The 72,089-nt window shown below is 43.5% G+C and overlaps 2 protein-coding genes across 2 annotated transcripts; both read left to right on the forward strand.

Moving 5' to 3' along the window:
- Positions 1–2,313: 2,313 nt before the first annotated feature.
- On the forward strand, positions 2,314–6,658 carry CER1 (cerberus 1, DAN family BMP antagonist). Its single transcript, XM_044279965.1, has 2 exons — positions 2,314–2,784; positions 5,695–6,658. Exons 1-2 carry the CDS (start codon positions 2,314–2,316, stop codon positions 5,968–5,970), a joined length of 747 nt encoding a protein of 248 aa, XP_044135900.1. The 3' UTR covers positions 5,971–6,658.
- A 3,598-nt stretch (positions 6,659–10,256) lies between these two features.
- Positions 10,257–47,649, forward strand: ZDHHC21 (zinc finger DHHC-type palmitoyltransferase 21). Its single transcript, XM_044287023.1, has 9 exons — positions 10,257–10,760; positions 18,623–18,677; positions 20,103–20,305; positions 25,682–25,780; positions 27,377–27,488; positions 29,044–29,182; positions 30,165–30,281; positions 43,533–43,576; positions 47,211–47,649. Exons 3-9 carry the CDS (start codon positions 20,152–20,154, stop codon positions 47,341–47,343), a joined length of 798 nt encoding a protein of 265 aa, XP_044142958.1. The 5' UTR covers positions 10,257–10,760; positions 18,623–18,677; positions 20,103–20,151; the 3' UTR covers positions 47,344–47,649.
- The last annotated feature ends 24,440 nt before the right edge of the window (positions 47,650–72,089 follow it).

Below are 72,089 nucleotides of genomic sequence, written 5' to 3' on the forward strand. Positions count from 1 at the left end.
GTCAAAAACGCTGATTATAGAACATGCTGCGTTTTTCACGCTCATGTACACAGACTTATTGAAATGAATGGGTCAGGATTTAGTGCAGGTGCTATGCATTCAAGTCACGTCATTTCACCCGCGCGGAAAACTCGCTCGTGTGAAAGGGGCCTTATGGTTATATGATTACTACTAGGGTACTGTAGGGACACCCGGCACCCCTGCCGATCAGCTGTTTGAGGAGACGGCGTGCGCACGTGTCGTCTCCCTTCTCTCTTACTGCTCACCGCTGTATGTCTATGGGACAGTAGCAGTAAACAGCATGCGCCATTTGCTCAAACAGATGATCGGCAGGGGTGTCAGGTGTCGGACTGTGTTTTTAGCACATTATTACAAGATTTGGGGTCCCACTTTTGATTTTGCCCAGGGCCACATTTTGTCTAAAACTAGCCCTGTGGTTAGGAAGGGGGTAAATGGTCCAGTCATAAACTTGCTAGATATCAGCTATGACATATTTCAGAGGCCTTATGGAAGGTCAGTACTTTTGTTGTATAAGACTGGAAAAAATCTAGCAAGGGGGATTGTCATAAAAAACGGTGCACCGCTAAGGGCCAGTGATTGGCCCGTTGCAGTCAATGGTTGTCATCAATGTGGCCACATGAATTAAGCCTGGCAGGGAGGATCGAAGTGGCAGCTCTGGAATAGCGGAAAGGGGGATTTTTGGGTCTGTAATGAGTCTTTTTGGATTTAAATAATTGCAGATTTCCAAGTATCTTTCTCTGCAGCAAAGTTTTGTGTTTAAGGACTGGAAATTACACATGGTGAGTGCTCTGGGTAGGAAAATAGCACTGTTCAGGGAGGCCCTTTTTCGTTACTCATTTTCCACGCACAGGCCACTGTAAGGGTAATTTATTAATGCATGGTGGCCATTCAAATGAATCCATGTAATACTTTGACAGGCTGGAGCGACAAGAGTGGGAGCCATATTTACAGCGGCTATTGATTGTGGTTCATAGAGGTAAGGATCTAAATGGGAACCCCCATCCTCCGTATTGTCTATATCACCCTATAGGGCATATGGGCAGGATTTGTGTTCATAAGACAACCACTTTAATTAAAATGGGAAAATTAATGCATGGGCGATTATCTTTCAGCTGGCAACAAGTTATTTAACCCCAACTGGTGCAATGAGTTGCTTCTCATTTCTTAAACAACCATGTCGAAAGACACATCTCGTGGTCGTGGAAATGATGTTAGTCTGTTTGAGAAGGGTCAAATCATTGGCATGCATCAAGCAGAGAAAACATCTAAGGAGATTGCAGAAACTACAAAAATTGGGTTCAGAACTGTCCAACGCATTAGTAAAAACTGGAAGGATAGTGGGGACCCATCGTATTCGAGGAAGAAATGTGGTGGGGAAAAAATCCTGAATGATCGTGATCGGCGATCACTTAAACATTTGGAAGAATGTCATGTGGTCTGATGAGTCCAGTTTTACCCTGTTCCAGAGTGATGGGTGCATCAGGGTATAAAGAGAGGCAGATGAAGTGATGCACCCATCATGCCTAGTGCCTACTGTACAAGCCTGTGGGGGCAGAGCTATGATCTGGGGTTGCTGCAGTTGGTCAGGTCTAGGTTCAGCAACAGTATGTGCTCCAAGAATGAGGTCAGCTGACTACCTGAACATACTGAATGACCAGGTTATTCCATCAATGGATTTTTTATTCCTTGATGGCACTGGCATATTCCAAGATGACGATGCCAGGATTAATCGGGCTCAAATTGTGAAAGAGTGGTTCAGGGAGCATGAGACATCATTTTCACACATGGATTGGCCACCACAGAGTCCAGACCTTTGGATGTGCTGGAGAAGGCTTTGCGCAGCAGTCAGACTCTGCCATCATTAATGCAAGATCTTGGTGAAAAATTAATGCAACACTGGATGGAAATAAATCTTGTGACATTGCAGAAGCTTATCGAAACAATGCCACAGCGAATGTGTGTGATAATCAAAGCTAAAGGCTTTTTTTTGGACAAGCAGTGTATGACGACTAATGGGATTAAGGACAATGTTGAATACACCACTGATATACATCATTATTCCTCTTGCTCAGGAAAGTAACAGATTAGCTTTTACAATTTAGACATAAAGAGGCTTCACATGTCACACATATAGATCACAAAGAAAAGGGGATCATTAGCATAAACACATCAAAAGGCCACATTTTTAGCACTGAGAAAACAGATGGAGTGCTAACCTGATCAGTTTGGTATTTAAAACCAGTAGGTCCCTACAGAGGGAACTTATTATTTGAAATCAATACATTCTCTACCATGTTCTTGCAGATGCTCCAGCTGCTCATTGTGTCCTACATTGCAAGCCATGGAGAAGGGAGAGAGATAGAAACTAGAGGAAGATCCAAATATCACTCTATAATTCATCAATACCACCTAAGAAATGAGGACAGCCCTCCAAATTTAGTGGAACCTAACAGATCTGTAGGAAAGAATGAAGAATCAGGTATAAGCAGAAATAATCCAGAGAAAAACAGAGTTCCTAAATCAAAACCTCAACTGGAAAACAAAAGTGGAGAAAAAGATTATCAGGGTATGAATTTGCCCAGGATGGTGGACTACAGTGGAAGTAGCAGTGAAAGAAAGGTAAAAGATTCTGAGAAGGAGTATGCCCAAGCGTCATGGAACCATTTCATCTATAAGATGAACTCAGCCTCGGAAGCCGTAAATTATCAGGTTAAGCCTCAAGAAATACCAAAAGCAGTCTGCAAAACCCTGCCATTCACCCAGGTAAGTGGACGGTATTATTTTTATTGTACTTCCTTTTTTCTTTTTTTTGTATTTTCTCTGTTAACCTCTTCAAAACTGGGCCTGTTTGAGCTTTTATTTTATTTTTTTTATCCTCTAAGAACCATACCTTTTTTATTTGACCATCGAAATATAAAGGTTTTTGTAGGATTAGTTATGCTTTTCAATAGCATCATTTTGGTGTACATATAACTTATTAAATATACAAAATGTATACGGATTTTTTATGTTTTACTACTTTTGCACAATAAAAGGTCATATTGTAAAAAAATATAAAAAATAACTTGTTTTTGTGTGCCCATATTCTGAGATCCATAACTTTTTCCTATTGTTCTGTCAACAGAGTTGTGTGAGGGCTTGTATTTTTATGGGATGGATGAGCTGTAGTTTTTATTGGTAACATTTTCAGCTTTGTATGACTTTTTTGATCAATTTACATTTTGGTTATTTTTATTTTTTTACCGAGGCAGGATATGCAAAAAAAGCAGGCATTTTTATAATAATAGGATCATTTAATATTTTGGGTTGTTAAAGATGTGGCAATACTAATTATGTGAAGTTTATTTATTTTGCTCCTTTTATTGGGGAAAGGGAGTTTATATGTTTTTCATTTTGATATTTTTTTAAAAAATTTAAAATACTTAAATTCTTTTAAAAGTCCCACTATGGTAGTTCACCACTTACTAATGTATTGTTATTATCCATATGGCTCCCTTTGTTGGCTGGATTAATTTTCCATCAGATTTCACATTGCTCGTTTCCATGGTTACGACCCCCCTGCAATCCAGCAGCGATGGTCGTGCTTGCACAATATAAGATGAAGCACTAGCCTATGTGCGGTCCCACAGTCCCAGCCATCAGAGAGGCCAGCGCTTTTTCCTGTAGTGTGCAAGCATGACCACCACTAATGGATTGCAGGGTGGTCGTAACCATGGAAACAAGCAGTGTATAATGTGATGGAAAAATTAATCCAGCCAGCAAAGGAAGCAATATGGATAATAACAATACATTAGTAAGTGGCCTGTATTAACTTCTTCTACATAATAAATGCTATTTGCTGAAGTAAAACAACTCCTTTGAGACGAAAGCCATTAAAGGCCAGTGTTGGGGACCCCTGGCTGCCATTGCAACAATCAGCACTCTACGATCGTGTTGCAGGGGTTGTCAGTTTCCCTGTGTAACCTCTTTGATGATACAGTTTCAATTTATATATTGATTGATGGCAAAGACGGACTGAGAACTTAAAGTGGCCCTGGAAAAAAACTAATAGTGTTCCCATTTTGTAGTTGGGTCCAAATTGACAGAAGTCAGGGCCAACACAAACATAATAAATTATGGCACATTATAATACCCCAACAAAGCCAATTACCACAGTGCATCACAAAATACTGCCCGGCAGCACAAAATACATCCCCAAAAACAGCCACTGGCTGAATAAAGTCTGAAAAGTCTTAAGGATTTTTTATTTGCTCATTATAGTTTATCGGCCTTTTTCTTAAATCCAGCTTTTTGAAACAGGCAAAAATAAGGCTACTTTCACACTGGCGTTTCTGGGTCCGCCTGTGAGATCCGTTTTAAGGCTCTCACAAGCAGCCCCAAACGGATCAGTTTAGCCCCAATGCTTTCTGAATGGATAAGGATCCGCTCAGAATGCATCAGTTTGGCTCCGTTGCGCCTCCATTCCGCTCTGGAGGCGGACACCAAAATGCTGCTTGCAGTGTTTTGGTGTCTGCCCGACGATGCGGAGCCAAACGGATCCGTCCTGACTAACAATGTAAGTCAATGGGGACGGATCCGTTTTTACTGACACAATATGGTGCAATTGAAAACGGATCCGCCTCCCATTGACTTTCAATGTAAGTCAAAACGGATCCGTTTGCATTATCATGAACAAAAAAAAAAATAAAAAAAAAATAAATGTCATGGTAATGCAGACGGATCCGTTCTGAACAGATCTAAGCGTTTGCATTATATGTGCGGATCCGTCTGTGCAGACACCAGACGGATCCGCACCTAAACGCAGGTGTGAAAGTAGCCTAACACATTTTGGCATGTCTATGGCTACTGTAAACACCTGGATATTTGCTTTACAGATGTATACTGTTGACAAGGGCGGACTGGGAACTTAAAGGCTATGTTCACCTTTGGGGGCAATTTTTTATTATTGCATTGTACTCATTTTGAGCTAAAAAAATATTTTTTTAAATTGGTCTTTATTAAAAAGGACATCCTTTTTTTTGTACAGAGCTGTCATGCTCTAGTAGAAGCCCTTGGATGTTCTGTCTTTTCTGTCATGGACTCCTTACCTCTGCTCTCTAACATTATAAACACTCATTACTGCTCTTACTGATAAGAATGTGGCATAAATAAGTGTTTATGACCTCCTAGTAGTTTAGTTTTTCAGTTGTAGCAATACGTCTATCTAACTGCAAATAACTGATTAATTTCTGAGCCAGCCTACATTTATTTGATATTATTTTTCTCGGGACACCTTAGACCTTTCCTTTGTGCCATTAGATGATGGATATAATATAAAATAAAATAAAAATTAAGGAAAAATTGGACCCGGGGTCCTCCGGCCACCAGCTTCCCCACTCTGTTCTCGGTGTAGATGCGGGTCCCAGAGGTGGGACCTGCACCTATCAGATAATGAGGGCATATCCTAGCGATATGCCCCATTGTCTCAGATAGGAATACCCCTTTAAAGTCTTAAGATTTGGAGATCTATACAAAGTGAACTAAAGTGCTTTGTGGATTTAGCTTACTAATATCTGTGAGTGAGGTTATACTCAAATGATGATTAAGGTATACAATAGCAATATAACACTGAACGTAAAAAGCGGAACTTATTTTGTAACTGTTGCTGACCTGATGCTATATTTTTCTTTGTAGATCATTGAACATGAGAACTGTGACAAAGTGACCATACAGAACAATCTGTGCTTCGGAAAATGTAACTCTCTTTATGTACCGAACCAAATACATCGGCTCAACATATACTCCCATTGCCTTCCCTTCAAATTTACAATGAACCACCTGAAAATGAACTGCACAGGATCCAGTAATGTGGTTAAAGTTATAATGATGGTGGAGGAGTGCAAGTGTGTGGTCCTCAGCCACAACCACCATGTAGTGAACAACGTCAAGAACAACTATGGACATCACTGAAGACATGGGCTGGGGGCAGCTTGCTAGAACTGACTGTATTTGACCAGTATCTGTCTAAATGATTTCCCAACATGTTGGGAATCATTTTGTAAGGCAACTGTTGAGAAAGAAGTTCTCATTTCCTGCAGTTGGCTGTGGGCAGTGGACACATAAAGATACTGGCTGATATTCAAGACGCAAATGGTGAGAAACGTGTCATTTTTACTGGTGTTTTCTTTTGTTTGTGAAGAGTACTGAGAAGACACTGAATGTCCCTCAGCTTTGATATCTATGTGCAATAAGGTGACATCTTTGGACCCTACCCGATGGGCGTGTGAATACTGCCTGCTTTAAGTTAAAGTCGGTGAAGCTTCTTTTTCTTGTTTTCTATTAAACAGCTGTAGTATTGTATAATATGGTTGCGTTTTCTGTTTCAAGTTCTCAGCAAAGGTCTCTTTACACAGGACGAGACAGCAGCAGATTGTCGGGAAGGAAGCGTTCCTTTCCTAAACTGAAACAGTTATGCCGGTCCAGAGAGAGCTCCGGCAGACTGTTCTCCGCTGAAACAGCCTGCTGGAGACCGGTGAGGTAGATATGGACGAGGCCCTATCTGTTTTCTATGTTTTAGACCCACTCATGGTGTTGGCTAAGGGTACTTTCACATTAGGGGCAGGGGGGTCCGGCAGGCTGTTCCGGCGGGTAAACAGCCTGTCGGATCCATCCTTCCGCTAGTTCACGTCTGCCTCCGGACTGCCGCTCCGTCCCCATTGACTATAATGGGGGCGGAGTTCCGGCGGCAGCACGGCTAGAGGCAGTCGGACTAAAAGTAATGCATGTCGTACTTTTAGTCCGGCTGCCTCTCGCCATGCACTGGCAGACGTGAACTAGTGGCAGGACGGATCAGACAGGCTGTTCACCCGCCGGGCTCCCCTGCCGCTAGTGTGAAACTAGCCTTACAAATGCTGATACTGACCATGTGAAAGAGGTCTCAGGCTGAATCCACACTCTGCAACTTGTTCTGGAATTTCAGTTGCGGAATCATCACTAAAACTCTACAACAAACAGGGGGGACTGGGAACTGAAATGGGCACATTACACCACCCCAACAGAGCCAACTACCACAGTCTATCACAAAATACATCCCCAAAAACTTCCACTGGCCAGCCCCCTGGGCATCGGCCCACCGGGAAATTTCCCTGTAAGGTCTATGGCCAATCCACCCCTGACAACAAAGTGAAGTAGATTGCCAGCGAACACCATTCAATCAAAAGGTAGAAAATCCACTTCACACCCTATCTAATAATTGACAAATCTCCCTAAACATCCAGAAGGTTCCCAAAAAAGGGAGACCTCCCTGGAAGAGCTGATAAACCACCCTGGTGCCGCAGAAGACTCCTGGCACATCCTGGAAATCAGTGCCCAGCTGTGTGTGGCACTGGGGCTACATCATGAGCACGGCCCCAGAGTCCAAATACACAATGAGGGGTTGGCATAAAGGGGTGTGTTTAGTCTCCATACTTTTCTACCAGCTTTTCCAAATGGTTGCCAAGTATGCCCTATCTGTTGTGGAAAAGGTGTGAAATTACCATAAAATAAGCAAAATCCACAGCTTATCTTTCACCAAAATCCACAATGAAATTACCACATAACACAAGCAGATTTCAGGGCAGATTTAGGGGTTAATTCACGAAAAATTATTTGATGTGTGAACTGACCCTTAGGCTCCATTCAGATGGAAACACAGATACGTTTTAGACCTAGCTGCATAAAGATGGGGTCCATCTTTTCTGAAAACCTATTCATTTGAACGAGTCTTGCGGAAAAACCATTGTCGCACTTTTCTCTGGAAATACCGATGGTCAGTGCAGAAAATCGCTCTGCATACAGACACAATATTGTCTGTTTGAAAATGCTGTAAGATTTTCCACTTAAAGAAGTTCCCCGGCCTACATATATTGATGATCTATTCTCAGATTAGGTCATCAATACCAGATCAGTGGGGATCCAAGAACCTCACCAATCAGCTTTCTCAGGCTGCTGTGGCGACGAAAACTAGCAGTGTACAGAGCTGGAAGCAGAAGGTTGTAGTTTCCACTGAATCTCAGCTCTCATTCATTTGAATAGGAGCTGAGCTGTAGTACCGTGGTACGGCCACTACACAGCCCATGGCGCTGTCTACCTCTAGCTCCGTACACTGTATATGTCCCAATGCCTACTGAAGTACACTCTTTGGCTGGGCATTAGCCTCCTGAAAAATGCCCAGTGGAAGCCCTGCCAAGAGAGGTAGCACGTGTGGACACAGGATGTCCTGCACATATCGCCGAGCTGTTACTGTCCCTCCTATCACTACTAGGGGGGACCGAATGTGATGGCTCCTCAGATCACACCAGCAATCGCTCCACAGCAAAGGCAGGATTGAAGTGCTCACCATGAGGCCTCCATACTCTAACTCGACAGTCCTTGGATCCCAAATAGAAGCTGGATTCGTTGTTACGAATATGTTACGGTTACATGGTGAAGCAGTCCAGGTTTCTCATTCATGATACCACTGCAAAGGAAGGCAAAGGTAGCTGGCTGTCAATGGCAGGACATGTAATGGGTGCCATAACACCAAATGTCTGTCTGCTAAGGGCCTGGAAATGGGCCAGACAGGTGTGTGTAATAAATGGGCCACCTGTGTCTGGATGGTGGACAGCAAAACTGTGGTAGGTGCTTGGCGGCATATCATATGATCCTCAATACTGGAAGGTCTGTACGTGCCATCCAGAGTCTGTTCACTATTGGGGTCATTTACCAAACTGGTGTAAAGTAGAACTGGCTTAGTTGCCCATAGCAACCAATCAGATTCCACCTTCCATTTTAGACAGCTCCTTTGGAAAATGAAAAAGAGAAATCTGACTGGTTGCTATGGGCAACAAAGCCAGTTCTACTAAACACCAATTTGATAAATGAACCCCTATGTGTGAATGCCCTCATGTAACCACTGTTCTTAACACCTCATAACGACTAGGTCAGAATGGCCTAGATTATGGGCATTTTGTCCAAACAACCATCCTGCTTTTCTCAGCCAATGATACGCCCCTTCTCAAAGTCTGTCAACTGGGCAAAATGTCTTCAAGTGCTTAATAGAGACTAGCAGTCAACAATCTCTCACCAAGAGGCACTCTACCCCAAAGTAGCCTCTGAGAGCCTTTTTATAGGGCAGCAGACGAGGCACTTTTTTCCCTCCTGTAATCATTTACATATCTGCCTGAGACATAACTGCATATCCGGTATTGCAGCATGCTTAGGGCTCTTTCACACTTGCGTTGTCCGGATCCGGCGTGTACTCCATTTGCCAGAATTACACGCCGGATCCGGAAAAACGCAAGTGAACTGAAAGCATTTGAAGACAGATCCGTCTTCAAAATGCGTTCAGTGTTACTATGGCAGCCAGGACGCTATTAAAGTCCTGGTTGCCATAGTAGTAGTGGGGCGCAGTATACTTATAGTCCGTGCGGCTCCCGAATGACGTCAGAGCGCCCCATGCGCATGGATGACGTGCCATGCGATCACGTCATCCATGCGCGTGGGGCGCCCTGACGTCACTCTGGAGCGCCCCGGGAGCCGCACGGACGGTAAGTATACTGCTCCCCCGCTCCCCACTACACTTTACCATGGCAAACAGGACTTTAGCGTCCCGGCAGCCATGGTAACCATTCAGAAAAAGCTAAACGTCGGATCCGGCAATGCGCCGAAACAACGTTTAGCTTAAGGCCGGATCCGGATTAATGCCTTTCAATGGGCATTATTTCCGGAACCGGCCTTGCGGCAAGTGTTCAGGATTTTTGGCCGTAGCAAAAAGAGCAGCATGCTGCGGTATTTTCTCCGGCCAAAAAACGTTCCGTTCCGGAACTGAAGACATCCTGAACGGATTTCTCTCCATTCAGAATGCATTAGGATAAAACTGATCAGGATTCTTCCGGCATAGAGCCCCGACGACGGAACTCTATGCCGGAAGAAAAGAACGCAGGTGTGAAAGAGCCCTAACATTTCTATCTGGGTGCGTTATTTTGTGTAAATGAGTGTAGCTGATCAGTGAGGGCGCTGGGTGTGGGCCCTCCAACAGTCTGATACTGATAACCTATGGCTGCCATAATATCTCTGTACAGAGTCTACTGCTCTGTAGTAAATCATGTACCAGGATCTTTGGGTGCATGAGGTAATGCAATATTTTAGGACAGACATAAAGGCACATTAGCCTTTCCTATGACCCTAAGGGGCTGCACAGGGGTCAGCACTGTCACCTCACGGCAATTGGGCTTCTGGTTTGAATCCATGGACACTACAGGCACTGAGGCACAGTATAGCGTCCATATGTAAGTCGGCCGGGCAGCAGGAACAGGAATCCGTACTGTCCCCGGTGTGGGGCGGCGGTACACGCTGTGTGCAGCAGGGACAGGAATCCGTACTGTCCCCGGTGTGGGGCGGTGCACGCTGTGTGCAGCAGGAACAGGAATCCGTACTGTCCCCGGTGTGGGGCGGTGCACGCTGTGTACAGCAGGAACTGGAATCCGTACTGTCCCCGTGTTGTCGGTGTGGGGCGGTGCACGCTGTGTGCAGCAGGGACAGGAATCCGTACTGTCCCCGGTGTGGGGCGGTGCACGCTGTGTGCAGCAGGAACTGGAATCCGTACTGTCCCCGTGTTGTCGGTGTGGGGCGGTGCACGCTGTGTGCAGCAGGAACAGGAAGCAGAGGGCGGCACACAACCAGAAGCTGAGGGCGATGTGAGGCAGCCGGTACCCGCTGTGTGAGGGGAGAGAGAGTGCTCGGTGAGTGTGGTCTAGGGAGGGGTGCCATCCCTTGTAGTGGGCATACTCCTGGCACATTGAGAGCTCAAGGTGGCATCGCCCTCTTTCTTGGTCTGTGGCTGTAGTCTTCATCACCACACTGGCACTATGTAACCTTCTCATGCCTTGCATATAGCAAGTCATAGGAGGTGACTGACCACAGGAATTGGAAAAGGGAAGGTGGTGAGGCTGTGCTGTCCCCAGGTCTGGTGTGGACGGTAACATACCAGTAGGTTTCTGTATGGCACACGTATGCCAGGCGCTATGCTATATGAGGCAGCAGAGCAAAAACATATATACAAGCCCCCCCCCCCAATTATTGCAAAACAGGTACATGATCCTCAGGTTCCTGTGGTCCAGCAACCTTCTATGGGAGTTAGAAGAACGGCTAAGCATGTTTGCATGCTGGGAGTTGTAGTTTGACAGCAGCTGGAGTGCCGGAGGTTGCTGGTCCCTGGGCTACAGGAACCTCAGGGCCCTGCTGTAGTCTAATGATACTATTGAGTTTAGTGGAACCTACACATTCCTAGGCCGCCACCCGTCATCCAAGTGAGGTCCGCATACCTCCACACCCACCTACTCATTACCTGACACCAACGGTAGGTGTGGTGGATAAGGAAATAAGTGTGCTGTGCGGTGGTTGCCTGGGGTATGGCTTGGGACATTGTAGTAATGACGGCTACGTGTGTGGAAACCATGGTTAATATGTTGTAGTGACTAATCTCCCATTCCACACCACTGGGAATGTACATCTCTACTGCTACATCTTGTACCTTATTCACGTCGGAGCGACTCATTCGTAATGGTCAAAATGTAGCGTGAAACGCAAGCGCCATTGAAGAGGTTCTCTGCCCATATAACGCCGACTCTTAAACAGGTTTTCCAGTAATTAGATATTGATGTCCTATCCTCAGGCTAAGGGTCCACATTCACACGTCTGCATCCGTTCCGCAATTTTGTGGAATGGGTGCGGACCCATTCATTTTCAATGGGGCTGCAAAAGGCGCGGACAGCACACTTCCGTTCCATGGCCCCGCATAAAAACAGAACATGTCCTATTCTTGTCCGCAGCCACGGACATCGTGGCGGCCATCTGCGGACTGCAAAATGCGGAACGCACATGGCCAGTATCCGAAAACAGTTGTGGACGTGTGAATGGACCCTTAGTCATCAGTATCAGATTGGTGGGGTCATGCACACCCCCTAATCTTCTTTTCAGGCCGGCGCCAGGAAATAGACATGAAGCGGAAGTGACGCATTCCCCCATGATTGGCAGGGGTGAGGTTTGTCAGACCGCCACTCACTTGATATTAATGACCTATCCTGAGGACTGATCATCAGTATCTAAGTACCAGAAAACCGCACCACAGTGATGTACATTGGGGCTTTTTCAGGCTGACCGGAGCATGCATGTTGTGCTCATTCAAGGATCACTAACCGCACAAAGAACCTAAGTGTGTAAAGGGGTCCTTCCATGAAAATTATTTGTCATGATTCCTTCTTTATCACTTATCCTGCTGGGCTGATTGTAAAGGACCTATCTGGGATTGTAATATTGATGGCCTATCCCTAGGTCATTAATATCAGATCAGTGGAGGCACCCAACTGTTTGAAGAGGCCACTGGCCTCCTCGCAGCTCACCAATCCCAGCTCTGTCCATCGTATAGCAGCTATGCTTGGTATTGCAGTTCAGGACCATTCGCTTGACAGACACCTAGGCCACGTAACGAATGTACAGTGACGTCACTGGCCTCCTCGCAGCTCACCAATCCCAGCTCTGTCCATCGTATAGCAGCTATGCTTGGTATTGCAGTTCAGACCCATTCGCTTGACAGACATCTAGGCCACGCAACGAATGTACAGTGACGTCACTGGCCTCCTCGCAGATCACCAATCCCAGCTCTGTCCATTGTATAGCGGCTATGCTTGGTATTGCAGTTCAGGCCCATTGGCTTGACAGACACCTAGGCCACGTAACGAATGTACAGTGACGTCACTGGCCTAGGAAGAGGCCTAAGCTCACAGCATCATAGATGACTATTAGTGATGAGCGAAGTGTGCTTCAGATGCTACATATCAAGTCGCTTCAAAACTTCGGGTTAATACTGGATGGAGATCCGTCTCCGTACAATATTAAAATGTACAGGGTTCGATGAGCCAAAGTAAGTTATTTGCGAAGTCGCACGACACTTTTGTTGAATAACTTCGGTGGTTGATTTTTAAAGGGGAAAACCACTTTAAAACTTGGAACTGAACTCGTCTGAGGTACCATTCAGAACCTAAGCCGAGTTCAGATCCAAGTTTTAAACTGGTTTTCCCATTTTAAAAATCAACTACCGAAGGTATTCAACAAAGTATTGCGCGAGTTCGCAAATAACTTACTTCGGCTCATCGGAGCCCATACATTCTAATATTGTTCGGAGATGGAGATACAGCCTTAATTCACTTAATTCAGAGTTTTGAGTGAAGCCACGTTGGATGTAGCATCATCACTAACCACTAGGATGCAAAGAGTTCCGGTCAGTCTGGGAAATGTGGCCGTCACATGGATCGTGTTTGTCAGACGCTCCCTCTTGTAAAACTGGTCTAAGTCTGGATTCACACGACTGTGGGATGGCCGTGCCCGTCTTGCAGACTGCAAAACACGGGCATCAGCCGTGTGCACTCCGCATTGCGGTCCAGACTCATTACTGTGTGGAGGCAATACCGTGTGCTTCTGAGTCCGTGCCACAAAAGACAGGACATGTCCTATCTTTGGCCGCATCTTGTGGATCATGGACCCATTGATGGCTTTGGTTTGTAGACCCGCGGTCGTGTGAATGTGCCCTACACTGAGACTTTTTGGGCTGGGTTTACCTGGCTCTTGTCATCTCCTCTGCTTCTCCACCTCATTGGTGAAATGTCCTTGTCACTCTGTCACAATCTATAGTGGTTTCTGTAGGTCCTCATCTGTTCATGGAGCTGCTTCCGTCTGGTAATTCCTTGTGAAACCTGTCGGACTGGATCACACTGACACGCTATACAGTGCGCAAATGTATGGAAAAGGCGTGTTCCCAGGCGAAGCTGTACTACATAATGCCATGTTCACTTCTGGCAGGGCCCTTTGGCGCAGATTAAATACACAGGACTAGATACCGCAGCGCGCCTTGCTATTGACTGGTAAAATATTGGGCTTTCTAATGGTAACCCATTATAGTCAGCACGGTCCATCAGGCGCAGTTCATTCATCATTTTACAACTCTGGTGCTCCTTTTTTCCCGTTGTTCTGCCTCTGTAATGGAGCCGAATGTAAATGGAAGCCCCTGGTGTGAACACGGCCTAATCTTAATAACTGTAAGGAAGTTGTGACATTTTGTATGCAGTTGCTTTGCGGAATAGGACATGTGGTCAGTCCATGCAGCTGTATATTTTGTGTATCCAATGTGCAGAATAATGGGACCCTGGTACAAAGTTCGGGGCCACTGAACCACCAGCATCTTTCTAAACATGTCCTCTTAGTAATATAGTAAGAGGACTCCTCTCTTTCCCAATATCAGGCTTCATGCAGATTGGGTGGATGAAGTACAGTAAAGTGTCAGCTTAGGCTCCATCCACACGTCCGTAGCATGTTTTGCGGATCCACGAAACACAGACACCGGCAATGTGCGTTCCGCATTTTTCGGACTGCTCATTGCCGGCACTAATAGAATATGACTATTCTTGTCCGCAATTGCGGACAAGAATAGGACATGTTCTATTTTTTGGGGGGAACGAAAATGCGGACCCGGAAGAAATGAATAGAACGAAATTGCAGACGTGTGAATGGGGCCTTAATCTGCTGGGATTCATATTAGTTATTAACTATTTTTGGTGGGAGGAATGTTAGGTTTTCTATACTCCTGATATTGATAGCCTATACTTGGGATAGGTGATTAATATTTAATTTGTGAGGGTTTGACACCCCACAACCCCCATGATCATTAATATCTATCAGTAAGGGTCCGACACCTGGCATGTCCACCGATCCGCTGTTCCGTGCAGCCTGGAACTAGCGCATTGGATAGAACAGGAAGCACAGCTCCGTTCACAGTGTAGTGGCCACACTGGGTTACTTCAGCTCAGCACCCATTAACTTTAATGTAGGTAGAGCTGTAGTAACCCAGCGTGGCCACTAAACTGTGCACGGAGCTGTGCTAGTTCCAGCACCAGAGGCTGCAGGGAACAGGTGATCTGTTGGGGTGCGAGGTGTCAGACCCTCACCGATCAGATATTAGTCACCTATCCTGAGGATAGGACATCAACATCAGGAGCCTGGAAAATCCCTTTAAAGAAGAAAAGCCAATTCCACCATTGCAGCGATCCACGATCACCGTGCAGCATAAGTAACATGTGACGCAATAGCGTTATGTTTAGTGTTATGCAAATCGAGCTTCGGATCAGAGATCTGATGTTGATTCGTTCAAACACTTCTTTTTAATGCTGTCTCCGTACAGCATTAAAATGTACTGCCTCTGTGTAGGCGAAGTCTCGCAAGACTTTGGTGAATAAATTCTGCAATCAATTCTGCGTCTTTACAAATATTTTTAAATAGGTATCCGAAGTCGGGTTTGGTACTAAGGCACCAGCCAGTACCAAACCCGACTTCAGGTAAGTTTTGTGAGACGATTGTGTACTGGCTGCTCTGATGCGGTCGATGCTAATATGACAGAGTACCAGAGTACCAGAGATTGCCGAGTACAGCGCTCGCCTATCTCCGAAACTCCCATAGAAATGAATAGAGCAGCAGCAGGCATGCCCGACTGGCCACTTCATTTATTGCAGGGGGTATGGGGCCCCCGTTCTTGTGTTTTGTGGGGATCACAGCAGTAGGACCCCCACTGATCCGATAGTTATCCCCTATCCTGTGCCCAGCCTTTGTTGCTCTGTTTATTTTGGGGGGCATGTTGTCCCTGTTCTCATGATTATTGGGGGTCCCATTGTTTATAGACCCATCAAGCTAAACAGTTATCCTCTGTTCTGGGGATAGTGGATAAGGGTCCAGTAACACGTCCATGTGTGTTTTACGGATCCGTGGATCCGCAAAACACGGACATCGGTGATGTGCTTTCTGCATTTTGCGGACCGCACATCGCCGGCACTTAATAGAAAATGCCTATTCTTGTCCGCAATTGTTGACAAGAATAGGACATGTTCTATATTTTTCGAGATCGGAATTGCGGACCCGGAAGTGCGGATCCGCAATTCCGATCCGGGCAGCACATTGTGCTGCCCCATAGAAATGAGTGAATCCGCAATTCCGTTCCGCAAAATGCGGAACGAAATTGCGGACGTGTGAATGGACCCTAACTATACATAACCGGAATGCCCCTTTAATTCTAGGCTGAGGTTAAACCGACTGGTAGACAAACCGGTACAGACACTGAAATGGTTTACTGAAATTCCCTTCCAGGAGTTCCGGAGGCTTCCTTTATTTTGTACATGCACTGACCAAAAATATAAACTCGATAGATAGGTCCAAGTGTCATGTGTTATGTGTTCACTGCTATATTGGGAAGGTTACACCGATGGATAGATAATACACTGAGCAAAAATATAAATGCAACACTTTCGGTTTTGCTCCCATTTTGCATGAGCTGAACTCAAAGATCTGAAAACTTTGTACATACACAAAAGACCCATTACTCTCAAATATTGTTCAAAAATCTGTCTAAATCTGTGTTAGGGCTCATGCACACGACCGTTCTTGTTTTGCGGTCCGTTTTTCAAAGATCCATTTGTCTGTATCTGAGTTTTTTTTTTGTCCATAACATACGCCTGCCCATACCATAACCCCACTGCCACCATGGGCAACTCGATCCGCAACGTTAACGTCTGAAAACCGCTCACCCACACAATGCCACACACGCTGTCTGCCATCTGCCCTGAACAGTGAAAACCGGGACTAACCCGTGAACAGAAAGCCTCTCCAACGTGCCAGACGCCATTGAATGTGAGCCTTCGCCTACTCAAGTCGGTTACGACGATGAACTGCAGTCAGGTCCAGACGCCGGTAAGGGCGACGAGCATGCAGATGAGCTTCCCTGAGACGGCTTCTGACAATTTGTGCAGAAATTCTTGATTGTTGCTGCAGCTGTCCGGGTGGCTGGTCTCAGACGATCATGGAGGTGAACATGCTGGATGTGGAGGTCCTGGGCTGGTGTGGTCACACGTGGTCTGCGGTTGTGAGGCCGGTTGGATGTACTGCCAAATTCTCTGAAACGCCTTTGAGATGGCTTATGGTAGAGAAATGAACATTCATTGCAAGGGCAACAGCTCTGGTAGACATTCCTGCAGTCAGCATGCCAATTGCACGCTCCCTCAAACGTTGTGGCATTGTGCTGTGTGAACAAACTGCACATTTCAGAGTGGTCTTTTATTGTGGGCAGTCTAAGGCACACCTGTGCAATATTCCTGCGGTCTAATCAGCACCTTGATATGCCACACCTGTGAGGTGGTATGGATTATCTCGGCACAGGAAAAGTGCTCACTAACACAGATTTAGACAGATTTGGGAGCAATGGGTCTTTTGTGTATGTAGAAAATATTTCAGATCTTTGAGTTCAGCTCATACAAAATGGGAGCAAAACCGAAAGTGTTGCGTTTATATTTTTGTTCAGTGTAAGAGCCAAGGGACATCCCCATACATACTAATTTGACATGTCAGAACGTTGCCAACAGATCAGATTTCTGAAAAATGAATGATGCATGACAGTGTGTATACTATAATTGCTCCATGGAAGTCTGAGATCCTGCTAAATCTAGCTATGGAAGCGCGTATAGTCTCCGCATCCAGCTACGACCAATGTAAACTGCCCTCGTGTGATAGAATTTGTACTGCCCCAGGGGAACACAGTTTGTACACTAAATATTAATTTGCCATGTTACTATATTTTTCTAAAAAAATAGGCTAATAATTTAATCTTCTGTAAAGATCACTTCTCAATATTCACTACCTTTTGTGTCACCCCCACTTCCTCATTGATTGTCCGTAAAATGTCAGTTCGTCCTTTGAAATACCTTTCTAACAAATTTTGGTCCTGTGTCTGGAGGAGAGTAGAACTTCTGATTGACAGCTGTGGATGCCCTCCATGATTTGATTTTGGTGCTGTTGAGGAATTTTATTTTGTTCTTCTCTCTAGAGCTCCTATTCCTCACATCTGCTGTCTACAGTGCTGGCATACAATTCATCTTTTAGGTATATTCTAGGAAATTGCTTAACCACTTGCTGATTGCCCATTCACTATATACATCCAGGCAGTCGCCCACAGCCCCCCTCCAGTAGTGGGGTCTCCCCGCTGAGCCCCCCCCCCTCTAGTAGTGGGGTCTCCCCGCAGAGCCCCCCCCCTCTAGTAGTGGGGTCTCCCCGCAGAGCCCCCCCCCTCTAGTAGTGGGGTCTCCCCGCAGAGCCCCCCCCCTCTAGTAGTGGGGTCTCCCCGCAGAGCCACCCCCCCTCTAGTAGTGGAGTCTCCCAGCAGAGCCACCCCCCCTCTAGTAGTGGGGTCTCCCCGCAGAGCGCCCCCCCCTCCAGTAGTGGGGTCTCCCCGCAGAGCCCCCCCCCCCCCTCTAGTAGTGGGGTCTCCCTGCAGAGCCCCCCCTCTAGTAGTGGAGTCTCCCTGTATAATATATACCATACTATATAGACAAAGTTGGGGTCTGCACACTCAGTCATGTGTTGGTGCTAGCGAAATGGCTAGGAGGTCAATATGCCAAACAAAGAGAAAAATCGCTGCACTCCAATGTTTATGTTGCAAATAAAGATATAGTTTATTATCCTTTACAGAGACAAACGGATTTCTGATCCAGATATTTTTATCATTTTTCTACAGTAAGTCTCCGAACGTTTCGGTCCAGGTGGACTTTCTTCAGCGGTGTTGCCTATAGGTAAGTATAATATAAGCAAGGAGTAAAGACAAATGATCAGAACAGACGTCCAGGTCAATTCATAGAATATAACAAGCAAAAACTAAAATAAAAACAAAAATCAGGATAACACAAAAAATCACGGGTAAGTATATGTCTAGAAACATATGAATCACATACAACAATACATATAAAGCAAAACTTCAGCGAATTGGCGTAATCGTCAGTTCACATTAGAGTATAGTATAACATTTGTTGTAGCAGCTCTATTATTGTCCAGAACACAGATGAATTAGGAGATAAGGTGAGGCGTATAGAAAGAGCAAAGGTAGTACTGAGAACAATATCAGGGGGTAAAGAAGAGAAGCTGACTTGTGTGAGTAGTATGGCATCAGGGAAGACTGGATCATGTGTTATGTGTAGGGTGCATGTGTGAGGGCCGGGGAGCGTCAGCTCGTCATTAGATGGCGTTAGTAATATATCTTAGGCGGCTCTCTGGTTATAAAGGGAGCGAAGCGTCATTAGGTGACGCTCATCACTTGTTTGATGCGGTTGCCTGACGCGGCTCGTGTCCGGGCAGCCGGCTGCATAGAACGTACCATCGGTTCTGAGACTTGTGCTGACGCGTGCTTCACTTATGTAGAAAGCGATCGGCTGTGTAGAATGTACTGTCGGTTCTGAGAGCTATCCAGGCGCATGTTAATACTGTGCAGGGAATGTAATGCTGGTATAGATGAGCTTAATGTGGAACTATGAAGGACCCCTGAGGGGGGGAGAAGGCCAGGGGAAAGGAAGGAAAAAGGGGAGATGGAGGAGCCAGTAGGGAAAGAGAAAAGAGAGTAAAATATAAGTCAAAGGAAAAGAAAAAGGATAAAATGAAAATAAATATAAAAAGGAAAGAGATAAAAATAAAGAAAATATTAAATTTCTTTGTTTTTATATTTCTGTCTTTTCTTTTTTCTTTTCATATTATTTTTTTTTTCATTTTATCCTTTTTCTTTTTCCTTTGACTTATATTTTGAACGCCATAAAAACAAAACGCAAAAATCTGAGGTGGAATTGCAATGTCTTTTTCACGCCGTTACCCCCCTGCCCCTCTAATTTGTAAAAGTACAAGAACATCTTTACCTCCTAAAGTGCAAAATAGGCAATGTTCTTACCAAAAGTTACCCTTTACTTTAAAGGGTCACTGAGCTTTCACAAAACCTTATAAGTCATAGAGACGTATCAAAGGTTTTGATTGGTAGGGGTCTGCGTGCGTCACTAGAACGAGGAGAAGCGCTTTCTTCGCTGCAGGAGGCAGGCGCAAAACTTTTGTAAAAGCTCAGTGATCCTTTAAAAGGCTGGAGACCATTCAGTTTGATACATATGTAATGAGATAGCTGGTCAGTAGTGATACCTTTCATTGTACCGTTATTTCCATGAGTGTTTTATTTTTTTTTACAGACGGTGATTTGACCCAGAAGAGGTCCAGGAAGTGATCAGACTATGAACAATGGGGCTGCCTATACACTTTGTTGTTGATCCACAGGGATGGTGCTGCGTTGGGGTTATATTCTTCATCTGGCTCTACAACACAGTGTTTGTTCCAAAACTCATCCTCTTCCCACGCTTTGAAGAAGGACATGTAAACACTGCTGCAATATGGGGTGGGTTACTTAGTCACTTTTGTCTACATTTAGTAAGGGTACTTTCACACTTGCGGCAGAGGATTCCGGCAGGCAGTTCTGTCGCCGGAACTGCCTGCCGGTTCCGTCAAAACCTATGCAAATTGATGGCATTTGTCAGACGGATCAGGATCCTGATCTGTATGACAAATGCATCGAAATACCGGATACGTCTCTCCGGTGTCATCCGGAAAAACGGATCCAGCATTTATTTCTTTTCACATTTTTTGCGGTCTGAGCATGCGCAGACTGCAATGCCGGATCAGTTTTCCGGAACACTCTGGGACGAATCCGGCATTAATGAATTTCAATGGCAAGTGTTCTGGAATTTTGGACGGAGATAAAACCGTAGCATGCTGCGGTATAATCTCCGTCCTGAATAGTCAAAAAGACTGAACTGAAGACATCCTGAGTGGATTGCTCTCTATTCAGAATGCATGGGGATAAGACTGATCAGTTCTTTTACGGTATTGAGCCCCTAGGACGGATCTCTATGCCGGAAAAGAATAACGCTAGTGTGAAAGTACCTAAGAAATGATTTTATGAACTTGTGGTCATACATTTTCTTGTAATATTTTCAGCATAAGCCTTCACAGCCTATTAAAGGGTAAAAGATTTATTTAGCAGAGAGAAGGCCGTGGCGCTACTGTTGTACCGCTGCCTTCGCAAACAGCTGATCGGCGAGGGCCCAGGTGTCAGACCCCCACCGCTCAGATACTGATGACCTAACACAGCTATTATCCTTCTTTCTTCCTTGAATAAAATAAAAAGTTTAATGTAGCACAAAAAGATAATGTTTTGATGTGTAACAGCAAGCCCTCTCCTCGCAATATTCGCTGCTGCCGTGCCCTTGCTGTAGTCACATATCACCTCAATCCACCCCTCCCCCCACTTTAGCCATTAGTTACGATCAACCACAGCAGGATTACATTACAGCTGTAATGTTCTCTAGCCTGTATATGTAATGTAGTCTACAGCGTGCACATAATTTGATGATGATGGGATTTTACTGAATTTGTATCAGTTATCCCATTGAAGTATACTACAGTAATTCTCTCACACGCATTAAAGGGGTATTATCATCATAGACATTTATGGTATATCCACGAGACATCCATGGTATATCGCACAAAAAATAAAAAAGCTATGGCTCTCAGACTATATAGACATAAAAACATAATTTTTGGGGTTTCAGAAATGCAATTATTGTGTAAAACTTAAATAAATAAAAAAAAGTATACAAAGTGGGTATTGCCACGTCCGTAACAATCTGCTCTATAAAAATGTCACATGACCTAACCCCTCAGATGAATGCTGTAAAAATAAATAAATAAAAACTGTTCCAAAACAGCCATTTTTTTGTTACCTTGCCTCAAAAAAAACGTAATATAGAGCAATTAAAAATCATATGTACCCCAAAATAGTACCAATAAAACTGGCACCTTATCCTGTAGTTTCCAAAATGGGGTCACTTTTTGGGAGTTTCTACTGTAAGGGTGCATCAGGGGGGCTTTAAATGGAACATGGCATCTAAAAACCAGTCCAGCAAAATCTGCCTTCCAAAAACCATATGGCTTGCCTTTCCTTCTATTATACTCACATAGATAAAACAGTATCATTCAAATAAAAGTATAAAATGATGCTCAGGATTGCATGCCCGACCCGGGGTTCGCCTTCCCTTGCTTCGTCAGGGGCTGCTCTGAATACAATTCTTCTACCCACCCTTTTATACTCAGGTGAGCGCTAATTAAAGAGGACCTTTCACTAGTTTAAAAAGTAGCCAGGCTATGAGCTGTGCGCTGCGATTGGCCAGCACTGCAGCAAGGGACAACCCTAATACAAAAACTCCGCCCAGTACAACAGAGGGAGCTGCAGACACCGGAGCCTATACCGGGCGAACGGAGCAGCGCCCAGACATACTAGTAAGTGCAGGGGGACCCCTGGGCGCCGCTCTGCCCACAGATATAGATAGTTTTTACTTTTTAAACTAGTGAAAGGTCCTCTTTAAATAGTCCATTTAAACAATCCCAAAAGTGCAACTCCGAAAATCTCTATAAAATCGGCAATAATAGCATATCTTCTATAAAATTATCCCCAATCAACATATATTCTAATATGACAAAAAAGATAATTTTTCTTCTATCTCACAGTTTATATAGCAGCAAAAAGCACATTCCTCTTCTCCAGCCCTATTCACATACAAAAACGCACATATTCTCAACCATGTTCATAAAACCGCAATTATTGTAAAAAGTCTCATCACCCCTTCAGACATATCTTGATATCAACTTGCATAGCAGCAATACAAATAAAACCATATTCCTCTTCTCCAGCATTATTCACATAAAAAACACATAATTTACAACCATGTTGATGAAACCATAGTTATTTTGGGCATCTCCCATCACCCCTTCAAACATGTCTTGATATTAGGTTCTATATTTAACCCATCGGGTTGCAGTGTACCCAGACGGTAAATCCATTCAACCTCTCTTTTTATTAATTTTTCTGATCGGATCCTCCCCTCTCCAAATCATCGGGACCCTTTCCAAGCCCGCAAACTTTAAACCCTACCTTATTCATCCACGCTCCTATGAAAAGAGTTTGAGCTGCGCGATCTTTTTTTGGACAAATGTACAGTAACAATGATTTAGGTGACGGCAACAGCAATGCTTTCACCCGATGAATGAGCATTTGTATAGGGGCATCTAAACAAAAGCCATGAAGGTATTGTGAATAGACCCTCATGTATCCTGCCATGGGCCCTGTATGAATATGCAGTGTCTGCAGAAACCGAATAAATTCCTGTATGTTTCAGTTGGATACATTTCCAGGGGAGAATCTGGTGGAACGCAATGCTATATGATAATGCATGCTGCTTTAACTCCCCCTGCACCATGCCATAATATTAAGTTGGTGTACCTTGATGTACTATTACATCATGATCACGCAGGCACGGTGGCAGTCCCTGTGCAGTTATCACCAGTGGGAGGACGGCTCTAATGCACTGAAAACTCCATTTTATATGTACCCAAAATTGGTACATGTAAAAACTACAACTGGTCCCACATTGCTGTGTTGATGAAAAAATAAATGTTCTCAGTCCTGGACTAGCGAGGCAAAAAAGGTCTACATAACCGCCAAATAAAACATACCTTTTTAAATATTATTTTTTATTTGCATCCTTGTGGGTACTGCTACTATAGTAGGGAAAAATTGCCCCTAACCATAAATCTTTAACAGTATTAGAAAGCAAAGCATGATATGGTGATTTATTCATAGGTGGTACAGGAGGAAGTGGTAAATGAGATTGCAGACACACTTGGGTTAGGGCTGCAACGAGTACTTGATTAAATCGAGTAACTCGACACAAAAAAAAAATCCTTGGTGCAAATGTTTTGCATTGAGGATTCGTTTGTGTCACGTGACCACGGAGCAGGATTGAAGCGCTTGCTATTACTCCCGCTCCTTGGTTTCCCCATAGCCCGCAATGCGCTCCAAATACTCACCTTGTTGGAACGACAAGGAAGTGGGCAGGTCATTGGTGGCTGTATGCCGCTGTTTGGGTGCAGCTTGTGAAAGAGTGACAAGTCATGGCGGGTCACAGTGGAATGGGATGCGTGTTGTGGTTGGGCCTCCTTGAAAGTGATAGACTGTGGGGAGGGCCAATCAGAGTCGCTTCTGTGAGAAATGGGTGGGGTCATGAGATTGCACAGATTGAGGCAGCCAGGGTGGGGAAAGCCGGGTCTGGCTCCAGAAGTGACAGCAAAGGGAGCGGAAATGGGGGGGTCGCCAGCCCAAGCCTGGCACTGAATGGATGTGGGCACAGCTCCCCTCCCTGCCTTGAGGGCCAGCAGCAGTACAAGTTAGATGACTTTGACACTGTGGCTACTGTGGGTGAGTTGTCAAGATTTGTCCTATTGAGGTAGAGTTGTCGGGTGTCCCCTTAGGTTTCTAGCTCATTTATATTTTATGTATGAAGGTGGCATCCTGTGAAATCTAGGACCATTCTCACTGCAATGGAGATGGGGACCATTAAAGTCAGTGAAACTGACTGGCGCAGAGAGAAGTGGCATAAAAGTCACATTGCGGGAGGCATTGCACGGCACCAGGCTGTGCGCTGGACAGGGGTTTGGGCTGATGTGTAGCTAAGGGATCAGCTGTCATGCCCAAGGATGGCGGTGTGGCAGTGCTGGAGTGAAAGTGAATGGGGTCGCAGCGTAACTTGCACGTGTGCCGCAACCACAACCCTAGAAACTCCAGATTTTAGGGTCGTGCGACCCATTCATTTCTGTGCTAGCACCGCTACAGATGATGGCACAAGGAGGGAGAGACAATGGCACATGGGGGAGTGGAACTGAAGGCACTGGGGTGGGGGGGGGGAGCTGAAGGTACTGGGGTGGGGGGCGGAGCTGAAGGTACTGGGGTGGGGGAAGAGCTGCGGGTACTGGGGTGGAGGGAGCTGAAGGTACTGGGGTGGGGGGAGAGCTGCGGGCACTGGGGTGGGGTAGAGCTGATGGTACGGGGAGGAAGCTGATGGCACCGGGGGAATGGAGCTGATGCACTTGGGCTGATCACACAGGGGGAAACGAAGGGTGTTGGGGACTGATGGCAGGGGGTCTGATGAATTTTTATAAAGGAAAACAGTCTATTAATTCATTTTCTCTTACTCGATTAATCGGTAGAATACTCGATTGCTAAAATAATCTTTTACTGCAGCCCTAACTTGGGTCTTGATGCCTGAGGGGTCTTCAGTATTTTTATGTTGACTGCCTATCCTTAGGACAAGCTAGCTCCCACACTGGAAATACACAGTTGGGCAGGTTTAGACAGGGCAATTGTTGGGAAGGAAAACATTCCTCCCCGACAGTAGGCTACTTGCTCAGTGAAGGAGAAAACTGAATTTACATGCAGCGATCGTCTCCACAGTATGAGGATGAGCGGTCGCTATAGCCCAGAAGCCATGATCGGTGGTGTCTGCGCTAACGACAGGATCACTTGATGAACAAGCGTTTTACTCGTTCATCAGGTGATTGGCGGAACATTTAAATAGCCAGATTAACATGAATTACATTTACGGCAGCACTGCTTCCATTGTAGGGAATTGTAACCAGCTCCGTCCAGTGCACCGTGGACATGGCTGTGTAGTTCCAGCTCTTGAACAGCTGATTGTTGGGGGTGTTTTCGGAATATATTGGACAACCCCTTTAAGACGCTACTGTTAAATAAATGAGCAGTGCCAATGTGTTCCTGCACATCATGGAAATCTTGTAGTAATGTAAAGAAATGTATATTCATTTATATAGTTGTTATATTTTTTTTATATAACTTATATATCTTTTATTTTCTGCCTTTCAGGTTATTATATGACTTCCTTCTTTTGTGTGGTTTCACTTTTAAGAGCATCAACTGCAGATCCCGGTAAACTGCAAGATAGTCCAAAAATCCCTCTCACAGGTAATGGTTGTAACCTATAAAGTTAGCTACTATATGAGGACAATGTTTATCCTTATAGTTGATGGTTGTAACCTACAAATGTGGGGAAGTTTAAAGTCAGTAAAGTTAAAGAGGACCTTTCATGGGTCCAGACATTATAAAAAATACGTAGGGCATAGTGCAGGGATCTAATGGCCCCCGTTGTATTCTCCCGCCTGATATGCTAATTTTAGCATCGGGACAGGGAGGAGGAGACTGTCCTGTTTCTCAATGGGTCTCCTCCCCTGACTGTGAGCTGCCCAATCGCAGCAGAGAGCGTCACAGCCAGGGAGAAGGCGTTTTTTTTTTTTTTGTTTTTTTTTTTTTTTTTTTTTTTTTCCTTCTCTCTGGCTGTGACGCTCTCTGCTGCGATTGGGCAGCTCACAGTCAGGGGAGGAGACCCATTGAAAAATAGGGCAGTCCCCTCCTCCCTGTCCCGATACATAAATTAGCATACCAGGCGGGAGAATACAACAGGGGCCACTGCGGGCGAACGGAGCAGCACCCAGAAAAAATAGTAAGTGCAGTTAGATCCCTGCACTATGTCCTACGTATTTATTTATTTTTATGTCTGGACCCATGAAAGGTCCTCTTTAAAATGATTTAACGGCATTGTGTCACCTGACGCCAACAATTATTCTAAAATGTTTACACGTCACTATTTAATCCCACAGCACATAGAATATAGACATACAGGTTGTTAAAGAGTATGTCTGACCCCCAAAGCAATTTAATTTATGGCCCTGAAAAAAAATGTGCACAGTGTTCATGCTCTACAACATTGATGGCGTATCCTCCCGATCCATATCCGCCAGAATTCTGTGTACCTGTAGCAAATACACCTAGCAGCGAAACTGGTTAAGATGTATTACAAAGTGGTCTATTTTATAGCTATTTCCCTCAACATGTGTGAAGGTGACCTTATGCTGTAGGCAGTATTCACAATTTACTAATGTCCTTTAGTTTAATGTCACCAAAGCCAGTACAAAGCTGACAACCACTATGATCGCCGTCACACGTAGTGGAAAAGTCCACCAGCAAATTTGCATGTGAGGATTTTTGTGCTGATTTCTGTGCGGATTACATCCCCCATTTGAAATCGGTGGAGCCATGATTATTTACTCAATAGTATTCCGCAGAGTAACACAGGGCAGGGGTTGACACCTTTCAACCACATAGGATGACATGGGGGAAATCTTTATGTGCCCAGATATTTCTGCCTCGTGTTAAGGCACCTTTAGGCGGTCATAACGGAGCGGAAATGTCATGTGAGCATAGACTGCTTATGTGCAGTACATGTATTTTGAATCTCAGAACTGCATATGCATAAGTCCACAAAAGACATGACACGCATGAGAGGGAAGGCTTTACATTCCAGAGACGATGATGGTGATGGTACATAACAGTAAACTAACTGTTATGTAAAGAAAAAATATGTAGTTATACCTCTAATGTGTGAAGCATGGGCTAATCTGTACTGCATTAGATTGCATCCGTAGGGCTGGTATATATTTGATAACATCTGAGACAAATATGTCAATGCTGATCAGTTACCATATGTTTCTCTACTTTCTATAGAAAAAGAATTTTGGGAACTGTGCAACAAATGTAATATGATGAGACCAAAGCGCTCTCACCACTGCAGTCGATGTGGACACTGTGTCAGAAGGATGGATCACCACTGTCCATGGTAAATGGCAAGCCTTTCACTTAGGCTAGTTTCACATTAGCGGCAGGGGAGTCCGGCAGGCTGTTTCGGCGGTTGAACAGCCTGTTGGATCCGTCCTGCCGCGGGGGCAGAGTTCCGGCGTCAGCACGGCAGCGCGCGGAGAGAGGCAGCCGGACTAAAAGTACTGCATGTCGTAGTTTTTAGTCTGGCTGCCTTTAGCCGTGCTGCTGCCGGAACTCTGCCCCGCCCCCATTACAGTCAATGGGGACGGAGCGGCAGTCCGGGGACACACGTGAACTAGCGGCAGGATGGATCCCCCGCCCAGGCCCCTCCTATAGATCATACTTACCCCACTCCCTAGCACTGTGGGGGCATTTTTAGAATTGAAAAGGCCTTTTAATAAAGGAATGGCACATGACAGTCATAAGAATAGATGCTCCAGAAATGTTATAATAAGGGGGGTGCAAGTATTTACTAAACGGACATGGCCGGACATTACAGGTCCTCTTTAAAGTTGTATAAGAAAGCATTGTTAGCTGACCTGGGTGTTTGACCATGTCTGCTTGAATTTTTGATTGTCCATGCCTTTTCAGTAATTCGCTGTAAAAAAAAAAAAAAAAAAAAAAAAGGGGGGGGGGGGGTTAATTGCGGCGTATCACGGCACATGCAGGCTATGTTCGTATTCAAGCATATGAACTATATTCATTGGTGGCGCAGTGGCCACAGCCCCTCCCTTCTATGCCCCCTCTTCTAAGTATTATATTAACTGGCTGCCATAGTCAGCTCCCTGCTGCTGTATGTACTATGCACAGGGCAGCAGGGAGAGTGTGAAGTCCTATTCACCCTTATAGAGCTCTGTTAGGGTGAATAGAACAAGGGTTCTAGCTCCTAAGGAGGCTAATAGTTATTAAATAAAAAAAAATAAAAAAAGTTTAACACCCCCCCCCCCCCCCCCCCCGAAATATAGACTATGTCGCACATGCTTAAAATTATATCACAATGTAGATTTTAGGCCATATCTACCACCCCTAGTTGGTGCCCCTCTGTATTCATGGGTGGACATTCAAAATATTCACTATGCAAATCACTTTCTGCCATGACCTGCAGGACATATTAGTACACAAACATCCCGGTGAAGTAAGGGATCTTGCTCTGCAGAAGTTGCACCATTACCATATTATAGAAAAAATGATTGTGACTCTCAAGAAATAATTCCATGGAAACTGTTAGAACGGTTTCTATGGAAAATGACATTAAGTGGTGATCACCCCATGAACAAGCATTTGCTTGGTGATCAGTGGCAACTTTACATGGGACAGCATTCACACAAACGTTCATGCCGATTGTTCGCTTGATCCTTGGCCCATGTTAAAGGGCTATTAGGCACTGTTCACACTAGCATTTATTTCAGTTTCTTTACAAAAGACAGTACAGAAATGTTAATGCACCTGTTGATTTCAGTTGGATTTTAACAGACATAAAATGGATCCATCATGAAAGGGAAGCCTTGATGGCACGATAATGTTTTTTCATTTGTGCGGTTATTAATAGTTGATTAATATTAATTTTACTGCAGGATAAATAACTGCGTTGGAGAAGATAACCACTGGCTGTTTCTGCAGCTTTGCTTCTATACACAACTTCTTAGTGGCTACACGCTCATTCTAGATTTCTGCCACTATTATTACTTTTTGCCACTGAAAGCCATCAACTGGGTATGAAGTATTGTTATTTTATATTTCCTATTTCTAGATACCCTGAAAAATGCATGTTTTTGACACTTAAAAAACAATACAGAAATTATAGCGAGAGAGAGAGAGTACCGTAAAGGGAAATGTTTTATAGAAATCTAGCTGTTGCATGGTATGATAACTACATGCAGATAGATAACTATGCGTATGAATCATGTAGATCTTGCTCCATCAGTCCCACCATTCACAGAGGGGAGTCTGATCTACTTTTTCCTAAATGCTGGGGAGTCAATCTGATTTATTACTTATACTTAGATTTTTCTTCTAATAGGGGACAATTGAAGTTTGCAGCAGCTATTTTTACTGTGTATCACTTCCTACTTTTTTGGGGGGTACTATATCTCCTTGTGGAGAGTGCCTTAATCGGCATGAGGAGACTTATAGGCTATACATGCTCTTCTAGAATTCTGGAAAGAAAGGGATGGAAATGAGCTCTTAACAAGCTCTGCCTCTAATGCCACCAGATGAAAGGCAGATATCCTAGTCAATGTTCAACCATTTAAATAGGCCTTGAGACATTACTCGGATATTAAATAAGCCAGCACCTCATCTGCAGACAGCTGTTTTGGGGTGATTGCCCCTAATGAGTGCAGAGCAGAGTACTGACCTAGACCCACCCAGATAGGCCAGTATTCTCTCTGCTCTGCACTGATGAGGGGCAATCACCCCGAAAATGCTGTCTGCAGATGAGATGCTGGCTTATGTATTATCCAAGTCATGTCTCAAGGCCTGGTTGAAGGGTCGAACACTGACTTATAGGATAGCTGCCTTACATCTGGTGGTATTAGAGGCAGAGCTTGTTAAGAGCTCATTTGCGTCCCTTACTTGCTACTTTGTGTCACAGTGTAGCCATAGTTTTATTTAGAACTACACGTGAGATCACATACCAGCATAGATACAGCATTATGTGAAAGCGCATTCACTTGCTATTATTTGGTTTTTGCAGGATTTATTTGTATTCAGACATGAGCTGGCACTGCTTAGAATATCAACGTTTATGGGCATTGTCATGTTTGGAGGAATGTGTAGTCTGTTCTACACGCAGGTTGTCGGCATACTAACGGTAAGTCACTTTACACTAGAATAATAATATATAGTTTATTTTCTGCATCCATATTACAGGGATGTGCTCATTCATCCCCATTATTCATTCATCTCCATTATTATCCACACATCTGTCCGGCATTGTGTGGATTTATAAGAAAAAAAATCTTGCTCAGTCTGGGTAGTTTGATCCTCATGATGGGAGTAATGATCCTTCCTCTCCTCCTATAATACTGGTGGATGCAGTCTGTACAAGCAGATTATCTGTGACCCAGATAAAGTAATTAGACTTTACCCAGACACTTGCATAGCATGGATCTGGTAATCTTATTTCCTAATGTTAGAAACGTCTTTCTTTCATTATAATGTGACCAGATGTTTCAGCTGGGTTACATCCTTCACACAGACTAATCTGGGGCCTAATTTTCAAGGATTATCATGATTTGTTATAAAGATAAATTATTAACCACTTAGGAAATGCATGGGGAATATATAGGTCTGATTGTTATGCTGTGTAGAAGCTTTATGTTCAGGGATGAGTCCGCTTCAATAGTAAAAGTGTTGTGAACCCCTACTCCTGCCATGAAATGTTTATTGTGTTCATCAAAAGAAAGTTCGAACATTATGGGGGTTGTCTAGGATTTTTTTTATATAAAAATCCCCCCCCAGCACCACATGTGAAGAGTCCTATACTTCCCTTCTCCTCTCCGCTCTTTCCCAGCTCTGTGGCTCCCCGGCTGTCTTCACTGCACTTCCAGTCATCACCTGTTGACTTCTGATGGACATTGTAATGTGCAGTGAAGACAGCCTGGGATCTACGGACCCGGAATGGCGTGAAGCAGGTAAGCATCCATCGCTTCACAGGTACAGTAAAAAAAAAGTTTTAAAAAATATAACACACAAAATATTCAAAATTAAAATCATCCCCCTAAACAGTAAAACAAATTAAATGGTATAAATATGTTAAAATCAAAACCAAAAAAACCCTGGATGAATTATTATTTATTAATTGTTATTTTTATTTTTTCTTTCCCCAACGACCTCCCGGCTGCACCACAAAGAATATATTTTCTTTTTTTTCCTTTTTCCAATACAAGATATGGTAAATGGTGCTGTTAACAAATACGTTTCTGTTCACTTTGTCTAGTTGTAGTGTGGAGTGTCCAGTGTTCCAGCACCATCAGCTCAGATGTCCATTCTTTACTCAGTATAACTTATTCATGCTACATGCATGCAATTATGGATTGTGGGCTATATCTCAAAAAGGAGCAGGGAAGAGTAGTCCTGGCTCATGCAACATATGACCCGATTGCAGATTTTTTTATGGCTAATTCTTCCTTCACTACTGGGGTGATTTCTCCTGCTTAGTAGGCAAACAGTTCGGTCAGATTAAATGGTCCTGTATTGATTGAAGGGGTTGTCTGAGAAAATAAAAGCCTTTGCCAATGGGAGGGAATATGACAACACAGCAAATGAACCAGTACCCCCCCCCCCCCCCCCCTCTTAAATTCCCCAGTATCGGGGCTCCCATGTTTTTCATCAGTCTCTGTTTACTTGGCTGCAGCAATGATGTGACTGCTGCAGCCAGTCATTGGCATCAGTCAGTCTTGAGCTCCACACCACTGAGGACATTGATTGGCTGCAGCCAAGTAAACGGAGACTAGATCATTATATCAGACAACCCCCTACAGTAAACGTGTCTCCATGCAAATGCAATCCAATCTACAAGCAGCATGTTATAGAGCAGGAGGAGCTGAGAAGATGTGTATATATATACAGGTGAAACTTGAAAAATTAGAATATTGTGTAAAGTTTATTTCAGTAATGCAACTTAAAGGGAACCTGTCATCACCTTTATGCTGCCCATACTAACGGCAGAATAAAGTAACGACAGGTGAGTTGATTTCGGCGGTCTGTCATTTATAAGTGAAAAGTAAGTGGTTGGTGAGAACCAACCTCACAACCATTGCAGACTGGGCCTGGAAAAGAGTCCCGGCCAGCCTGAGAAGAGTCCTGGTTATTCCTGCTCTCCCTGCTGATGACTGACCGTCTTCTACCTAGTTTTCTCCCTCTCTGTCTAGGAGAGAACTGCCAATCATCAGCAGGTGAATAACCAGGACTCTTCTCAGGTAGATGGGACTCTTCTCAGGTAGATGGGACTCTTCTCAGGTAGATGTGACTCTTCTCAAGGCCTGGGCTGCAATGACTATGAGGCTGGTTCTCAGCGACCACTTACTTTTAGCTCACAGCGCTGAGATCAGCATTTCTGTCACTACTTTATGCTGCCCAGTGAGGTCAGGTTCCCTTTAAAAGGAGTTGCATTAATGCAGCTTAAAATTTGAATTTGGTGAAAAGGTTCAATATTCTAGGCTCAAAGTGTCACACTCTAGTCAGCTAATTAATCCATACCCCCTGAGCAAAGGGGACCTCAAAATGGTGACTTTGGGGTTTCATAAGCTATAAGCTGTAATCATCCAAATTATAACAAATAAAGGCTTGAAATATCTCGCTTTGCATGTAATGAGTCTATCTCATATGTTAGCTTCACCTTTTAAGTTGCATTACTGAAATAAATGAACTAGTTTGCACCCATTGTCTGATGGGACCTGCACCTACAATGAGAACGTAGCGGGGAAGTGAACGGAGGCGCACTGCGCATGAGCAGTCGTCCTCCATTCATTTCTATGGGGCCGCCGAAAATAGCAGAGCGCTGACTCTGACTCGGTGCGCTCCCGTTCACTTCTATGGGACCAGCGCTTGGTGGTGGACAGACCCCGGGAAATCCAGGGTCCTCCAGCCACAGCTCTCCCCGCTCCAGTTTCGTATCCGACAATGGGGGCATATCCTAGCGACATGCCCCCATTGTATGTGATGGGAATACCCCTTTAAATGTATAAATGACAAGTGTTACTGAATCTTTTCCCACAAAACCATATATCAATCTGCTCAGCTCCTCCTGCTCTATACCATGCTGCCTGCGGACTGCGCTGCATTTCATGGTGACTGGTTTACTTTAAGCGAATGAATGTAATGCGCTATTAATGTGATTAACACAAAGCTCTAGTTAAATTATTGAATTAGTTATCCTGTTAGAAGTGAATGGGATTTATTTAGGCTTCCACACAACACTTCTTGCATTGTTTTTGAGCCAAGTGTTATCCAGCATCATAGATCTCCTGTAGGGTATTGCTTGGCCGTCTTCCATGTTATCCATAGACACATGTTGTGGTGGTTTACATAGACATTGCACATTACTGTGTTCTTGCTAATCCTAAAGTAATGAGCAACAGTGTTTTGGTCTTGTGACCCTTTGTAGGACTTGAGCTGTTTACTGACTTGATTTGTAATTTCCAACACTGTCATCACGTCCCCCATGTTATGCTTTGATGACCATCGCTCTGTAAGATAAACCATCTTTATACACCAGTGGTGTGCGTGCTCTGTAGAAGAAACTGACCGATTCTTTTTGGCAGTTAACACTTAAAGGGGTTGTCCACACAGCAGTTGACATCCACATTTCTGTACCTATTAGAACCCGCCTAACAATTTAAAGGGTGTGTGTCTCTGATGTCTCAAGCTGAGGGCAGCATATTGGGCACGGAAAGGGCTTATCTGTGGAAATTGTCATTTTCATTTTGCACCATCTGTGGCACATTTATTTCTACACAATATCTATAGGGTCAAAATACTTACTAAACCCCTTGATGAATGTCCCGAGGGGTGTAGTTTCTATAATATGTTTACTTCTCGGGGGTTCTGTTTATTTGACTCTAGTAATTGGGCCTCAAATGCTCGCGGTGTTCTTATAAAACCAGGAAACGGCAATGGCATATCTGCTGTGCATTAACATGGACTGGGCGGATTAGAATTTTTAGACTTCTTCTTTTTATTTTTTTCATTCCCATATTTACATGAAGGACTATTTTTCTTGTACTGGAAAAAAATGATTAGGGGTAATTGGGAAAAAAAAAAGAAAAACTAAGGGTACATTCACACGACCATAAGTGTCTTGCAGTCCGCAAATTGCGGATCTGCAAAACATGGATACTGGCTTGTGCGTTCCGCATTTTGCAGGATCGGCGCAATATAGAAAATGCCTGTTTTGGTGCGGACAAGAATAGGACATGCTCTATTTTTTTTGCGGGGCCGCGGAACAGAACTACGGATGCGGACAGCACACTGTGTGCTGTCCACACGATTTGCAACCCTGTTGAAATGAATGGGTCCGCATCCTTTTCGCAAAATTATGGAATGGATGCAGACCCATACGGTCGTGTGAATGTACCCTAATTCAGCTTTGGTATTTTGGGTTTTATTATTACACAGTTTATTGCATGATTAGGATTACGGCAATACCAAATGTATAAAGTTTTTACATTTTTGCTTCTTTAAAGAAATTGTTTTTGCTTCGTCATATTCTGGCACCCCCCCTCCCTATGTCTAAACGCTCAGATGCTGCTGTTGACCATAGCGTGTTACTCTGCTCCCAGTCATTGCCAGCAGTTTCATCTCTTAGGCCTCATGCACACGACCGTTGTTTCATTCCGTGTCCGTTGTTCCGCTTTTCGGGATTTTCTGCGGACCCATTGACTTTCAATAGGTCAGTTAAAAACTCTGCTAATGCACCGTTTGTCATCCGCGTCCGCGATCCGTGGTTCCAGTCTGTCCAAAAAAATATAACCTGTCTTATTTTTTTTCGCGGACCCATTCAAGTCAATGGGTCCATGAAAAAAACGCGGAGGCACACAAGATTGTCATGCGCGTCCGCGTCCGTTTATTTTCCTATCATTTGCATGGCAAACTTGACTTAGACTTTTTTTTACATTCCTTTTGTCTGGTGATCCTCCAAAAATAAAGGAAGACACACAGAAACAAAAACGGACACAGATCACGGAACAACGGAACCCCATTTTGCGGAACGGAACACAACAACGGTCGTGTGCATGAGGCCTTAAGGTCTCTTTGCACGGAACGATACAGCAGGCAATCACCTGCTCCTCCGTGAAGGAGACAGCTAGATTTACATGCAGTGATTTCCTCAACAGTATGGGGAGGTGCCATCGCTGATGTCATCGCTCTTTTCCATACTGACTCATTTTTTGCTTGTTTATCAGATAGTTGGCAACACTTTTACACCGCCAGATAAACGCAAACAAGCCTTCCAATGAACGCTTGTTAGCGATTATCTGGCAGATTCTCAGCCGCTGTAAAGGGCCCCTTATACAGATGGCATCCGCTGCATATAGAACAGGATCAGCTTGTGAGCCCACTCCATACATCCCCCTACATGCAAATGATGAACAGTTCAATTTTGCCTGTTCGGCATTTTTGAAGCACTTCTGGAGTCAAAATACTCACTGTACCCTTCAGTATGTTTTGTGAGGGATGTGGTTTCTAAAATTGGGTCATTTCCTATGGATATTGCAGTACTTGGGAGAAATTGTGTAACAAAACTTGAGGTGCTTTTCCCCCAATTATTTGGCTTATTTGACACTTGTGTCTGCCGATCTGGCAGGCTGTTCCAGCCGTGAACAGCCTGGCGGATCCAGCATTGCTGGACCCCACCGCAATGCTGTCAGGCCCCGTTAACTATAATGTGGTCCGACAGTGATCCGGCAAAATGCTTGTGTCCAGCCGATTGCAGGAGTTTTATGCCGAAACAGCCTGCCAGCAGTGTGAGTCAGGTCTTACTTGTTGAATGAAAAATTATTGCAGAATTAACCCCTAGTTTTTCAATTTATTTCTCAATCTTCAAAAAAAAATAAAAAATTGAAATACCGTAGGGTCAAAGCAATCCTAGGTGAATTCCTTGAGGAGTTCAGTTTCCAAAATGGGGTTGTGACAACACCATCAGCAATGGTGATAACATCTGACCACTTGTGGGGTGGATTGTTCTTAATTTGCACCAGGTGTACTGTTTTCATTGTCCATTGTTTTGGGGAGGCAGTCAGGGACATGAGCAATTGTTTAACCCCTTCCCGACCAACCCCGTAGTAGTACAGCAGACATCCGTGGCTAATGTCCGCGACATTTAGCCTCTCCGAATCCTGACCATGGTATCTGAGTGCGCAAAATACTGAAAGATTTCGCTTTCGGTAATGCTCTGGGTCCCCCGTCCGGCAATCAGAGAAGCAGGAGCCTGTGTGCAGCAGCCCCTGCTGTAGTGAATGACAAGAGGTTGCGGCTCAGTATTCCTTATGGAGCCCTTGTCTGAAATAGGACTCCATAGGAAACGAGTAATTTTCTCATAGACTCCAATGCTAATGCATTGGGGTTTATGAGAATAGAAATCTAATGATTGCTTGTTATAGTTCCCTATGGGTAGTTCCCTACAAAAAATAAAATAATAAAGTTTAAAAAAAACATAAAAATTCAAATCGCACACCTTTCCCCAAAATAAAAATAAAAGAACAAAAAAATTAAATAATACACAACATGGGTATCGCTATGTGCGAAAATGCCCATAGTATAAAAAGAAGAAATATCTTTCCATACGGCGAAATGGAAAAAGCGTCAAAATGCCGTTTTTGATCGCTTAATTTCTACAAAAAATGTAATAAAAAGTGATCAAAAAGTCATACACATCCCAGAATGGTACTAATAAAAATTGCAGATCGTCCCACACAGCTCTGTACACATACACATGGGTCAAAATATGGCAACAAAAATAATAATAATTATTATTTTTTTTTTTATGTTATCACTATCAAAACGCAATAAATCTTTACATATAAGGTATCGCCAGATTCGTACTGACCTGTAGAATAAAAGTAACTGGTCAGTTTTATCGCACGTTGAACATCAGAAAAAAAAAAAAAAAAAAACGGTAAAACTGTGGCAGAATAGCTTTTTTTCACCCTATTTGGATTTTTTTCCTACTTTCTGCTACATCATATGCAATAGTAAATGGTGGCGTTGGAAAGTACAACTTGTCCCGCAAAAAACAAGCCCTCATACGGCTATGTGACTCTGGGAAGGCAGGAAACGCAAAACAAAAAAAACAGGGTAGAAGGGGTTAATGTCTTTCCTGTAACTGTCTGACTCCCACAGCAACGTTAATTAACTATGCGGTGCCTGCAAGCCAGCAGATCTATGGGAAATGACCTGCTATTTACATCAACTGTGGATTGCATTAGCCCCCCTGCTGTGTATTAGGAGCCAATCAGCCTGTCTGGCTAAAGTGGAAAAGTTGTGTCATCAGAATGACATTATGCAGTCGGATTGAACTGACAATCGATGATGAAACAGCCACAATTATCTCCCAACAAACCTATGGGGGCTAATGCACTAACCTGCCGGCTAAGGGAATTAAAAGGGCGGTTGCCCCTGTTATCAGCAGCTATTCTACAGGACTTGAGCCTAGGGACTACAGTTCCAGCTGGTGGACTTTAGAATGGCTTGTTTGCCCAACCTTGAGCCTACAGGTTCGGTTGGAGAGTCCAGGTTGGGACAATCGAGTCACCTGGCGATATGGCTGGCTCCCTAAGCTTGCCGCTACCTCCTTTCTGGGGGTTCCTGCCCAAAGTGGGGTACTTCTGGCTGGGGTAGCTGGTCCTGGGTTCCCCCGAAGCTGTGGAGGTTTAATCCTTGGCGAGTCAGCAGAAGGGTAAATTGTTGTCATATGCACCATCCTGTGTCCTTGCTGGGACTGTATTATATGCTGCTGACTGTTGGTTATCCAGTAAAGTCTTCCACCCACGGTAAAGGAGCACTGGCATTCGGTGGTATAAGCCCTGGTCCTGCACAGTCTTTATAATGATAGCAAGGCCGGTGGATGAGAGCACCCACTGACCCCTGTGTCTCCACAGGGGTCATGCTTTTTCACTGTAAGGGACTCTGCAAATGCAGCATGGCAACCCAAAAATCAGTCCATCAAAATCTACCCTCCAAAAGTCAAATTGCATTCCTACCCTTGTTGCCCAACCTTCAGCCCATACAGTTATTCATGTCCAGATATTGAATGTTTAGTAGAAAATGTATAACAAATTGTTGGGTTTGGAAAAGAAAATATTTTTGGGGGATGAAAGTGATATTAGAAAAAAATTATTTCTCATTTTCACAGCCCAGTGTTAATAAATTCTATAGGGTCAAAATGCGTACTACACCCCTAGATAAATTCCTTGGGTATAGTTTACAAAATGGCACCTGAAAACCATTTCAGCTAAATCTCTAAAAGCCAAATGGTGCTCCTTCCCTTCTGAGCCCTGCTTTGTGCCTATACATCAGTTTACAACCACATATTGGATGTTGCTGTATTTAGGAGAAAATGTCTAACAGATTGAGGGGTTCTCCTTTTTTGAAAATTTTGGGCTAAAGCAACATTTCATTGGAAAAATTTTAATTTATCATGATCATGCACGGTGTTTATAATCTAATGAAACACCTACGTGGCTAAAATGTTGACTATCCCCCTAGATTAGGCATTGCCAACCTGCAGCTCTCCAGCTGTTGGAAAACTACAACTCCTACCATGCCCTGCTGTAGGCAGTCTGGGCATGGTGGGAGTTGTAGTTTTGCAACAGCCGGAGAGCCTCATGTTGGCCATCCCTACCCTAGATTAATTCCTTGAGGAGTGCAGATTCCAAAATGGGGTCTTTTTGGAGTGCATTTTGTGTTTTGGCTGCTAAAGGTCTCTGTAAACTTGACATGGTGCCTGAATAGCATCCTTATAAAATCAAGACCAGCTGTTTGATGTGTGCTCTTGAATTGTCCGCCCCCTGCCTTACTTCACTTTGAATAAAGCTGCTGCTTTTGATCGCATATTGGTGAGTGCCGCTGTTCACTTTCTTCGCATCAGTAATACCTTTTAATAATTATGTTGTGTGATATGACTACCTGTCTTAAAAGCAGAGAAATTCAAATTAAGAACATTTTTACATATTTTCAATATATTTAGATATTTTTTTTTTTAAATACATGTAAGCATATCAGTCCAAATTTATCAGTGTTGATGAAGTATAATGTGTCATAATAAAACAGTCTCTGACTTGGATAAGTAAAAGCATTCAAAATAATGCCACATAAAATGAGATTTGCAAAATTAAGCTTTTTGGAGGAAGGTGAAAACTGTGTGGAAGGCTCTGTTAACTATGTAAATATTTTCTATGACTTCCTCTGTTTCCCAGCTTGTTAAAAAAAAAAAAAGAGTTTAACTGCTGGGACCCCCACCAATCCCGAGAATGTATGTTGTGTTCCCCCGATTCTGATAGACTGGTAGGCCGCACATGCATGCCGCCACACCATTCATTCTCTGAGAATGCCAGAGGTAGAGAAGAACAGCCCTTGGCTATTTCCAGTGGTCACTCTGTAAATTTAAGAGAAGGTAAATTCTGATTTGCCATATTTTTCTTATGAAACCTTATATAGTGGCTAATAATAGAGGCTAAGGGCAATTTTATTTTATTTTTTGCTCCAATGCATCTCAAATAAGAAATGCAAACTTTTCAATTAGGCCTGATACTGTATTCAGCTCAGATACCCTATCTTGCTAATCTGTGGACAATAGAAGAGTGGGCAGATAAATTAGCAATTTATTAATACATGACTGCCCAGTCTGACTACACGTAGATTGTTTGTAGTCTGTAGCCATGGAGACGTTTATGTGCATAGGAACTGTATACCTAGAACATTATTTGTCTTACTTATGCGATTACTAAATGTGATTCTCCTACTAAAGTCTTTCTAACGTGATCTTCTACAGCCTCACTTATGTGATATTGTGCTATATAAAGGATACAAAGAAAGGAATTTGATTTCTCAGCTGCAGCTTAACTCTGTTAATAGACTGCTTGCATAGTCACACCAATAAAGGTCAAAGCTCTAAATACACAGATACATACACCAAAAGGGTGCTAAATGAAAAAGGAGAAAAACTAACTTAGGCTACTTTCACACCTGCGTTCAGAGCGGATCCGTCTGGTGTCTGCACAGACGGATCCGCTCCTATAATGCAGACGATGGGATCCGTTCAGAATGGATATGTCTGCATTATATTTTAGAAAAAATTCTAAGTGTGAAAGTTGCTCAGACGGATCATTCCAGACTTTACATTGAAAGTCAATGGGGGACGGATCCGTTTGAAATTGAGCCATATTGTGTCACCTTCAAACAGATCCGTCCCCATTGACTTCCATTGTAACTGTGGACGGATCCGTTTGCCTCCGCACGGCCAGGCGGACACCCGAACGCTGCAAGCTGCGGCGGAGGACAAACGGTGCCAGACTGATGCATTCTGAGCAGATCCGCATCCACTCAGAATGCATTAGGGCTGGACGGATGTGTTCGGGGCCGCTTGTGAGAGCCTTCAAGCGGAACTCACAAGCGGAGCCCCGAACGATAGTGTGAAAGTAGCCTAACCTTCAAAAAAAATTCTACGTTTATTGGAATCAAATAAATTACACAAAACCAACAATCTGGCCAATTATTGGGTATTATTGTTTGTGGAAATGCTCGTTACAGATAATTGCCCTGTGTAAAAGATAGCAACAATCATTGGGTGATTGTGTCTTCTAGGGATTGACCGATTATCGGTTTTACCGATATTATCGGCCGATATTGAGGATTTTGACTGTTATCGGTATCGGCATCTATTTTGCCGATATTCCGATAACTTAATCGGGAACAAGGATCGCGCTGCTGTCATCGCTCTCCATGTTCCCTCAGCAGCACAGGAGAGAAGGAAGAAGTGTCTCCCTCCCCCTGTGCTGCTGCTGCCGCCAATGAGAGGAAGGAGGACAAGAGAAGGGGAGGGGCTGTGGCCACTGTGCCACCAATGAAGATGACTCTCTGCTGTCTGCATAATCACATAGCCGGCTCCCGGCCTCTATGAGCAATAGCTGCGATCTGTGGTAGTTAACCCCTCAGGTGCCGCGGATCCCAGCTACTGCTCATAGAGGTCGGGAGCCGGTTATGTGATTCTGCAGCCAGCTTCCGCCTCCTGTATATGAATTAATGAGAGATTTCTCTTCATTGGTGGCGCAGTGCGCCCCCCCAAGCCCCCCCCAGTATTAATCATTGCGCAGTGTGCCCCCCACCCCAGTATTAACAACATTGGTGGCGCAGTGCGCCCCCCCCCCCCCCCCACAAGCCCCCCAGTATTAATCATTGGTGGCAGTGGCCACAGGGTCCCCTCTCCCCTGCTCCTCCGATCGAAGCCCCAGCAGTGTAAGCCTGGGTCTCCGATCGATTACCATGGCAGCCAAGATGCTATTGAAGCCCTGGCTGCCATGGTAAGCTCCATGCTGCTGTGTGCACAAAGCACAGGGCAGCAGGGACAGTGTGAGATCCTATTCCCCTGATCAGGGTGAATAGGACAAGGGTTCTAGTCCCTAAGGGGGCTAAAAGTTAGTAAAAAAAAAAAAAAAAGTTAAAAAACAAACGCCAAAATATTAAGTATAAATGAAAAAGAAAGATTTACAAAAAAATACACGTTAACAATAAACATTCATTTTTCAAAAATGAAAATTCACATAATATCGGTATAAATTATCGGCTATCGGCCTAAAAGTTCACAAATTATCGGTATCGGCCCTAAAAAAATCAATATCGGTCGATCCCTAGTGTCTTCTTTCTCGCACCAAAAATCATAAAAAAACGGTTGCTCATTCCCATACAGAAGATATGATTGCTGCAGGTAAATGAAGCTCTCATCTCCCCGACTATCAGGGAGATATCAGGAATGATCAGTTTTATGGGTTTCGTTTTTACGGTGTTCCCTATGCAGTAAAAATGACCTGTTACCTTCATTCTGTGGGTCACTACACTTACATCAATACCACATTCATGCTTGGAAAATGTTTTTCTTTGCATTGCTGTATACCGACTAGGGCTGCAGTAAACAAATATTTTTGTAATCGCGTATTCTATCGATTATATTTCTCGATTCATCGAGTAATCTAATAAGAAAAAGCTACTTAAAATAACGTACGTAATTAGGCATGTATAAAGTTATTGGTTTGAAGGGGTTAATGGAAACACCTTGGCATTAGGTATGTATAAAGTTATTGGTTTGGAGGGGTTAATGGAAGCACCTTGGCATGTATAAAGTTATTGGTTTGGAGGGGTTAATGGAAGCACCTTGGCATTAGGCATGTATAAAGTTATTGGTTTGAAGGGGTTAATAACTTTATACATGCCTAATGCCAAGGTGCTTCCATTAACCCCTCCAAACCCAATGGGCATGTATAAAGTTATTGGTTTGAAGAGGTTAATGAAAGCACCTTGGAGGTGCCTTCATTAACCCCTCTCTAAACCAATAACTTTATACATGCCAAGGTGGTGCCTGCAGTCTCCATTAACCACTCTCTCTCCATCTGCCTCCCCCCAGCCTCTGATCTGCCTACCCCCAGCCTCTGATCTGCCTCCCCCCAGCCTCTGATCTGCCTCCCCCCAGCCTCTGATCTGCCTCCCCCCAGCCTCTGATCTGCCCCCTCTGGTAAGGCAACCCCCCTCTCCCTCCCCAGTATTAATCATTGGTGGCAGTGGCCACAGGGTCCGTCCCCCCTCCCCCCCCCCATCATTGGTGTCAGTTTGCAGTTCCGATCGGAGCCCCAGCAGTGTAATGCTGGGGCTCCGATCGGTTACCATGGCAGCCAGGAGTCACGCTACTGAAGTCCTGGCTGCCATGGTATGTTAGTGAGCAGAGAGCAGCGCATTATACTCGCGTGCGCTGTGGCCGCCGGGCGCTCCTTCTCATAGGTCTGTGCGGCGCATTGCTAATGCTGTAAGCATTAGCAATCCGCCGCACAGACAGAAGAAGGAGCGACCGGCGGCCACAGCGCACGTGAGTATAATGCGCTGCTCTCTGCTCACTAACATACCATGGCAGCCAGGACTTCAGTAGCGTGACTCCTGGCTGCCATGGTAACCGATCGGAGCCCCAGCATTACACTGCAGTCTATCGGAGATTCATTAGGTTCCTATAGGGGCTTTTCAATGCCCTATTGCCGATCAGGCATTGCTTCTGGGACACCTAGTGGCTATGGCGCCCAACTTTGCTGTACATATATGGCAGAGGTTGGGATGGGGTTAAAATACAATACATGCTTCATGGTAATTTTAATACATTCCTATGCAAATTAGTAGTGTCTCACTTATACTGTACATTATATGCATGTATATATGACATTTGTATATTCTTTTGGACATATAATAAAGCTTTTCTTTTTTTAATTTCTAAAACTTACTGCATCTCCAAAACCAAGTTGAGAGCCATAAATAAATTCCATGAATTATATTCAGACTTAAAAAAAAATGTCTTCTTTTTTTTCAGGATATGACTACTATAGAAAAGATGTCCAATTGCTGTGATGAAATGTATGTAACCATGATTACTACAAAATTAAGACTGATTTGTAAAATAATATGTTTCCTCCTTCCATTTACTGTTAAAGTCACATGATTATGTACACCCGACCATTAGTTATCTTGGATTCAATTTTTTGGATTACACATACACTGCCTATCCCAAAAAATTTGAAAATGATGTCTCATGCTCCCTGAACCACTCTTTCACAATTTGAGCCCGATGAATCCTGGCATTGTCATCTTGGAATATGCCTGTGCCATCAGGGAAGAACAAATCCATTGATGGAATAACCTGGTCATTCAGTATGTTCAGGTAGTCAGTTGACCTCATTCTTGGAGCACATACTGTTGCTGAACCTAGACCTGACCAACTGCAGCAACCCCAGATCATAGCACTGCTCCCACAGACTTGTACAGTAGGCACTATGCATGATGGGTGCATCCCTTCATCTGCCTCTCTTCTTACCCTGATGCGCCCATCATTCTGGAACAGGGTAAATCTGGACTTATCAGACCACATGAACTTCTTCCATTGCTCCAGAGTCTAATCTTTATGCTCCCTAGCAAATTGAAGCCTTTTTTTCTGGTTTGCCTCACTGATTAGTGGTTTTCTTACATCTACACAGCTGTTCAGTCTGAATCCCTTGAGTTCCTTTTGCATTGTGCACGTGGAAATGCTCTTGCTTTCACTATTAAACATAGCCCTGAGTTCTACTGTTGTGTTTCCTCTATTTGATTTTACCAAACATTTAAGTGATCGCCGTTCACGATCATTCAGGATTTTTTTCCCAGCCACATTTCTTCCTCGAATACGATGGGTCCCCACTATCCTTCCAGATTTTAATAATGCGTTGGACAGTTCTGAACCCAATTTTAGTAGTTTCTTCTGCAATCTCCTTAGATGTTTTATCTGCTTGATGCATGCCAATGATTTGACCCTTCTCAAACAGACTAACATCTTCCCCACGACCACGAGATGTGTCTTTCGACATGGTTGTTTAAGAAATGAGAAGCAACTCGTTGCCCCAGTTGGGGTTAAATAACTTGTTGCCAGCTGAAAGATAATCGCCCATGCAGTAATTATCCAATAGGAGGCTCATAACTATTTGCTTAGTTAAATCCAAGTGGCGATTATTATTATTTTTTTGGACAGGCAGTGTATGTATAATGTGCGCACACACCACTCGCCAAAACATTAAAACCTCTTATCTAGTATTGTGTAGGACACCAAAACAGCTCTGACCCATAGAGGCATGGATCCTATCTGGCATCAACAAGTTAACAGCGGATACTGTTAGATATGAAGTGGAGCTCCGTCCAACACTCAGTGGAGAGAGCTGTGTACTTCTGGCAACGACTACACAACAGCTGAACTGCAGGGTATCGGACCCCCACTGATTACATTTTAGGCTATCACTTGTAAAATCCTAGACGACCCCTTTAAAGAGGACCTGTTACCACCAGATGCAGTGCAATATGCAGGCAGCAGGTTATAGAGCAGGAGATGCTAAGCAGATTGATATATCGTTTTGTGGGAAAAGACTCTTCTGAAATATATACAGGTCCTTCTCAAAAAATTAGCATATTGTGATAAAATGTATTATTTTCTGTAATGTACTGATAAACATTAGACTTTCATATATTTTAGATTCATTACACACCAACTGAAGTAGTTCAAGCCTTTTATTGTTTTAATATTGATGATTTTGGCATACAGCTCATGAAAACCCAAAATTCCTATCTCAAAAAATTAGCATATCACGAAAAGGTTCTCTAAACAAGCTATTAACCTAATCATCTGAATCAACTAATTAACTCTAAACACCTGCAAAATATTCCTGAGGCTTTTAAAAACTCCCAGCCTGGTTCATTACTCAAAACCGCAATCATGGGTAAGACTGCCGACCTGACTGCTGTCCAGAAGGCCATCATTGACACTCTCAAGCAAGAGGGTAAGACACAGAAAGAAATTTCTGAACGAATAGGCTGTTCCCAGAGTGCTGTATCAAGGCACCTCAGTGGGAAGTCTGTGGGAAGGAAAAAGTGTGGCAGAAAACGCTGCACAATGAGAAGATGTGACCGGACCATGAGGAAGATTGTGGAGAAGGACCGATTCCAGACCTTGGGGGACCTGCGGAAGCAGTGGACTGAGTCTGGAGTAGAAACATCCAGAGCCACCGTGTACAGGCGTGTGCAGGAAATGGGCTACAGGTGCCGCATTCCCCAGGTCAAGCCACTTTTGAACCAGAAACAGCGGCAGAAGCGCCTGACCTGGGCTACAGAGAAGCAGCACTGGACTGTTGCATGTCATTCGGAAATCAAGGTGCCAGAATCTGGAGGAAGACTGGGGAGAGGGAAATGCCAAAATGCCTGAAGTCCAGTGTCAAGTACCGACAGTCAGTGATGGTCTGGGGTGCCATGTCAGCTGCTGGTGTTGGTCCACTGTGTTTTATCAAGGGCAGGGTCAATGCAGCTAGCTATCAGGAGATTTTGGAGCACTTCATGCTTCCATCTGCTGAAAAGCTATATGGAGATGAAGATTTCATTTTTCAGCACGACCTGGCACCTGCTCACAGTGCCAAAACAACTGGTAAATGGTTTACTGACCATGGTATTACTGTGCTCAATTGGCCTGCCAACTCTCCTGACCTGAACCCCATAGAGAATCTGTGGGATATTGGGAAGAGAAAGTTGAGAGACGCAAGACCCAACACTCTGGATAAGCTTAAGGCCGCTATCGAAGCATCCTGGGCCTCCATAACACCTCAGCAGTGCCACAGGCTGATTGCCTCCATGCCACGCCGCATTGAAGCAGTCATTTCTGCAAAAGGATTCCCGACCAAGTATTGAGTGCATAACTGAACATAATTATTTGAAGGTTGATTTTTTTTTTGTATTAAAAACACTTTTCTTTTATTGGTCGGATGAAATATGCTAATTTTTTGAGATAGGAAATTTGGGTTTTCATGAGCTGTATGCCAAAATCATCAATATTAAAACAATAAAAGGCTTGAACTACTTCAGTTGGTGTGTAATGAATCTAAAATATATGAAAGTCTAATGTTTATCAGTACATTACAGAAATAATGAACTTTATCACAATATGCTAATTTTTCGAGAAGGACCTGTATGTATATATATATATAATGTTCCTTCCTACAACCGGATATCCAAAATGAACTGGATACATGTAACTGGTGCGTCTTGATCTTGTGAGAGAAATATGGTGATTGGTTTTCAAACTATTGGCATCTAGTGTTCTAATTTGCCATCCTTTATAGGGAACAGAAATTTAGTTCCTGTCTTATGAAGGTTGTTTTTGATGAGACAAAATGGTATTTTCAGGGTTCAAAGAGGTATGAAAGGACTTGCCACTGTTGATCTGACATGAATTCTTGTCATCCCAGATTGCCTACAACTTCAGAAGTTGCCCTCCATTGATTGACAATAAAGTTTCAGCCCCTGCTAGGTGGTGGTAAAACGCAGCTGCGTGTCACAATGAAAGGAAAGCTGCATTTGTGATGCTAGGAAACACAATTCATCTAAGCCTTCTAATAGATCCCCAGCCAACAATGTATTGTCTACACTGACTGAAATGCACCATGGGAATGCCGTCTTTCACTAATAATGCTGTCTTCTGTAGATCGAGAGCTCGAAAACCATGGCAGCAGACCCTCTCAGAAGTTTTTGGCACTCGCTGGAAGATCCTGTGGTTCATTCCTTTCAGGCGGAGGCGACCACTGCGAGTCTCCTACTACTTTGCCAATCATGTCTAAACAGATGGATGGTGGGCACAGATGGGTCCGCCACGCTGGAAGCAAGTTACAGGTTTTATCATAACAGTGCTATGACAGTCTTCAAGTCAATTATAATCCACCCACCAATCTTAGACATCACAAAGTGCCCCAGGCTTTGTTTTAATAGTGATCTCAATGCGGTTGTGGGAACAGTACAAGATATGTATTTATGTGCTGAACGTTGTTTCCTTTCAAGATGTCCTTTTCCCCTCAGGACACATTGAGCACCCTCAGGCTATGAACTAAAACCATGGATTAAGATTTATGTCGGGCAAAAGTTTTCAACTACTCCATTTTTTTAATTATTGTTTCCTTTGCCTTTATCACTGCACTGACAATTTCTGACGCCTGGAATCCGTTCTAATTATTTGGTTTATTATTATTTTTGTATTTAATTTTTTTTTTAATTCTTGTCAAACCAAATAGTATTTATTTTTGTACAATGTAAAACATAATGTCTTTTTTTGAACTTTTTTTTTAATATGTCAATTTTATTTTTCTGGACTAATGCTGTATGTAAAGTATAAAAAGATAGCTGACACTAAGTCAATATACTTTTAACTTAAATGGGCAGATTTTATAAATCTTCGTTCTACAAAAGATTATTTTAATGTAAAAAATTGCTACTTTTTCTTTGACAGATTATATGGTACTCTGTGGTGGCTGTTTTAACTGGTAATTTGGTTACCCTTTGATTTTGCTGCTTTATATTGATATTGTGTTACTAGATATTTAATAGGGTGTTTTTTCTTATATTCCGGTATTGTCTTTGCAAATACAGGTCTTAAAATCAGAGGTTCTGATTATATTGTTTTATAATAAAAGCGTGGAGTGCTTTCTAATACGTACAGATATAACCATGTATGTTATGAATGACTATTAAATGGCTTTTCTGGTTTCTAGATATTGATGATCTATCCTCAGGATAGGTCCATTGTATGAGATTGGGGGGTGTCTTACACCTGGCACCCCCACAGACCAGCCTTTTTCTCTAGCCCTCGGTGCTGGAAACAACACCTTAGATTGATCTGGAAGCATGAAGCGCCATCCACTGTCTAGTGGTCGTTTCAGCCTACTTCATCTCCGCTTTCAGTCAATTCTTTATTTCAGGTTTACTGGAATTTTTGGGGATTACAGTATTGATGGTCTATCCTTAGGATAGGCCGTCCATATCAAACTGGTGGGGGTCTGCTTCCCCTTGATTAGCTGTTTGAAGAAGCTGCATCCTCCTCGTTGTTTACATTGGTCCGAGCACAGACACTGTGTATTTCCTAGCGGTTCTGCTGAGTTTTTTGTCCCATTCAATTTACATAGTACAGTTGAAAAAATACATATGTCAGAATGGGATGTGAATTAAAGGGGTTGTCCGAGTTTTATATTTTTATTCTTTCTATATTTCCAACTGGGCAAATGTAACAGCTTTCCAATTCACTCACTTTATCTCCAGTGGCTGGTTTCTCAGATTTCACTGAGGGTCACATGACCTGTGATGTCAGCTTCTCTCCCTGCTCTGATAATGTTCTTGCACAAGTCTGAGAGATCTGTACACCAGACTGTGCTGGCCACGCCCCCCTGCACTGCCGGCTGCTGCTGCTTGCTCTCTCCCAGAATTCTTAACCCCTTCAGCTGCACAGACTCAGGGCTGAAGTGTTTACTGTATAGCTGCAGGCAGTGAGGAGACAACTGCTGGGCACAGGAGCTGAAAGAGAAGTTCTGCAGAGCATTGCAGGTAGGGGAAGATTCTGTGTGTATTAGCTGTGTCATTGTACAGCTAGGACTTGTAGTTCTATACATACAACATGCTGCTGAGTCTCTCAGCAGGCAGACATGTCACTCAGGGCAGCTCTTGTATTCACTCCCTTAGCAGTGTCATTATACAGCTAGGACTTGTAGTTCTACACGTACAACATGCTGCTGAGTCTCCCATCAGGCAGACATGTCACTCAGGGCAGCACTTGTATTCACTCGCTTAGCAGTGTCATTATACAGCTGGGACTTGTAGTTCTACACATACAACATGCTGCTGAGTCTCCCATCAGGCAGACATGTCACTCAGGGCAGCTCTTGTATCCACTCCCTTAGCAGTGGCATTATACAGCTGGGACTTGTAGTTCTACACATACAACATGCTGCTGAGTCTCCCAGCAGGCAGACATGTCACTCAGTGCAGCACTTGTATTCACTCCCTTAGCAGTGTCATTATACAGCTGGGACTTGTAGTCCTACACATACAACATGCTGCTGAGTCTCCCATCAGGCAGACATGTCACTCGGGGCAGCTCTTGTATCCACTCTCTTAGCAGTGTCATTATACAGCTGGGACTTGTAGTCCTACACATACAACATGCTGCTGAGTCTCCCATCAGGCAGACATGTCACTCGGGGCAGCTCTTGTATCCACTCTCTTAGCAGTGTCATTATACAGCTAGGACTTGTAGTCCTACACATACAACATGCTGCTGAGTCTCCCATCAGGCAGACATGTCACTCAGGGCAGTACTTGTATTCACTCCCTTAGCAGTGTGGGGGGAAGGGCAGATATTGTTATTGTTGCAAGTAAACAAAGGCCCAGAAGAGAACCAGGAAAATGAGGAATTCGGATTTTTTTTTTTGCCTAAAACTTCCCTAGCTTAGTTATATATCGCTGACCATTAGATTTACAGTGCTATATATATTTTTTCCATAACTCTGACAACCCCTTTAAGGGAAGGGAGTGAGAAGCCAGAATTCATCTAGGCCTTTTTTTTTTTTTTTTTAAACTGTCCACTGTTTCTGCTGTGACCACATCCTGAGGAAGTCTGTTCCACAGATTTACAATTTTTTCAGTAAAGAATCCTTGACACCCCTGGAGATTTAACTTTTTTATTTCCAGATGGAGGCAGTGCCCCCTTGTTTTTTGATGGGATTTGATATGGAATAGCTTTTCACTATATATATAATTGGACCATTTATATGTTAATCATGTCCCCTTCCCCGTTAAATGCCTCTTCTCAAGACTAAATAAATGTGATTATTTTAAGACCCTTTATGCCCCTTATCAGTTTAGTCGCTCTCTTCTCTGTACTCTTCCTAGTTCCAAAGCATCCTTTCTATGGACTGGTGCCCAGAACTGAACTGCACATTCCTGATGGGGCCGCACCAACGCTTTGTAAAGTGGTAATATTACTCCCTGCCCCGCGAGTCCATACCTCCTTTAATGCATGACAATATCCTGGTAGCCTTAGATGCAGCTGATTGACATTGTATGCTGTTATTTAGTCTATGAATTACAAGTACACATATATTTCTCCCCAAGTGACTTGCCTACTGTTACTGTCCCTAGGACATATGATGTATGCAGATTATTAGTACCTAGATGCATAACTTTACATTTATCTATATCTCATTTCATTAGAACAGTTAATGGGACAAAGTTGCCATACACCACACATTTCTGCACTCACCAGAGGCACATTTACTTTATACAAACCTGTTCACTAATGTACACTTAAAACATACATGCATAAGAGCAGTGTGGGGTTTTAGTATAGGTAGTGGCCAGAATGGCAAATGGTCTTCAACAGAGTTCCAAGCAGCTTCTGTGTTCTCCTTAGCATAGCACGATCTCCTGACTAACAATCTCCGTTATAAAATTATATTTTAGTGGTCACATTTTATTGATCTGTGAATGGCATAAAAAAAGTGTTATTTTATGTGTGCCTCAAAATTTATAACCACTGGAAAGCTGAGGGGTAATAAAAAAAATTCCTTTCATCGTCTTGTCCAAAATTACCTTTATTTTTAAGAGGAGACAAAACACAAAAATTGGCGTTAGGAACAGAATTACAAAAAAATGGTTATTGGGTCTTACTTGCAGCCATATTGTAACATTTTGAATTAAATTTTTTTTTTGTCACTTGTCAGTTTGTTATTGCTTGATTCCAACAAATGGCTGCTACAACATGTCAAAAAATGTCAATATTCCTGTAAGTAAAGAAACAGAATTACCAAACTGCCTCTTGTGCTAACTTCTGAGTTACTAATCTATGGCTAGTCCAATGTTATAGGTGGAAATCTTCATTAAAGTTCAAGATTGTAAGTGATAAAATGCGGTTTCTCTGGTTTTGAGCAGCTTGAATGATTTACAGTAATGAGTATATTCTGCACTATGTTTTTTCCCAATAACTTACATGCTTATCATTTTACATTTTCATTGCATTTCTTGTCCAAAATGACTGATTATCAGTTTTCATTTGAGGCTTCATCCCTGTGCGACCATCATTTAGCAGATTCTTTGCATTCTTCTGAGCAGTGTGCTAAACCTACAAGCTCTACCCCATAGTCTCATTCAAAGGTGGCCAAATCCCTTTTAGACTGGTTGGCACCTAATAAAACCCCTTCTGGTGGGACAGTGTAAGTATGAAGATGGACATTGAATGTGGTCAAGAGAATATATTATAAGACAGCATTGATTATAGTTGAGTAATCTTTTGGTTGGTTTATTTTGGATTTCTTACCTTCTTTTTAGCTTGCAAAATAGTCATTGACTATCTGAGGTCATCTGCATTAAATACTTATCAAAAGGTGACATCCTTTCTTTTTAAGACATGAATCTAATGTCCAGGAACATTACTGTAGAGGCCCCCTTACACAACAGTCTAATGTTTTTGAGCGAGCCCAACTCTATGGAAGAATAGGGCAAATTGAATATTTTTCACGCTATCCTGTTGTTCCCTCAGGAGATAATCTCCTGCCAGAGGTGTCTGGCAGCTGCTTTCTCCTCCCTCTCCACCAACAACACTTATGCTGTCAGCTGCAGCCAATATGTATGGGGGAGTCGGAAGAGATTGCAGTCGGACATTTGGCCAACAGCTGCTGTGTAGGGTCACCATCCAATACCAACGTCTTGGCTCCTTTCTTAGTTTCCTGCAATGCACAATCTGTCTGCATTTTTAAAATATCGATAGCACATGAGAAAGTGTATGTAAGCCTAAAGAAGTAGTAGAATATATTTATATACCGTAATGTATACAGACTCGGTCCACCATGCCCTTTTCATGTATACGTTGCTTGTGTTTATACCTTTTGCACTCTTATAATTGCCTTTTTTTAATTATGGTTTATTAGATAACCTCATCTAATGTATACATAATGCATGCAGTAAAAATGCTCTACACGCTTGTGGGTGCTTTGAAAGATTTAGACTAACATAAGTGGTTTGTAGTGTGTCAAGTGTCTTCTCAGGGACCAGTTATTGTAAAAAGAAGCCGACATGGAAATCAGCAGCTTCTGCCTGGAATAACAGCTGATCACCAGTAGTTAGAGAAGCTGCATGCCTGACCTCTTAGACCTGGCATGACTGAGATCAGTAAAATTTAACATCGTATTCCAGCCATTGAAGCAAATGGACAACCATTTAATGTATAGACAGGTTACTCTGACTATCCATTCTCACCTATAAGAAATCCTAAAAAATGTGGGTAAAAATAGGCATTCAATAGAATAACAATGAAACTTTGCTTACCTGTTGAATCTAAGCTGCAGCGATAAGGTCATGTTGACAGCATGTGACCACTGCAGCCAATCACCTGCCTCAGGCTAGTGATTGGCTGCAGTGGTCACATGTCAGTATGATGTGCAGCCCAGTAGGCAAAGGCCAGTGGACAGTCTACAGATAAGTATTGCTTCTTTTGTTATTTTATACCAGTGCCTATCTTTGCCCCTAATTTTGTGTGATCTCGGACAACCAGTTTAATACATTTCCTTATTCAGTGACCAGAAACAATGAAGACTGAAAAATTCTTAAATTACACTTATTTATGATGATCTACTAAGTGTATATCAGCAATATAGAAGCAATTATAGAGTGATTGTCAGTATCTGAATTGCATGTGACATCACTGCTAGAATCAGATTCCAGCAAGCATCTCTTCCCCATACACATTAATCTGGGGAGATTACGCGTCACAGAATTTTAGGATTACATTTATTTATATTCTTTCAGATGTATATAAAACTGAAACTGTTTTTTTTTTTTTTTTTAAGCATCTAATGTATTATGTTCAACCATACATTTGTGTATGCTTAAAGGGGTTGTCCGAGTAATTTTTTATTTTTTTTGTTCTTTGTATGTTTCTAACTAATCAAATGTAACAGCTTTACAATGCACTTACTGCATCTGCAGTGGCTCCTTTCTCAGATTTCACTGAGGGTCACATGACTCCGGGCAGCACTTGTATTCCCTCCCTTTGCAGAGCAGGGGGAGGGGCAGAAATATTTATGAGGAAAACCTCAGAGATTTGTTGTTATTGCAGGGAAATGAGGAAATATAGAATTTTTTTTTTTTTTTTGCCTAAAACGTACTTGGCTTAGTTACAGTGCTGCCCATAATTATTCATACGCCTTGCAAATTATGACTTAAAGTTACTTTTATTCAACCAGCAAGTAATTTTTTGACGGGCAATGACATGGGTGTCTCCCAAAAGATAATAAGACGATGTACAAGAGGCATTATTGTGGGGGAAAAAACATTTCTCAGCTTTTTTTTTTTTTTACATTTGAGCAAAAAGTGTCCAGTCCAAAATTATTCATACCCTTTTCAATAATCAATAGAAAAGCCTTTATTGGCTATTACAGCAATCAAACGCTTCCTATAATTACAGACCAGGTTATTGCATGTCTCCACAGGTATTTTTGCCTATTCATCTTTAGCAAAGAGTTCCAAATCTTTCAGGTTGGAGGGTCTTCTTGCCATCATCCAGATCTTTAGCTCCCTCCACAGAGTCTTAATTGGATTTAAGTCTGGACTCGTTAATGTTGTTGTCTGCTAACCATTTCTTCACCACTTTTTCTGTGGGTTTTGGGTCATTGTCATGCTGAAATGTCCACTGATGCGGTTTCTCTGCAGACTGCCTGATGTTATCGTTGAGAATCCTCATGTATTGCTGTTTTTTCATGGTGCCGTTTACTGTGATTAGGTTCCCTGGTCCATTGGCTGAAAAACACCCCCAAAGCATTAGGTTCCCACCACCATGTTTGACAGTGGGGATGGTGTTCTTTGGGTTGAAGGCTTCTCCTCTTTTACGCCAAATGAAGGAAATATCATTGTGACCAAACAATTAAATTTTTGTTTCATCTGACTAACGCAGAAGACCAGAAGTCTTCTTCTTTGTCCAGATGAGCCTTTGCAAAGGCCAAGCGAGCTTTTGTGTGCCTTATCTGGAGTAGTGGCATCCTCCTTGGTCTGCATTGTGCAGTGTCTGTTGGATTGTCTGCCTTGAGACCTTGCCACCAGCAGAGCCCAGATTCACCAGGATGGCCTTGGTGGCGATCCTTGGATTCTTTTTCACCCCTCTAATTATCCTCCTGACCAGCACAGGTATGACTTTTGGCTTCCGACCACATGCTCTGAGATTTTCCACAGTGCAGAACATCTTGTATTTTTTTTTTTATAATACTTTGCACTGTAGCCACTGGAACTTGAAAACACTTAGAAATGGCCTTGTAGCCCTTTCCTGGCTTGTGAGAAGCCACAATGCGCAGCCTCACTGAGCTCCTTTGACTTAGCCTTGACTGTCTACAAACCAACTGCAGAGAGCTGCTGTTTTTCACCTGTTGAGTTGATTAAAACAGCTGTTCCCAATTAATCATTGTAATTAGGATGCTTTAGAACAGCTTGGACTATTTGGAATGGTATAGAACTTTTGATTTTCCCACAGACTGTGAGAGTTTGTGAAGGGTATGAATAATTTTGGACTGGATACTTTTTTTTTTCTCAAATGTAAAAAAAAAAAGCAGAGAAATGCTTTTTCCCCCCACAATAATGCCACTTGTAAATCGACTGTAAATCGGCAAAATTTGGCAGGGGAATGAATAATTATGCGCAGCACTGTATATATTGCTGACCATCAGATTTACAGTGTGAGATATATATATATATATATATATATATATATATGATTTTTTTTCATAACTCTTGACAACCCCTTTAATGTGTTGTGTGTGTGTGTGTGTATATATAGTACATATATCTATGTAATGTACATATTCTGAATATATATATGTCTGTGTGTGTGTGTGTGTATGTATATATATATATATATATATATATATATATAAAATCTAGTATAGAAAGCTGAGTGTGTGTATGTATGTCCGCTAAAGGAATCTGCACCGTCGTATTTACAATCACGAAATTTGGCACACAGGTACATCAGGTATCCTGGAAGGTTTTAGACCAGGACTCAGCTCTCTAGTATGTACCGTTCTTGAGATATGCCCAAAAATGCAAATATGGCACATCACATGACCTACATTAACCAATGGAAGCCTGCAGGTCTTTCTCTCCATATCCCAACTGCCATACACACCTCACATGTCCCTTATCAGTCAATAGAAGCTTGCAGGTCCTTAGTCTCCACATACACACAGTTTTACACCAGGTTTCCATAGCAACTCAGCCATTTTTCTTCACAGCTGTGGGTCAGCTTTAAAGGGGCAGGGCATTGTGGATTACACTGTTAAGGGAGCAAAGTGCTCTGGAGGTCACAGGTCAGGGGCAGGTAGGGTGGTCATTCAGGCCACTCTCAAAAGACGGACTTAAAAACCCCACCCCAGGCCCAGCTAAGCCACGCCCCAACTCTGTTAGGCCACACCCACTCAGCAGCCGACTGGGATTGAAAAAATGAAGGTAAAAATCAACTTCTGTCAGCTGCAGGGGTGGGAGGGAGGGTGACTTTCTCCCTGCAGCACTGTGCTGTCTGAGAGTGAGCTATTCAAAAGGACATCCCTGTGTCCAGCCACCCTAGGGGCAGGCTGCTTTGGAAGTCACAGTTAAGGGGACGGTCCGCTATGGAGGTCAGTGTTAAAGGGCAGATTGCTGTAGCGGCCTCTGTTAAGGGGACGGGGTGTTGTGGAAACCACTGTTCAGGAGATGGGGTACTGTGGACATCACTAATAAAGGGGCAGCCGCCGTGGAGGTCACTGTCAATTTGGCGGGATGCTGTGGAGGTCAATGTTAAGGGGGCAGGGAACGGTGGAGGTCACAGTTAAGGGGACAGTCCGCTATCGAGGTCAGTGTTAAGGGGCGGGGTGCTGTAGAGGTCACTGTTAAGGGGGCGGGTGTTGTGGAGGTCACATTTTAAGGGAACGGAGCTCTGTGGAGATCACTGTTAAGGGGGCGGGTTATTGGGGAAATCACTGTTTATGAGACGGGGTACTGTGGTGGTCACTAATAAAGGGGCAGCCGCCGTGGAGGTCACTGTTATAGTGGATACTGTCAATATCTTTTAACGGCACACACAAACATTAAATTAAATACATGAAATATACCCGTGCAAAGCGTGGTCCTTCTAATAAATGTGTGTATATGTATGTATGTGTGTGTGTGTATATGTGTGTATATATATATATATATATATATATATATATATATATATATATATATGATATATAGATAGATCCAGAAAAAGGACGGCACTCCGGTCTTGAAAAAAGTAAAATTATTCTTTAATCAACCTTGCGGTTGATTAAAGAATAATTTTACTTTTTTCAAGACCGGAGTGCCGTCCTTTTTCTGGATCCATTGATTGGGGTAAGAGGTCGATTCCCCTGGAACGTGCACCCATTTTTTCCATTTGCAGTCAGTGCCGCCATTTTTCGTATATATATATATATATATATATATATATTACAAATTCATATATATATTTTTTCAAATGTAGAAAAAGATTCTCCATAGCATTCTTCCAGTTTCCTGATTGTGTGCATGAGGTACACTATAGATTACAAGGTTGCCTTTCTATTAAGCTTTAACTGTTTATTGTACTGGTATATAAATGCAATTTGTAAATTTTCATTCTTTGAATACCTTTGAAATAAAATAAATAAATACAAATAAACCTTTAATGAAGGACAGATTGCATATTACATTATTTAAAGCACCATATTGTTTCATTAAAGGAGTGGATCAAGGATTTTAAACATCCTTGATCCATTCATTCTACATAACAGCTTGTACTTTCTCATCTAGGATTTATATTATTATCCCAACTGCCTCTGATCTGCCTTCTTGGTCACTCTTGTAAATCACATATTACCGCATACTGTTCACCATTAAATAACCCAGAATCTTATTGGCATCATACTTCTAGTATGAACTACAGTTGCAACAAAAATGATGTGAACCCTTTGGAATGATATGGATTTCTGCACAAATTGGTCAAAAAATGTGATCTGATCTTCATCTAAGTCACAACAATAGACAATGACAGTCTGCTTAACAAATAATTAAATGTTACCATGTTTTATTGAACACACCATGTAAACATTCACAGTGCAGGTGGAAAAAGTATGTGAACCCTTGGATTTAATAACTGGTTGAACCTCCTTTGGCAGCAACAACTTCAACCAAACGTTTCCTGTAGTTGCAGGTCAGACATGCACAACGGTCAGGAGTAATTCTTGACCATTCCTCTTTGCAGAACTGTTTCAGTTCAGCAATATTTTTGGGATGTCTGGTGTGAATCGCTTTCTTGAGGTCATGCCCCAGCTTCTTAATCGGGTTGAGGTCAGGACTCTGACTGGGCAACTCCAGAAGGCGTATTTTCTTCTGTTTAAGCCATTGTGATGTTTATTTACTTCTAAGCTTTGGGTCGTTGTCGTGTTGCAACACCCATCTTCTGTTGAGCTTCAGCTGATGGACAGATGGCCTTAAGTTCTCCTGCAAAATGTCTTGATAAACTTGGGAATACTTTTTTCCTTCGATGATGGCAATCCGTCCAGGCCCTGACACAGCAAAGCAGCCCCAAACCATGATGCCCCCACCACAATACTTCACAGTTGGTATGAGGATCAGATGTTGGTGTGCTGTGCATTTTTCTCTCCACGCATAGTGTTGTGTGTTTCTTCCAAACAACTCAACTTTGGTTTCATCTGTCCACAGAATATTTTGCCAGTACTGCTGTGGAACATCCAGGTGCTCTTGTGCAAACTGTAAACGTGCAGCAATGGTTTTTTTTGACAGCAGTGGCTTCCTCTGTGGTATCCTCCCATGAAATCCATTCTTGTTTAGTGTTTTACGTATCGTAGATTCGCTAACAGGGATGTTAGCATATGCCAGAGACTTTTGTAAGTCTTTAGCTGACACTTTAGGATTCTTCACCTCATTGAGCAGTCTGCGCTGTGCTCTTGGAATCATCTTTACAGGACAGCCACTCCTAGGGAGAGTAGCAGCAGTGCTGAATTTTCTCCATATATAGACAATTTGTCTTACCGTGGACTGATGAACAGCAAGGCTTTTGGAGATACTTTTATAACCCTTTTCCGCTTTATGCAAGTCAACAATTCTTAATCGTAGGTATTCCGAGAGCTCTTTTGTGCGAGGCATCATTCACATCAGGCAATGCTACTTGTGAAAAGCAAACCCAGAACTGGTGTTTTTTTTTTTTTGTTTTTTTTTTTACTAGGGCAGGTCAGCTATAACCAACAGCTCCAATCTAATTTCATTGATTGGACTCCAGTTGGCTGACACGTAACTTCAATTAGCTCTTGGAGATGTCATTAGTCTAGGGGTTCACATACTTTTTCCATCTGCACTGTGAATGTTTACATGGTGTGTTCAATAAAAACATGGTAACATTTAATTATTTGTGTGTTATTAGTTTACGCAGACTGTGATTGTCTATTGTTGTGACTTAGATGAAGATCAGATAACATTTTATGACCAAAGGGTTCACATACTTTTTCTTGCAACTGTATACTTGCAGACTTGCTCAAGTTATTGCAAACAAAAAGAGTTGTTGTAACAGAGGTTGCTGACCGCTGATTTTCCCCTACTCGCTTCCTAACCGGGCAGGTGATGTGTTGTTGGTTTCCTCTCATCCACCTCCGTAGTCCTGGGCTCTGTCCTTGCTGACATCTTCCTTGCTGGAATCCACTCCATGGTTTCCTTCCAACCCTGCACACCGCATACCTTCCAGCTTGTGCCCAATAGCACTTTGTTAAGAGCCGGCACTTGTCACTTCCTGTTCTTTAAAGGTTTTGCACTAATTCCAGCCATTCTGCACCTATATAAGTGGATCAGCACCCTTCTCAGGTGCCTGAACATCAGAGGTCTTTGTGTCCTGCAAAGGTGAATTTGTCTGTTCTTGAGTTCCGGTGTTCCTGACCCATGCTTGTCTTCTGGATTCTGCTACCTTTCTGATTCTTGCCTGCTACGTCTTGACTCTTCAGTTGCTGACTCGGATTGCCTGCCCTGTTTCTGTGCTGCCTGCCCTGAGCCATTGATTGTATGACTACGCCTCATCCTCAGTCCTGCAATGTCACTCCTGATTATATTCGGCCTGTTGACTACATCTATACCTTTTGGTAACTTGCTCTGATACCTCCTGGTCTCCCTGGATCAGCTGCTTTGTTTGCAAATCCTCAAGAGGTAGCGACCTGGTGTTCCCCTCAGAAAAATCTATCCGCACTATTAGGAGTACTGTGAAGAATGATGGGGTTCACTTAGACAACAGCCCTAGAGGAGGTTTGTCACGTGGCGCAGTGGGTTCACACCTGCTGATTTGTGACAGTTGTCAAAGAAACATGCCTGTTTAGGGGATCTAGATTTGGCGGAGATAATGTTTTGGCAAATTATCTCATGTCTAAAGCCAACTTCACAGAGTACAGTGGTCCCTCTTTCTCTGTGTCCCATGCCACAGTAGGTGGTGAAAGATGTTGAGTAGACGCTCTGTTCAGCTAGAATGTTAATATACTTTGTGCCATTACTGTGAAAGTATTGTGCACTATAACACTAATGATATGAATGGTATATATATTACTGTCAATATGATGAAGGACCATTATGTGAAGGTCCAAAACACGTAGAATGTATACGTATTGAATATCTGTATTTTTTTTACCGCAAGCAAATAAACTTTGCCTTTTATGGGAAGCTGGATCTTTCAATTTGTTCAAAGCTTTTGTACGGCGGTAGGGATGAGCGAACTCGAACTGTATAGTTCGGGTTCGTACCGAATTTTGGGGTGTCCGTGACACGGACCCGAACCCGGACATTTTCGTAAAAGTTCGGGTTCGGTGTTCGTCGCTTTCTTCGCGCTTTTGTGACGCTTTCTTGGCGCTTTTTGAAAGGCTGCAAAGCAGCCAATCAACAAGCGTCATACTACTTGCCCCAAGAGGCCATCACAGCCATGCCTACTATTGGCATGGCTGTGATTGGCCAGAGCACCATGTGACCCAGCCTCTATTTAAGCTGGAGTCACATAGCGCCGCCCGTCACTCTGCTCTGATTAGCGTAGGGAGAGGTTGCGGCTGCGACAGTAGGGCGAGATTAGGCAGATTAACTCCTCCAAAGGACTTGATTAACTGATCGATCTGCAGCTGTGGATCATTGAGCTGCTGATCCTCAATTGCTCACTGTTTTTAGGCTGCCCAGACCGTTTGTCAGTCACATTTTTCTGGGGTGATCGGCGGCCATTTTGTGTCTTGTGGTGCGCCAGCACAAGCTGCGACCAAGTGCATTTAACCCTCAATGGTGTGGTTGTTTTTTGGCTAAAGCCTACATCAGGGTGAAGCTGTCACACCAAGTGCATTTAACCAGCAATAGTCTGTTCATTTTTTGGCCATATACAAAATCAGGGGCAAGCTGCGCCTGTCACCAAGTGCATTTAACCCTCAATGGTGTGGTTGTTTTTTGGCTAAAGCCTACATCAGGGTGAAGCTGTCACACCAAGTGCATTTAACCAGCAATAGTCTGTTCATTTTTTGGCCATATACTAAATCAGGGGCAAGCTGCGCCCGTCACCAAGTGCATTTAACCCTCAATGGTGTGGTTGTTTTTTGGCTAAAGCCTACATCAGGGTGAAGCTGTCACACCAAGTGCATTTAACCAGCAATAGTCTGTTTATTTTTTGGCCATATCCCAGTCTAATTCTGTCACTAAATCCATACCGGTCACCCAGCGCCTAAATACTAGGCCTCAAATTTATATCCCGCTAAATCTGTCCTTAGTGCTGTAGCTGGGCGAGTTATTTAGTGTCCGTTCAAGCACATTTCTTGTTCTGGGTTGAAATACAATTCCCAATTTAGCAATTTCATAATTTAGTGGTTTCTGCTATATCAGAGCTATTTGAAATCTATCCCTAAAAGGGTATATAATATTCAAGGTGCACATTGGGTCATTCAGAATAACTTCACACACACCCGCTACTGTGTATTTCCAAGTCTAATTCTGGCACTAAACCCATACCTGTCACCCAGCGCCTAAATACTAGGCCTCAAATTTATATCCCGCTAAATCTGTCCTTAGTGCTGTAGCTGGGCGAGTTATTTAGTGTCCGTTCAAGCACATTTCTTGTTCTGGGTTGAAATACAATTCCCAATTTAGCAATTTCATAATTTAGTGGTTTCTGCTATATCAGAGCTATTTGAAATCTATCCCTAAAAGGGTATATAATATTCAAGGTGCACATAGGGTCATTCAGAATAACTTCACACACCCGCTACTGTGCATTTCCAAATCTAATTCTGTCACTAAACCCATACCTGTCACCCAGCGCCTAAATACTAGGCCTCAAATTTATATCCCGCTAAATCTCTCGTTACCGCTGTCCTGTTGTGGCTGGCATGAGAGAATCAGGCAGCATGTCCTTGCAGTGGTGGCTGACATGAAGCCTGATTCTCTGCTATGACATGCAGACTAATTCTCTGCTGACATGAAGCCAGATTGTCTGTTACGGGACCTCTCTCCTCTGCCTGGGTGCTGGGCCTAAATTTATGACAATGGACTGTTGCAGTGGTGGCTGACGTGAAGCCTGATTCTCTGCTATGACATGCAGACTGATTCTCTGCTGACATGAAGCCAGATTGTCTGTTACGGGACCTCTCTGCTCTGCCTGTGTGCTAGGCCTAAATATATGCCAATGGACTGTTGCAGTGGTGGCTGACGTGAAGCCTCATTCTCTGCTATGACATGCAGACTGATTCTCTGCTGACATGAAGCCAGATTGTCTGTTACGGGACCTCTCTGCTCTGCCTGTGTGCTAGGCCTAAATATATGCCAATGGACTGTTGCAGTGGTGGGTGACGTGAAGCCTCATTCTCTGCTATGACATGCAGACTGATTCTCTGCTGACATGAAGCCAGATTCTCTGTTACGGGACCTCTCTCCTCTGCCTGTGTGTGTGCTGGGCCTAAATATATGCCAATGGACTGTTGCAGTGGTGGCTGACGTGAAGCCTGATTCTCTGCTATGACATGCAGACTGATTCTCTGCTGACATGAAGCCAGATTGTCTGTTACGGGACCTCTCTCCTCTGCCTGTGTGTGTGCTGGGCCTAAATATATGCCAATGGACTGTTGCAGTGGTGGCTGACGTGAAGCCTCATTCTCTGCTATGACATGCAGACTAATTCTCTGCTGACATGAAGACAGATTCTCTGTTACGGGACCTCTCTCCTCTGCCTGGGTGCCGGGGCCTAAATATCTGAGAATGGACTGTTCCAGTGGTGGGTGACGGGAAGCCAGATTCTCTGCTATGGAACCTCTCTCCAATTGATTTTGGTTAATTTTTATTTATTTAATTTTTATTTTAATTCATTTCCCTATCCACATTTGTTTGCAGGGGATTTACCTACATGTTGCTGCCTTTTGCAGCCCTCTAGCTCTTTCCTGGGCTGTTTTACAGCCTTTTTAGTGCCGAAAAGTTCGGGTCCCCATTGACTTCAATGGGGTTCGGGTTCGGGACGAAGTTCGGATCGGGTTCGGATCCCGAACCCGAACATTTCCGGGATGTTCGGCCGAACTTCTCGAACCCGAACATCCAGGTGTTCGCTCAACTCTATACGGCGGTGTCCAGGCCGTTTCCGTGCTTCCCAGGAGAAAAGGAGGAAATACAGGTGAGCGCTGCAGTTTGCTTTCTTTAGACTGTCAATAACACTGGTATACAACCTGTTTTTAATACCACCCTCTTAAAACCCATATACAATCTATCTATTTGGATGTAGATGAAATTATAAGGCTTAATGCAAAGCGAAAAATACTGTCCGTTAAAGGGAACCTGTCACCTCCCAAAACCTGCAGTGTGTTTCTGATGATGCCTTTCTTCCTGAAGGCAGATGCAGCAAAAGTACTGAAAACGTTGTTTTATCCCCTGCCCGGCGCGCTTCTCCACACATGCTTGAAGTCACGGTAATCACGCCCCCTTCGCTGTGGCTTGCAGCTTGCAGTTTAGCTGGCTTTGCCGAACTCTGCATAAGCGCTGTCAGTCATAGCGAAGGGGCAGGAAAGGGGGCGTGGTTACCGTGACTTGAATCCGTATATAAGAGGAAAGCAATTTTACCGGATCTGGTATCATCCAGAATAAAGGATCTGGTACTTAAATTTTTTCAAAGATCAAAATAGAAACCCACTCCTTTTATGTCCTGTCGTGTGCACAGACTGGAAAACCGGATCTAGCATTAATACTTCTCTATGGAAATTAAATCTGGCAAGTGTGGGCGGTACTGTTCCGGGATTTTGGCTGAAAAAAAAACAACTCGGCATGCTGTGGTATTTTGTCCGTTCAAATACCGTACAAGGAACCGAACGGAAGACATCCTGATGCATATTGAACGGATTGCTTTCCGTTCAGAATGCATTAGGACAAAACGGATTAGGATTTCAATACCAGAAAAAGAATGCCGCTAGTGTGAAAGTAACCGAAAAAATGCATACAGTTAGTTTTTCATGGCCATCAGTGTGTGCATCTATTTTCTGTCTGTTTATCCATTTTTATCGCCCATTTTGCATTAGTTTTTAATGGCTGTTAAAAACGGATACATTTCGTTTTTTGTTTGTTTGTTTTTTTGTCCCAACCCGTGCAATGCTCTAAGCAAGATTGGACTGGCTCACCGGGAAGCCGGTGAAATGCCCGGTGGGCCCTTTGCCTGCCTGCTTATACTACAGCTAGAGCCACTAGCAGGGCAGTTACTATACTTTCAGGCGCCTGGTTGTTATCAGGTGCTGGACTGCAGCACTGGCGCACACATCTTTTTACTTTGGTGAAAGGGACAGCACAATACCTTGCAGCGCTTGTTCCTTTCTCCAAAGTAAACTTCACCGACCTGACATGAGCGGACAGCCCCCCCTCCTCTCTGCAGTGTGATATTCCATCATGTGTGAGGAGGGGGGGGAGCCGAGGCAGCAGCAGGAGATATGGAGACTCTGCTCTCTCTGACCTCCTGTGTCACTGTGCCTCCAGCTCCAGTATAAAGTTCAGACCCTCACCGGTCCTCCTACACAGCAGTAATGGGGTAAGTTACTGTGGGAGGGAACTGGGAAGTTAGAGTCCTGAAGTTGCTGCCCCTGCACATCTTGTGTCCCCCTGTTGTTCCAGCCCCTCACAGACCTTTGCCCACCAACTATCTGACCTATACTTTATACAGAGTAAGAAGTTATGTCTCCCAGTGTCCCCCCTCTTTCCTCTCATCAGTGGCATTTCACATTTTCCCAGCCCCTCACCCCCACATAATATGTAATGTCTCTGGAGGTTATAGCAGCGTTGGAGCGTTATAAGAGGAGTGACTGATATCAGTCACATATGATGTAATGTCTCTGGAGGTTACCGTATTTTTCGCCCCATAAGACGCACTTCCCCCCCACAAAATGGGGGGGGGGGGGGGAAATGCCCCTGCATCTTATGGGGCAAATGCTGACATTTTTACATCGCAGGCTGCGATGTATGAGCGAGCGGGGAGGGACTGGGAGGAGCAGCTGGGGGCCGGCAATTGCGGCGGGGACGATGCAGTCACTGTAGTCCGTCCCCGCCGCTCCAGTGCTGCACGATACAAATATAAAATGTCTCATTCAATTAAAAGTGATTAAACATGCCCCCCCACTTTTAATATTACCGTACACCCTAACAGCTTCTGTAGAATTCAGGCAGGCAGGCCGGGTGGGCGGCAGCGTAACTCCCTGCTGTCACGTGCCTGCACCGCCTACTTTATGAATCAAGCAGGCGGCGCAGGCACGTGACGTCAGTGAGTGATGCGCCGGCCTGCCTGCGTTGTACAGAAGGTGTTGGGGTGTACGGTAATATTAGGAGTGAGGGGGCATGTTTAATCACTTTTAATTAAATGAGACATTTGATATTTGTATACTGGAGCAGTGGGGGATCTGTGGATGGCAGTTTTATGGGGGACATCTGTGGATGGCACTGTTAAGGGCTGGGGGGTCTGTGGATGGCACTGTTATGGGCTGGGGGGTCTGGGGGGCACATATATAACAGTGCCGTCCACAGATCCCCCATAACAGTGCCTTCCACAGATCCCCCATAACAGTGCCGTCCACAGATCCCCCATAACAGTGCCGTCCACAGATCCCCCATAACAGTGCCGTCCACAGATCCCCCTCCATAACAGTGTCGTCCGCAGATCCCCCTCCATAACAGTGTCGTCCGCAGATCCCCCTCCATAACAGTGTCGTCCGCAGATCCCCCTCCATAACAGTGTCGTCCGCAGATCCCCCTCCATAAGTGTCGTCCGCAGATCCCCCTCCATAACAGTGCCGTCCGCAGATCCCCCTCCATAACAGTGCCGTCCGCAGATCCCCCTCCATAACAGTGCCGTCCGCAGATCCCCCTCCATAACAGTGCCGTCCGCAGATCCCCCTCCATAACAGTGCCGTCCGCAGATCCCCCTCCATAACAGTGCCGTCCGCAGATCCCCCTCCATAACAGTGCCGTCCGCAGATCCCCCTCCATAACAGTGCCGTCCGCAGATCCCCCTCCATAACAGTGCCGTCCGCAGATCCCCCTCCATAACAGTGCCGTCCGCAGATCCCCCTCCATAACAGTGCCGTCCGCAGATCCCCCTCCATAACAGTGCCGTCCGCAGATCCCCCTCCATAACAGTGCCGTCCGCAGATCCCCCTCCATAACAGTGCCGTCCGCAGATCCCCCTCCATAACTGTGCCGTCCGCAGATCCCCCATAACTGTGCCATCCACATCCCCCCTGGTAACAGTATCCGTCACAGATCCCCCCCATAACAGTGCGTCATCCACAGATCCCCCCCATAACAGTGTCCTTCACAGATCCCCAGTAATTGTGCCATCCACAGACCACCATTAGTTCCAAACCCACCAAAAGCACACCTTTTGGTTAAAAATATTTTCTTCTTATTTTTCTCCCCAAAAACCTAGGTGCGTCTTATAGGGCAAAAAATACGGTATATCAGTACTAGAGTGTTATAAGAGGAGCATCTGATATCAGTCACATGTGATGTAATGTCTCTGGAGGTTATATCAGCACTGGAGCGTTATAAGAGGAGCAGCTGATATCAGTCACATGTGATGTAATGTCTCTGGAGGTTATATCAGCGCTGGAGCGTTATAAGAGGAGAGGCTGATATCAGTCACATATGATGTAAATGTCTCTGAAGGTTTTATCAGAGTTGGAGCGTTATAAGAGTAGTGGCGGATATCAGTCACATGTAATGTCTCTGGAGGTTATATCAGTGCTGGAGCGTTATAAGAGGAGCGGCTGATATCGGTCACATGTGATGTAATGTCTCTGGAGGTTATATCAGTACTGGAGCGTTCTAAGAGAAGCAGCTATCAGTCACATATAATGTAAATGTCTCTGAAGGTTGTATCTGCGTTGGAGCTTTATAAGATGAGCGGCTGATATCGGTCACATGTGATGTAATGTCTCTGGAGGTTATATCAGTACTGGAGCGTTATAAGAGGAGCGGCTGATATCAGTCACATATGACTGTGGATAGGTCATCAGTATCTGATTGGTTGGGGTCTGACACCCGGGACTAGGGATCGGCAGATATTGATTTTTTTAGAGCCGATAACCTGTGAACTTTCAGGCCTATAGCCGATAATTTATACCAATCTTCTGTGCATTTTCATTTTTGAAAAAAAAAAAAATTCCTACATAAATCTGTTGTTAAATGAAGAGATGCCATTATATATCTAAGATTAAAAATGTATACTTAATATTTTGGTGTTTTTTTTATTTAATAACTATTTCCCCCTTAGGGGCTAGAACCTGAATCCCTTGTCCTATTCACCCTAATAGATCTCTATCAGGGTGAATAGGACTTCACACTCTCCCTGCTGCCCTGTGCATAGTGCACACAGAAGCAGAGAGCCGACTATGGCAGCCAGGCTTCAGTAGCATCCTGGCTGCCATGGTAACTGATCAGAGCCCCAGGATTACACTTCTGGGGCTCCGATCAGAAGCTGCCACTGCCACCAATTAAGATAACTTGCCCATTAATTCAAATATAGTGACACCTAACCTCTATGAGAGGTAGCTGTGATCCGCGGCAGTTAACCCCTCAGGTGCAGCTATATGATTCACCCGCCTCTTATATTTGAATTAATAACTGAGTTAACATCATTGGTGGCGCAGTGGCCACAGCCCCTCCCCTCCTCTTCCCCTCTTGCCTCTCACTGGTGGCAGCAGCAGCACAGGGGGGAGGGAGACACTGCTTCCTTCTCCCCTGTGCTGCTGATGGAACATTGATCGTGTTGATAGCAGCACGATCCATCGGCAAGGTTAGATGCTGATACCGATAACTTTGAAAATCCTGAATATCGGCAAATCCGATTCTCGGTCGATCCCTACCTGGGACCACTACCGATCAGCTGTTTGAGAAGGCACCAGGGCTCCTGTGAGCCCTGTGCCCTTCTCTGTGATTTTTCTGGGCCATGTGAGGTCACATTCATTGATCATGTGGCCTAGGAGCAGCTCAGCCCCATAGAAGTGAAAGGGGTTGAGCGCAATACCAAGCACAGCCGCTATACAATGTACGGCGCTGAGCTTGGTGAGCTGTGAGGAGGCCGGGGCACGTCAATAAACTTATCCTTTTGAATATGCAGGAAACACTTCCTTCACTTTAGATATTGTTTAGGCTGGGGGACTGGGTGGTTCATCTAGGACATGGAGAGTCCACGTGTGACTGCTGTCCAAACTACTGACTGTAAATAACAGATACAGTTATCAACTAAATGAGTCTGTCATCACAGTTTCACCTTTTTAACCCTTCCCATGGCTTTCTAGCAGCATTACAGTTGATAAAAACGTTACCTTTATAAGCAATCCTGCACTTATAAAACCGGCAAAAATCATCTTGCTAGGATATGCAAATGAGGGCTCGCAAGTGCCCAGGGGCGGCGTCAACCTCATAGGTGCCCAGGCAGCTCTGCCTTATCGTCGCTTCCCCCCCGCCCAGTCTTTCCCTCTGCCCGCCCATCTTCTTACTTCTTCTTTCGCCGAGATCCCGCGCCTGCGCGCTGAGTCTGTCAGTAATTAATGCGCATGCGCCGGCTAATGGGAAGGGTTAAAAAGGTGAAACTGTGATGACGGACTCCCTTTAAAGAGAAACAATTTGATATAGCGCAGTGCACAATACTGTTCTGTTTAGCATACTGTTACTGTATTGTGTGCTAAAATGCATGCATTCATGTGTGCGAGACTGAAAAATGAGGGTCGGCTCCCAAAATCAATTCCACTGGTGCGCCCTAGGCACCCCAGTTCGACACTGGCCCTAAGTATATATTATTTCACCCCCACAGTGCCCTCTATATACAGTTCTCCCTGGACATATTATGGCCGACATAGTGCCCCTAGTACCTATAATAACCCGAATAGTGCCATGTGTATATCTCTCTATATCTATATTGTGCCCCTGTATATATTTCATCATAGTCCCACTTGTATGTGTGTGTGTATGTATGTGTGTGTGTGTGTATATATATATATATATATATATATATATATATATGTATACAGTTGCAAGAAAAAGTATGTGAACCCTTTGGAATGATATTGATTTCTGCACAAATTGGTCATAAAATGTGATCTGACTTTCATCTAAGTCACAACATTAGACAATCACAGTCTGCTTAAACTAATAACACACACAGAATTAAATGTTACCATGTTTTCATTGAACACACCATGTAAACATTCACAGTGCAGAAGGAAAAAGTATGTGAACCCCTAGACTAATGACATCTCCAAGAGCTAATTGGAGTGAGGTGTCAGCCAACTGGAGTCCAATCAATGAGCTTAGATTGGAGCTCTTGGTTACAGCTGCCCTATAAAAAAAACACCAGTTCTGGGTTTACTTTTCACAAGAAGCAACTGTATATTTTATAATAAAACATTTTTTAAAAAGCTTATGTGTATGCCTGTCTTTTGAATTCAATAAAGCCAAGCATTCCAAATGGAAAAACTTTTTTAGCTGGTTTTTAATGATATGTATTGTGGGCACTTCATCTTGTAGCCACTGTTGCAGAATACTGTTTGACCACCATACATATTGTATGAAGCAACTCGGGAAGACCCCTCCCCCCACCATTCTCCCCCTCAAAATGAAACAAAAAGAGCTGTGGAGTTAAATCCATCTCTTTCCAACCATATCTCCAACCTCGGACCAGAGCTTTTTGCTTTTTGGACACATACAGAGTCCATGATATAGATCCGTGTAACCTATCCCACATTTAGGACCGTTTGTTATACGGTCTGGTCTATCTGGGTGAGGAGGTATGTTAAAACCATATATGGCTCTATTTATTATTCTCAATTGCGTGTCTCTCCATACCTCGTTGATAATATGCTTTCTCACTTGCATTCATCCCTTGAGCAACATTTGGGTGATGTTTTCTACCCACAACTGCTCTTCCCATTTGTCAAAAACTCCTGTTTTATCCTTCCATGAGTCTTCTGTTTGCATTTTAGAGTAGATACCAGAGACTGAGGTTTTCCCTCCTCCCAAATCAAATATTTTGTCCAGTACATTTTGCTTTATATCCTTATGTACCATTAATACGTTTGAGTTTATGGCTGCTTTAATTTGAGCAGACTGGATTGTCTGGAATGGACGTAAAGAAAATTAGTTTTTTCTATTTCTTTCTCCTGGAGCCATCTCAGTTCTGAATCATGTAGTAAGTGCCTAACCTGAGTAATCCCTTTTAGATTTCCATTCTATAAATAATCTATTAGTGCGACCTTGTGTGAACTCCGGGTTGTTCCATAATTGAAGATGCTTAGATATTCTGTAGGACAACCAATACCTTTTCCTCAGAATTCCCTTGTTGCTATAGTGTCTGAAAAGTACAGATTTTTTGATCCATTCAGGAATGCACAGCAATCTCGCATGCAGCAACGCCGCAAGAGATCAGGGAGCGCAGAATCCACTAGTGCCAGAATAGAAGCTAGTGCCATTAATCCAATCCGCAATGTGCCGGCCATACAAGCCAAATGATGGCTTGTGGAGCGTTATACCATGCCCCAGAAATACTGTGAAGGCTTTTGCATTTTATTTTATTTTTTATAGCCTTATGCTTTAGTAGCAGAGGAATTGTCTGCAGTGGGTATAACAGTTTGGACATGGACATCATTTTTATAAGATAAATACGTCCCATTAAAGACAATGGGAGATTATGCCAATGCTGTAACTCCACTCTACTTTAATTTTACTAAGTAACAGATGGTTGACATCGGGAGGTCCCCAACTTTACCATACACGTTTCGGAACTGTCACTTGTTCCTTCCTCAGTGGTCAAAGACCTCCATCTTAATGGGTTTTCTTATGCATATTGAATGTGGGTCTAAATGAAAGCCCTAACTGGATCTCAATTCGGAGCTGGATTCATATATATTCATCATGCGATTCACAATTAGTCATATTTTATGTCTCATGTAGTTCCTTTTTTGTATGAACGCATAAACATATACATGCAGAACCCCATTATTATTGTATAGGTTATATATAAAATATATATAAATTGCATGAAAAGGAAAAACAGACCTCAATAAATCTTATTTGCGGTTTCTGCGTGTTTTTGCTGGGTTTTTGATATATTGTGGTGCAGTTTAAATTGTAGAGTCCACTTATACAAATTACTGAATATTCATCTAAAAATAATTTTTTTATTTTCTTTTTCTAGGAGTTGCATGGGAGATTAGGAGTAAATTATGGGTGGGGGCCTTCCACCAAGGGGAGACCGAGATGCCAATAAATGGTAATAACTCGGTCTCTCGTTACTGAGGGGGTCCACCCACTGTCTACAAGAAGCCAACAATTTCTAGTTCAGCATTTAAGCCTCCAGGTAACAATGAATTCATTTCAAATATCCTCCTTGAGTCTAGCCTTGACATCCTGCTTATGTGATCACCACCCCTCCAATGTTTCTCCACATTTTCAAGTGCTGTATATCTTTTACCTATTGGATCCTGATTGTGTACTTGTTTAAAGTGATTGGATAATGAATGTTTGTCATGTCCATTTTTAATGTTTGTTATGTGTTCAGAGATTCGTTTTTTTGAGTGTCCTCTTCATCCTCCCAATATACTGTTTATTGCAAATGAAAATATCGAGCAGCTCTCACCTGCTGCACCTGTAGTGAGCATGGTACCAGCCTGGACACGGCCGTAACAGCAAATCAACAAAAGGAGAAAATCCAGCTCTTGAACAACAGCTTGTCATGATTAAGGACTGATATATGAAGGTCCGAAACATGTTGACTATACCCTGCCTATGATGATTGGAAGTTTTACCACTAAATAAAGTGTCTCCTGTTGTTCAAGAGCCGGATTTTCTCCTTTTGTTGATTTACTGTTTATTGCAAGGACACTGAAGAATATAAATAACATTAGTTGAGTCGCAAGTTAAGAATTCTTTTATCGTTTGTGTATTTGTTGTTGATGAGACTTGTGTAGTCCTTCTTGGGAATGTAGTGGCCTTACAA

The sequence above is a fragment of the Bufo gargarizans genome, chromosome 1 (assembly GCF_014858855.1).
Source record: "Bufo gargarizans isolate SCDJY-AF-19 chromosome 1, ASM1485885v1, whole genome shotgun sequence".
NCBI classification, from domain to species: domain Eukaryota; kingdom Metazoa; phylum Chordata; class Amphibia; order Anura; family Bufonidae; genus Bufo; species Bufo gargarizans.

Coding starts and splice junctions, on each gene's coding strand:
- CER1 (XM_044279965.1), top strand. CDS start 2,314: ATGTTCTTGCAGATGCTCCAGCTGCTCATTGTGTCCTACATTGCAAGC. Junction 2,785..5,694: donor AAACCCTGCCATTCACCCAG/GTAAGTGGACGG, acceptor TTTTCTTTGTAG/ATCATTGAACATGAGAACTG.
- ZDHHC21 (XM_044287023.1), top strand. CDS start 20,152: ATGGGGCTGCCTATACACTTTGTTGTTGATCCACAGGGATGGTGCTGC. Junction 27,489..29,043: donor ATGGATCACCACTGTCCATG/GTAAATGGCAAG, acceptor ATTTTACTGCAG/GATAAATAACTGCGTTGGAG. Junction 30,282..43,532: donor AGGTTGTCGGCATACTAACG/GTAAGTCACTTT, acceptor CTTTTTTTTCAG/GATATGACTACTATAGAAAA.